Source organism: Phasianus colchicus, chromosome 29, assembly GCF_987193195.1.
Source record: "Phasianus colchicus chromosome 29, bPhaCol1.hap1.1, whole genome shotgun sequence".
Classification (NCBI taxonomy): domain Eukaryota; kingdom Metazoa; phylum Chordata; class Aves; order Galliformes; family Phasianidae; genus Phasianus; species Phasianus colchicus.
This window is the reverse complement of record NC_143464.1, coordinates 389,707-457,391: the sequence shown is the minus strand read 5'-3', so window position 1 is coordinate 457,391 and position 67,685 is coordinate 389,707. Positions and strand designations below refer to the sequence as shown.

The 67,685-nt window shown below is 49.5% G+C and overlaps 5 protein-coding genes and 1 long non-coding RNA gene across 16 annotated transcripts in view; 4 read left to right on the top strand and 2 right to left on the bottom strand.

Annotated features, from left to right (window-relative positions):
- Window positions 1-8: 8 nt before the first annotated feature.
- On the bottom strand, window positions 9-20,016 carry LOC149914418 (annexin A4-like). 6 transcript variants are annotated; one of them, XR_016460356.1, is made up of 6 exons: window positions 18,119-20,016; window positions 17,756-17,869; window positions 16,777-16,833; window positions 16,365-16,461; window positions 13,706-13,853; window positions 9-4,482 (listed from the first exon to the last, which is right to left on the bottom strand). XR_016460356.1 is itself a non-coding variant. In XM_090126547.1 (6 exons), exons 2-6 carry the CDS (start codon window positions 18,170-18,172, stop codon window positions 2,703-2,705), a joined length of 420 nt encoding a protein of 139 aa, XP_089982673.1. In that variant the 5' UTR covers window positions 18,173-18,214; window positions 19,307-20,016; the 3' UTR covers window positions 9-2,702. The 6 variants fall into 6 exon arrangements, 3 of the variants coding, with proteins under 3 accessions (XP_089982673.1, XP_089982675.1, XP_089982674.1); XM_090126547.1 differs by lacking the exon at window positions 16,365-16,461 and having other exon boundaries at window positions 9-2,749; window positions 18,119-18,214; window positions 19,307-20,016; XR_016460355.1 differs by having other exon boundaries at window positions 16,365-17,869; window positions 18,119-18,214; window positions 19,307-20,009.
- Window positions 20,017-31,040: 11,024 nt separating this feature from the next.
- LOC149914417 (uncharacterized) lies at window positions 31,041-34,969 on the top strand. Its single transcript, XM_090126336.1, has 3 exons — window positions 31,041-31,140; window positions 32,037-32,463; window positions 34,497-34,969. The coding sequence occupies exons 1-3, from the start codon at window positions 31,041-31,043 to the stop codon at window positions 34,765-34,767; spliced, it is 798 nt and encodes a 265-aa protein (XP_089982462.1). The 3' UTR covers window positions 34,768-34,969.
- Window positions 34,970-35,289: 320 nt separating this feature from the next.
- On the top strand, window positions 35,290-43,352 carry LOC149914416 (uncharacterized). Its single transcript, XM_090126715.1, has 5 exons — window positions 35,290-35,322; window positions 35,964-36,779; window positions 37,483-37,614; window positions 39,335-39,412; window positions 41,760-43,352. Exons 1-5 carry the CDS (start codon window positions 35,290-35,292, stop codon window positions 41,871-41,873), a joined length of 1,173 nt encoding a protein of 390 aa, XP_089982841.1. The 3' UTR covers window positions 41,874-43,352.
- Window positions 43,353-45,277: 1,925 nt separating this feature from the next.
- Window positions 45,278-51,900, top strand: LOC149914415 (uncharacterized). The gene is made up of 5 exons (XR_016460344.1): window positions 45,278-45,842; window positions 46,145-47,783; window positions 48,076-49,855; window positions 50,158-50,235; window positions 50,699-51,900. It is a non-coding gene; the product is annotated as an uncharacterized LOC149914415 (long non-coding RNA).
- A 4,742-nt stretch (window positions 51,901-56,642) lies between these two features.
- On the bottom strand, window positions 56,643-60,680 carry LOC149914414 (zinc finger CCCH domain-containing protein 11A-like). The gene is made up of 7 exons (XM_090126332.1): window positions 60,476-60,680; window positions 59,711-59,834; window positions 59,171-59,233; window positions 58,833-58,919; window positions 58,205-58,543; window positions 57,822-57,898; window positions 56,643-57,704 (listed from the first exon to the last, which is right to left on the bottom strand). Exons 1-7 carry the CDS (start codon window positions 60,527-60,529, stop codon window positions 57,648-57,650), a joined length of 801 nt encoding a protein of 266 aa, XP_089982458.1. The 5' UTR covers window positions 60,530-60,680; the 3' UTR covers window positions 56,643-57,647.
- Window positions 60,681-65,007: 4,327 nt separating this feature from the next.
- Window positions 65,008-67,685, top strand: part of LOC149914413 (annexin A4-like) — a 19,990-nt gene continuing 17,312 nt past the window's right edge. For 3 of the 6 annotated variants that reach the window (XR_016460352.1, XM_090126546.1, XM_090126544.1), the window contains exons 1-2: window positions 65,010-66,899; window positions 67,149-67,262. Coding sequence is in view for 4 of the 6 variants with exons in the window: in XM_090126546.1 (XP_089982672.1) it covers window positions 66,846-66,899; window positions 67,149-67,262 (168 nt within the window). In the remaining 2 variants the exon portion in view is untranslated. The other 3 variants (XM_090126542.1, XM_090126543.1, XR_016460353.1) reach the window with 3 other exon arrangements.

Sequence of the window (67,685 nt, the reverse complement as noted above, 5' to 3'; positions counted from 1 at the left end):
GATGACATGGGATGGAATAGAAGGATCCAGTCCATAAATGCCTGGCTACAAGACTGATGCTATAGGCAGGGCTTTGAGTTCTTTGATCATGGCTGGTTTTATAAGACACCAGACCTGACAGTAATACATGGAAAAGGTTTATTTCACAGTAGCAAAAGGGTTCTGGAACAGGAATTAGCAGGGCTCATCCAAAGACCTGTAAACTAAGTTTGAAGGGGGATGGGGATGTAGATTGACTTGGACTGGTGGAGAAGTGCTCTAGTATTGATGAAGGCCAGGACATGGGACAGACACCCCTTGAGGGTTGCTGGGCATTGGTTGGTATGGGGTAAGAACTTGCATTGCTGGCAGGCCACAGGTCAGCAGGGAGTTGTATTTATTGCTGTGGATTGGTCAGTAGGTAGAGAGTAATTGCACTGTGGCTGTATAAAGTATGCATTTATATATTTATAGTTGCATTTCTTCCCATTTTCCTCTTCTTTCTTAGTGTATAGTTTTTATCTCAACCTGCAATTCCTGTTGTTTTTTTTTTTTTTTTTCCCAATTCTCTCCCTCATTCCATCTGGGATGGAAAGGGGGAGTCTGGAGAGAGTGAATGGCTGTGTGATGTTTAGCTACGTGACAAGTTAAACCGCAATTCTCAAAAGAACTTATATCCTTCTTTTTCTTCAGATATGGCAGGCCACATAATTTAATTTTGTGAAAATATTCATCATTCCTTTTATGTTGTTCTTTTTTACTTCCTGTCCTATGTCCCCCCACTTTGTGTGAGATAACATGAAAGTAAAATCAAAATGAAGATCAACAATATATTATTATTAGAAACTTGTTGGAAAGGATTGGTAGGGGATTGGGAGAACTGTATTTGCCTCAGCTATAATTTCATCTTCAGAAACTTGCAAAATTGTTGAGATTGGAAGGACTTCTAGAGGTCATCTCGTCCATCCCCCAGCTCAAGCAGAATCAGCTAGAGCAGGTTGCCCATAAGTACATCCAGAGCTTCAAGTATCCAGAGCTTCAAATGTCTTCAAGAGTGGAAATTGTCATTATCTCATTTTAAGAACACAATCAAGTGGCTGTGTGAAAGAAAGATGCTGTTTTTAATGCTAGGGGAATAAGGATCACTCTTAAAAATCTGCAGCAAAAAAAGATTACTGTATGGGAAGCTACAGGCCACATGAGGTTCAGTAACCTTCCTACAAAGAAACAGAGCTTGAAGATAGGCAGGGAGAAGGTCCTGTTTGTTTTTTTTTAAGCTATACTATGAAGCACTGGACCCACTGAAGCTGGTGAAAATTCTCGGAAGGATCAATAACCTTCAGCAAAAAAGCAGTAAAGATCATTTGTAGGAAAATACTGTATTAAGCCATGGCAGTGTGATTTGCTAGAATGTGTTGTCAACTTGCACATCTTTACTGATTTTCAGGCATGCTCCAGGAATGCATTGTCTTCTCATGTATTTAAAACATAGAAGAATACACTGAGTTATTGGGCAGTGCAGCGATTTTTTAAACTTCTTGGTGAATTTGTCATTTGCTGCTTCACTTGAGATATATACTACCTACCTTTCTGGCTTACTTATGTCAGCCAGACTGCAGTGAAATATGACCTCTGATGAGCACAGCTACCCAGGCAAAAGTTTCCAGAAAGCACAGCAGTAAGCTGCAAAACTGTATTTACGTTAACTTTAATTGCCTCCCAGAAAAATTGCAGAATCACAGATGGCCAGGGTTGGAAGGGACCTCAAGGATCATGAATCTCCAACCCCCCTGCCATGTGCACAGCCACCAACCTCCACATTTAATGCTAGACCAGGCTGCCCAGGGCCCCATCCAATCTGGCCTTGAACACCTCCAGGGATGGGGCATCCACAACCTCTCTTGGCAGCTGTTCCAGCACCTCACCACTCTCTCTGTAAAGAACTTCCCCCTGACATCCAACCTAAATCTTCCCTCTCTCAACTTAAACCCATTTTCCCTTGTCCTGCTGTTGTCTACTCTTTCAAAGAAATGACTCCCCTCCAGTTTGTAGGCTCCCTTTAGGTACTGAAAGGCTGCAGTGAGGTCACCCTGCAGCCTTCTTTTCTCCAGACTGAAGAAGCCCAGCTCCCTCAGACTATCTTGGTAGGGAAGGTGCTCCAGTCCCATGATCATCTCTGTGGTCGTCCTCTGGACCCTCTCCATCAGTTCTGTCTTTCTTGTACTGGAGGCTCCAGATCTGGACACAGTACTCCAGATGGGTCCCCACAAGAGCAGAGTGGAGAGGGACAATCACCTCCCTGTCCCTGCTGACCACCCCTTTTCTGATGGAGCCCTGTATACCATTTGCTTTCTGAGCTGCAAGAGCACTGCTGGCTCATGTTAAGTTTATCATCCATCAGGACGCCCAGGTCCTTCTCTGCAGGACTGCTCTCAAGGACTGCTCCTTTTACCTCATCTAGTGAAATGTGTCCCTACCCAGGGTGACACTTAGTAGAATGAAAAGGCTCTCACTGTGAGGGTACTCAAACGTGGAACAGGTGACAGAGATACAGAGGATCTCAATCCTCCCCAGATTAACCAGATATAAGTAAGCTTCACTGAATCTAACCTACAGAACCAACAACCAATGCTTGCAAGTTGTATTCCGTTCAGAGGCTTTCCTCAGAAAACGAGTCAAAGAAGAGAAGCTATGAAGCAGCGGTGAAGGGACAGCTGTCCCACTTACCCCATTAGTCCAGTGGACAGTTCAATGGTACAATTTTCTGCACCTATACAAGGCATAGAAAAAAATATAAGAAGTACCCAAGCAAAAGGGGTGCGTTGAGATCCTCTGGTACCATGGCAACACTGATGTCACCAAAAACAACACAACTAACTCAGTTTTCTTTAGTTCAGTAACAGTCTGTATGATTGTTTGCAATTTAGTCTTCATAGGAAACAGAATCACCGCTTTTCTCTCTACCTGAAGAGAATGTACACAGGGATAAAGTGATGGGGGGACAGACACACTTATACATGCATCACTAAGCAAGAGCATCCGTAAATAAAAGCATGCTACATAAATGCCAGCTGTGGCTAAACAAATAGAATCATAGAATCACTCAGGTTGGAAAAGACATTCAAGATCATTGAGTCCAACGACCTAACCTTACTACCCTAACAAGCCTCTGCTAAATCATCTATCTGAGCAGCACATCCAAATGGTTTTTAAACACATCCAGGGATGCGATCTTTTAGGTAACAAAGAACTTTTTTATAGCTATAGTTTTATAAAGTTATTCTCTCAAGTTGTTCAATATACTTAGAACCAAAAGGGCAACTATGTACCATGAGAAATAAAGAAAACAAGGAGAGAGAAAACGAAGGAAGAAAGGAAGTAAGAACATGTTTATATTGAAAGAATTAAAAATCCACTACTTCAAGTTTCTGAAAAAGAAAAATAGAGATGTTACCATGCAAGGAATTAAGCAATAATTCTTTTTCCAGCAACCAATACAGAAATATGAAGTTCTGTTCGGAAAAATAAATGCTGAAAACAATTAATAATGTAAAAAAAATATTTATTTTCAGAACTTGCTAATTACATACATTCTTCTAAAAGTTTGAGGTTCCTTTATTAAAATAATTTTCTAATCTAGAAGTTATATAAGCACTTATGTGAAAAGGAAAGATTTATAGATTTCTCATGCAAAGGCTGCTCTGAAAGCAATGCCTTCTATTTTATTTTGTTGGCCCATGATATCAGAGGTAGATATCAGTAGTATAACAGTAGAGATTGAACATTCCCACCAGTATCCCACTAGATTTTGTTGCCATGATGGCAGCATAGTGGCAGTCTGTGAAAATTATATCTGACACAGAAGTGCACATGAAACAAAGATATAACTGAATTCCTCCATGTGGAAAAAACAGCATCCATTGACATTCTTCAATACTTGATGAACATTCACAGAGATTTAACGGTCAGTGTTAGCATAGTGTGTTAGGTGGTGTGTTTCAGCAGTGGTGACAGTAATAGTGGATCAAATCTGCTGCTCCAGGCTTTTTTTTTTTTTTTTTTAAACAATACGCGCAGCATACAAGCCCTTCTTCAATCACCACCAAAAATGCATAGCTAGTCATGGTGACTACATTGAAAAATAATCTTCTGTAGCTTAGAACTTATTCTATTTAAATGGAAACTATATTATATAAGATTATGATGATACAATTTGATAAATGGGAAGCATTACTTTCAGAGCAAAGAAAATATTTAAGGGAATGTATTTAAATCTTATTTAATTTATTGTGACGTTCTAAAAGATAAACAAAGTCCAAGTGTCCCATAAAAAAAAAAATTAGTATTTCTAAATCAATTTTTCTGAAGGAGGGCCACAAAGATGATCAGAGGGATGGAACACGTCCCCTGTGAGGACAGGCTGAGGGAGTTGGGCTTGTTCAGCCTGGAGAAAAGAAGGCTGCAGGGTGACTTCTTAGCAGCATTCCGGTACCTAAAGAGAGTCTACAAAGAGGAGGGGAGTCAACTCTTTGAAAGGGTAGATAATGGCAGGACGAGGGGAAATGGTTTGAAGTTGAGGGAGGGAAGATTTAAGTTGGATGTCAGGGGGAAGTTCTTTACAGAGAGAGTGGTGAGGTGTTGGAACAGCTGCCTAGAGGGGTTGTGGATGCCCCATCTCTGAATGTGTTCAAGGCCAGATTTTATGAGGCCCTGGGTAGCCTGGTCTAGCATTAAATGGGGAGGTTGGTGGCCCTGCATGTGCAGGGAGGTTGGCGATCCACAATCCTTGAGGTCCCTTCCAACCCTGGCCATTCAGTGATTCTGTTATAACATCTGTACATTCATTGATTATACAGTATTCCATCAAAAAACCTTAAAAAATCTTTTAAAAATGAACTAGCAATACATACTCTTCTAAAGGAAATGCTGAATGATTTAAAAAAGTGTTCAAGTGTAATTGAAAAATGTTTGAGTATGCAACTGAACATTTTGGTGGGATATGTATGCATGTAAAATAGATCTTTTTAAAATCTGACTTTGATTATGCATCCACTGATGCATAACAAATGTACTTGTATGGGATACACATTGCTGTTGCAGATCACAAACCTGTGGTGCCTGAGAATATCCACCAGTAACTTCACTACAGCTAGACATTTAAAAATAATGGACTGCTCAATTTGCTGTGGTTTCAAGAAGTTGATACAAAAATAAAACATTTTTTGTATCAGACTAAATATATGTTAAAAGAATGAAAAATATATGTTAAATTTTAATATTTCATTTAAAAATTGTACCATTCTTAGGTGCTGAGTTGATGACAGGGCCTGCTGGGCTGCTGTGTGTGTCTGGGGTGCCCTGTGCTGGACAGCCAGAACCAAAATAGACCCATACCTATTACTGTTAACCACTAGAGATAAGAAATTAGCTGAAGTCTGTTCTCACTTACTTTCATACCAGAATAACAAACACTTGCAAAGAAACAATCACAACTATTTCTTCCTGGGGAGTAGGTAAACAACCCACACTTTAAATACTTATTAAAAAAAAAAAAAAAAGTTATTTTTGATCCTAAATCTGCAAAACTCTACTGTTTGAGGAGTACCATGGAGCAAATGAGGAAAATCACCACTTTTTATGATCTTCAAGATAAGAAGTCCCCTCTATGTGAAAACAAATAAGAAAAAAAAAAAAAAACAAAAAAAAAACATGCTAGAGAGTACATTAGAAAAGAATTAAGCTTTCAAACAGAGCATGTTTTCAAAGAGATCTTCAAATGCTTTCACAGTTCATTTCCCTCACTCTCCATTGTTTTAATACAAGTACTGAGACATGCACCTGTAATATCAGAAAAAGTAAATACCAAGCTATGCTTGCAGATGTTGAACTGTGACTATGCTGGCTGAAGATCAATTACATAGAAATTGTAGAAATATCCAGAATAAAAATATCTAAAGAGAAACAGAGAAAAAGAGGGTTGGATGCTTCGGATAACTCTTAAGTGTTCTATTCACTGTCACAAACAAAGCTACTAAGTTTACAGTGACTGCTGATAATTTTCTCACATCTGTGATTCTTTTTTTCTCCAAAATGAAAAACAATTTTAATTACAATGATTTAATACAGTTGCTACAAATATGAGAACATGATTAGACAAAACATATGCTTCAAAATGTTTCTTCCTATCTATCATTTAATATTTTTATGCAGTTCCATCACTTCTATGGTCATAGAAGTCCATCTTTTCATTAAGACAGTTCAGTGAACATTATTATTATGAGTAATAAAATATTATGAGAGGTTGGCAAAGAACCATTTACATGGATTATGAGACCACATAAGTATCTTCACAATTTAGGTGGAAAAAAAAAGTGTAAAAGAATAAATATGTATTCATATGTTTACATACATATGGACATATAGTTCATTCAGCATAGGGAGTTCCAGTGGCCATCAAGACACTTCATCAGTTTTTTGATCGTGAAGGTTTGTTTGTTTGTGAGCATAGGCTGATGAAACAAAATGTCCAGTATATCTATCTAGTGGCACTGGACAAAAGAAAATTGGTTAGGTTCCACACAAGTTAAATAGTGGCTTTCTTATCTACTTTAAATATTCCCTGTGATATTTTGATGTAATATATAGTTTTGGAGAGAATGGAGTTTCTGTGAAGTACATATGGCAACCATAGGAGAGAGTGATGGAGATATGAATAGTTGGTAGCAATAGCATGACAATGGCAAAGGAAATTACAAGTATCACAGAAATTTTTCTAATGATGAATACAGCTGATGAATGTGGAATTAATAGTGAAGAGGAACAATGGTTTCACTTAAAGTCACTACAGGCAAATAGGATTAACTTGTCAAAATCTGTTCAAGCTCTAATTTTTAGCACTTCAATATTTTCAAAACAGTTATTGTAAATATTCCTTTCAAATACTTATGGCTTAAGCCTTAACAGCATCTCCAAGTCTAATTTTTTTTTCTCTTGTAAATATTCACATGACCAAGATTTTGTTCACTGTACTATCTAAGGAGTAAATAATCTCCATAAAAAAATGTTCATTTCTTCATAAAATGATAAGGTCTGACTTGTTTATTTTTCTTCTTTTCTCTCCTTCCTTAAAAAGAAATCAGTCATACATCAGAATACTCTAACAGTAACATTTGACATAACAAGATAGAACTAGTCCATGAGCAAAGGTATCAGTGACTCCATTCCACTCATGCCATAAGATTTCAGCACCCAGAAGTCCTCAGAAGATTATCTTAAAAAGTGCTGTCGAAGACTGTTCAATAGGAATGCTACTGTTTTTTTTGTTGTTGTTTGTTTGTTTGTTTGTTTGTTTGTTTTGTATGCATTAATCTGCTGCAGTATTGTGATTGAAGGAACTATTCGTATGGCAATGATTCTGCAGGAGCTTATTATGAACTTCAAAAATCAGTGATAAAATACAATATATATTGTAGTTGTCATAGGCTCCAGATGCCTTGAATTTGCTGATTGTCTAAAAAATTCATAAATGGGAACATGACGAGAGACATCTATCTATCATGTCTCTTTACTCTCTGTCTCAAAAAGAGCTTGAATATAAATATTCCATCAGCTTTGCATTAATGAATTCAGTGGATACTTTGCCTTCTGTAACATTACTTTCTTTCCTATGACTTGCTTTTTGATAAATTTTTCCTATGGCTTGCTTTCTGATAAATTATGTCACTGCAAATGTAAAGATCCTTTCTCCTCTTTTGAGTGTATTAAATATATTATATGTACCTGAAACTCTACAAAGGGGATGGGGAGCAAAATGCCTCCTATACTGTCAGAAAAGAGCAAGTCTGACACTGCCTTATGACACTAAATATGGACAAGTCTCTGGAGCTGGACAACATGTATCTCAGAGTCCTGAACTAACTGACTGATGTGGTTGCCAAGCTACTCTAAATCATTTCTGAATATTCATGGCTGTCAGGTGAAGGTCCTGGCAAGTGGAAAAAGGAATCATCACTCCCATTTTTAATAAAGGGAGAAAGGAAAATCTGGGAGACTATCGACCAGTGAGCCTTACCTGTGCCAGGGAAGATCACAGAGCAGAACCTCCATGAATCTACTCTAAGGCATGTGCAAGAAAGGGGAGGGGGGTGATTCAAGAATGCCAACACAGCTTCATCAAGGATAGGCTATGCCTGACCATAGAAGTGCTCAGGTTGGAAAAGACCTCAGAGACCATCAAGTCCAACCACAACCTAACCAAACTTACCCTAATTCTAACAACCCTCTGCTAAATAATGTCTCTGAGCACAGTAAACAAATGGTTTTTAAACACATTCAGGAAAGGTGACTCAACCCTGCCTCTGGGGAGCCTATTCCAGTGCTTAACAACCCTTTCTGTAAAGAAGCTTTTCCTGATATCCAGCTTAAACTTACTCTGGCACAACTTGAGATCATTTTCCGTCATCCTGTCACCAGTGAGAAGAAACCAACCCTGCACTTGCTGTAAGCACCTGTCAGGTACTGGAAGAGAGTAATAAGGTCTCTCTTCAGACTCCTTTTCCCCAGACTAAACAGCCCAATTCCTTCAGTCGCTCCTCATACGGCATATTTTCCAAGCCCTTCACAAGCCTTGCAGCCCTTCTTTGGACCTGCTCGCACCCCATGTCCTTTCTGTATTGAGGTGCCCAAAACTGAACACAGTACTCGAGGTGAGGCCTCACCAGTGCTGAGTACAGGGGCCAAATTACTTCCCTAGTCCTGCTCACCACACCATTCCTGATCCAAGCCAGGATGCCACTGGCCTTCTTGGCCACCTGGGCACACTGCTGGCTCGTATTCAGCTGACTGTCCATCAATATACCAGGGTCCCTTTCTGACAGGCAACTTTTCAGCCACTCCTTCCCAAGCCTATAGGGTTGCCTGGGGTTGTTGTGACCAAAATGCAGGACCTGACACTTGACGCTATTGAATCTCACACGGTTCACCTTGGCCCATCAATCCAGTCTATCCAGGACCTTCTGTAGCACCTTTCTCCCCTCTGGCAGATCAACACTCCCTCTCAATTTGGTGTCGACTGCAAACTTACTGAGGGTGCACTCAATCCCCTCATCAAGATTGTTAATAAAGATGTTAAATAGAAGCGGCCCCTGTACTGAACCCTGGGGGACACTGCTCATGACCAGCCGCCAACTACATTCAACTCCATTGATCACAATTCTTTGGGCTTGGCCATCCAGCCAGTGTTTCACCCAGCAGAGCATACATCTATTCAAGCTATGGGCAGCCACCTTCTCCATGAGAATGTTGTGAGGGACAGTGTCAAAGTCTTTACTGAAGTCCGGGTAGATCACATCGACAGCCTTACCTTCATCCACTAAATGGCTCACCTTGTCATAGAATGAAATCAGGTTTGCCAAACATGATCTACCATTTGTAAACCCATACTTACTAGGCCTGATCCCTTGGTTGACTTTTAATTGGTCCATTATGTCTCCTGAGATTATCTGTTCCATAATCTTCCCTGGTACTGAGGCGAGACTGATAGACCTGGAGCTACCAGGATCATCTTTCCGTCCTTTTTGAAGATGGGTGTCACATTTGCCAGTCTCCAGTCCACTGAGACATCCCCGGTTAGCCAGGACTGCTGAAGGATGATGAAGAGTGGCTTGGAAACCACATCCACTAACTCCTTCAGCACTCTAGATGCAATCCATCTGACTCCATGGACTTTTGAGCATTCAGCTTCTGGAGCAAGTCCAAAACCATCTCATCATGGACTATGCAGGGCCTATTCTGTTCCCCATCCCTATCTACCAGTGCAGGAGGCTGTGTTCCCAGGGAGTAACAAGTCTTACTATTAAAGACTGAGGCAAAGAAAGCACTTAATACCTCAGCTTTATCCTGATCCTTGGTCACCATGTTGCCCTTGGTGTCCAACAAGTCATGGAGGTTCTCTCTAGCCCTCCTCTTGCTGTTGATATATTTATAGAAATATTTATTGTTGTCTTTTATCTTAATGACCAAGCTCAATTCTAACTGGGCTTTGGTTTTTCTAATTTTCTCTCTGCACAGCTTCACTACATATCTGTAATCGCCTGGAACAGCTTGAAAAGCGGGCTCATGTAAAATCAAATGAGATTCATCAAACCAAAATGTAAGGTGTTGCCACTTGGGTTGGAGCAATCTCAGATATGTGAACAGACTGGGAGAAGTACTCAATGAGAGCAGCTCTGTCAAGTAGAACTTGGGGGTCCCAGTGGATAAAGAGCTGGATGTGAGCCAGCATTGTGCACTTGCAATTTGGAAGGCCAACAGTATACTGGACTGCCTCAAAAGAAGGGCAGCCAACTGGGTAACAGGAAGAAGTTGTCCCCCTCAGTTCTGTTTTTGTGAAGTCACGCCTGAAATACTGTGCCCAGGTCTTAGGCCCTGAAGACAATAAAGATGTGGAGCTGTTGGAATCAGTCCAGAGGGCAGCCACAAAGATGATCAGAGGGCTGGAGCACCTCTCCCGTGAGGTTCAGGAAGTTGGGCTTGTTTATACTGGAGAGGAGGATTGTTTTTCTGGGGAGACCTCATTGTGACCTTCCAATACTTCAGAGGAGTTTATGAACTGGCAGAAAACCAACTTTTTTCATGGTCTATTAGTGAGAACGGGCAAGAATGGTTTTAAATTAAAAGAAAGGAGATTTAGGTTAGATGATAGGAGGAAATTTTTTATTCACTGTGGTAAAGGACTGGAAAAGGTTGCCCAGAGAAGATGCAGATGCTTTTTCCCTAGAGGCATTCAGTGCCAGTCTGGATCAGGCCCTGGGCAACCTGATCTAGTGGTTGATAACTATGTTCATGTGAGGGCATTGGAACCACATGATATTTAAAATCCCTTCCAACATAAGTCATTCTATGATTTTAAAATGAAAGCTACAACTCCCGTTGACTACAGTATATATTTTTTTAATGTTAAATATTTTGTTTGCTTCTCTTCCCACACAGTTAAAATCTTTTCTAAATTTGACATCAGCACTTATTCACAGAGAGAAATGTAAAGAACATTTTCAATCTTACTGTAGAGGGAGCCTTTAATTTATTTATTTATTTATTTATTTATTTATTTATTTATTTCTTTTTGTGACTTCCAAGAGATCTATTAGAAAGTAACGTCACAGATCTCATCTGCAGTTTCAAACATAGAAAAATCTCAAAGCAAGAAGGCAAGCAAATAATTAAATGAATAAGAGCACCTTGAAAGGAAATATTTTGTAATTTTACAAACTTCTCTAGGGAATAGATGTCATCTCTAATTCTCTTTTAAAGTTGAACCTTTTTTTTAATTCACATTGCTGTGCAAGGAAGAATGTGGTTTCCATTTCTGACACACAAAAAATAATGTGTATTTTATCAGCATACTCAAGAAAAATAAGAACAAATCAATATGGCAATTAATGACCACGTATTTCAATATGTGGTTTAATGAGAGTTCTTAATACTCTGAGACTAATAACCAGATTGCTGTATTGTGCAATGAAATATTTTTTTAGCACTAAGTTTATGACTTTCCAATTAAACCTTTACTATGAGAAAATGTGCAAGTTCTACATCTGAAATATGTTCTCAAATATTCTCTAAATAAAAGACTGCATTCAATATAAACCTACAAACTTGAAGAAAAATATATGATTGTAAGGTATTAAGCAACCTTTTGCTTTAGGTACTGTTTCAAAAAGTTTCACAAATTGGATTAGATGCCCATGTTTTAATCAGGCTTAAAAAATTGCTACTTATCTATACAGTCAGTTTCTTCACTGACAGCAGGATTAATCTGCAAATCTCACTGGTTAATGACAATGCTTCAATATACAATACTAATTATAGGGCTAAAAACTTTGCTCCTGCTGAATTCTGTATCTATGGAACAATGTAACTTTACATAAGTTGCTCCAAATAATGCATCTGAAAACAAGTTTGGAACTCTCAAACATTATTCTGTTTTTCCAAGAAGTCATAAGACAGTGAACTTTTCTTCTCAACTGCGCTGCTGCTGTCTACTGGTTTCAGCATACTGACTCAAGGACAGCCTGATTCCTGCTTCTAAAATCTACACAGTATTTTAGGAGAGGTTTTTTTTGTTTCTTTGTTTTGTTTGTTTGGGAGGAGAAAAAAAAAAAAAGTTCCTATAGACATATAAATGTAAAACATTATTATTAATGTCATTAACAAAATACTGAAATAACTTATAATACTAGCAGTTCAATGCTTCTCTTCGAGGAAAACAAAAGGTTAGGTTTCTTACTTCAGTTGTCTGTGAAGACAAATTTTATCAGTATTTTTTTAGTTGATTCATTATTTCCTTGATAGATGTGTTTTATTTTTCTCCAGAAATATGCAGTCTTTCAAGCAGACAACTTTTCATCCAGTGACAGAAATAATTTTGTTAGCCAACTATGCTTTTCCTCACATTTAGTTTCAGACTCCAAATTCATCTTGTAACGTGCTTACAGTGCATAAGATATCAATTTAATTAAAAAAAAAAAAAAAAAGGAAACAAAACAAAAACCTAAAACCTTTTGCTTGTAAATATTTTTGGCTAAAAAAAAAAAAACAAAAAAACAAACAAAAAAACCTACAACTTAAAAATATTTTCTTTTTTTTGTTGTTGTTTAAAAAAGTGTTGTATTAAAAAAAAAAAAAAAGTTGGTTTCTGTCTCCATATACTTGTATTTGTATAGTAGATATACTTAAATGTAAAAAAATGTAATCATGATGTGAAATCAACCATGTTATAGTGTTGGCTACACTTAAAACAGCATATAAAATATTTTAGTAGAGTGAAAGCACATAGCCAAGTCAAAGCAACAGAAATCACAAGATATTTTTGCTAGTTAATTAACATAATTGCTAGTTACCATGACAAAGTGTTTCAATAGGTCTTAAATCACTTGATGTCAATGGAAGAGTCTTCAAGATAGGTGCTTCTTAACTTGTTCTAACATTTTTTTTTTTTTTTTTAAGATAAATCTCAAGTATTTATTTCCCCTAAAACACCTACAAGAATACTGTACTAAATTTGCATAGAAATAGGACATCAGACATTTACAGTTTGCAGGCATGTGGACTTCACGTAAGCACCCACAGGATCAAATTCAAGGAATGGTATTTAGAAACTACACTTGCTTTTCTTAAAACTTGATCTGTTGTGCTCTTAACCACTTGCACCATTGCTCATCTCGTTTTTTTTTTTTAGAAGAGATTCTAAAGTTATACTCAAATATTAAAGGAAAAATCTCCGAAAAACATGTCATATTTAGACAAGGTGAGCTTCTTCAATTGAATTTTTACTTGTTTTATTTTTATCTTTGTCATCAGGCAATGAATTATGTCTTGTTTCCCTCTCAAGACCCAGCATGAAATGTATCTGAATGCTATCTTTTCCTCAACTGGTCTATTCAAGTCTTCTGCAAAAACAATTTTGAAGATCAAAAGTAGTGATTTCAAAGCACTCTTAGTAATTCTAATGCTGTATTTCCTATAGAAGAGCTAACTAGAAACTCAGAATAAAGGATACAGTAAATATTAAATTAAGCTCCAGTTATTACAATTAGTAATCCTGGAATATCTTCATGCATTTTAGCAAAAAGCACTTGAGATTCAGATTTAATCTGAAATTCAAAGACAGTTTCTATTTAGATTTTTTTTTTTTTTTTTTTTTAAGGAATATAATGGAAAAACTTACAGTAGGAGCAGCCGTAGACCTCAATTCTTAACCCAATTTGGCCTTCTCCATTCCAATCTAAAGGAACTATACGTACATAGCGAGCAATGACTGGGTGTTGCAAATCATGTCGGACCACACTATCAGAGTTTGTGTTTCCAGGAAATGCCTAAGGGAAAGAATAAGAAAATTATTTTATTATTTCTATCTCATACACTGTAAAGATTCTGTTATGAAGGAAAATTTTAGGTAGTGAAGACCTCCGAGTGACTAGTTAGCACTTAAGTTTGGTTAAAATGTTTTCTTTGATACTGAGCAAATGAACAGTGGTTTTAAAAAGTTTTGTAGTGCTCACAACACAAACACTGTAGCACTGGAACCTCGTGCTTTCTCCACAATAGATACAGTAAATTCAGATAAGAGCTGCTGCTAGATAAGAAAGTATTTTGCATCACTGATCCATTGCTCAGTTACTAAAACATTTATAAAGATGTCCAAAAGGGTTGTTCTGTGACAAGATACCCATCCTCTAACAGATTACAAACAGCAGTCACTGTCTTGTAAACAGAAACACTGATATATCCTATTTCCTACAGCAGACCCTCCAATTTCTCAAATTTCCAGGAATACAAAGATCTTTCTTTATTTTTTATGTACTACCTTCTGGAAAATGAGCACACAGTTTCTCTCCTAACCATAGTTACCTCCCACAGCAAAATCAGCTCTTTTTTGACTTTGGAAGTCAAAAAAGTACAAAACACAGTACTCTGTCATGGTTTTATAATTTTGTTATCGGTATTCCACACCAAACATCATGTAAAGCACGGGTAATTAAAGAGTTAATACTCCAGTTCAGTGGACTGACAACTTTCTGGATGCCTGGTTCTCAGAAGAAAGGAAGAACTACACATCCCAGGGGACTTCATGTTCAGAGAGGAAGATAAGCCATGGGAGGGAGTCATGCGATCTTGCTCTCTGGCTCTCTTGCTCACTGCCTAGCAGTGTGTGGGTCTGCTCCCCAACCGTGTGCCTTCAGTTCAAAGTAGGCCTTTTAGTTTCGGACACTCTCTCTCTCTTATTTGATTTATTAGCCTCAATTTCAATTATATTATATTATATTGTGTTATCTTGCATTCCAATATCATGTTTAGTAAAATTAAGTTTTCCTCCTTAGATTGTTGCTGCTGTTCTGGTTTCTGGGCCCAGCTCCCATCTCCCTTCCCTTCCCCCTTTTCCGTCCTGTTTTTGGGCCAGGGGGCCTATGGGCTTGCTGCCCCCTGTCGAGGGCACACGTTGATCTAGATAACTCCGTGACAGACTCTCAAGTAAAATTTAAAAATGAATGAAGTAAATTCAGTGCTTCTTTTGTAATTTTGTACCTCTTGGTAAAAGATTTCATAGTACTCTGCTTAAAAGTAAATGATACCTATCTGTTAACATAACAGATTTTATTGTCTTTTCATCTCATGCACAAACCATTTGTTTTCTAATGGTAAATGTTAAAGATTGCCTTTTAGTTATTTTCAGCATTTTCAGAGAAACATCATAAGTCTTCATGAGTAATTTTCAATAAAACGAGTATCTTGGAGCAGTAAACAAAGAAAGGTGATCTTTGCCACACAAATAAACCCATATAGAATCCTATAATACATTCAAGTACTGGAAATAAAAAGAAATGAAGAAACAACTAGGCTGTAAATATATCTACTGCAAAATATAGTCATCAAAATTTTGTAAAGCCAAAAATTTAGGTTGACACTTTGCATATAGATACAGCACTAGATATTTCAGATGAGTATCCATCTTGTATACTGCACAGTAGATCTAGGTGTAGGTAAAGATTCACAGAACCCTTTCCTTGATGAGCTAAAAAAAAATAATGCATGTAATATTTTTTATAAGGTTGGTTGTTTGTACTGCTGCAATTATTGTGCTAAATAATGATGAAGACACTCGTGGCTTCATAGTAAAACTTGTTAGGTACAAAAATTAATGCCTGTGAAGCACTTCCATATTTGAGTGCTAAGCATTTATGAGAAATACAATAGTTCTGTATTCTGAGCTGAATAGCAGACAGACAACAACAAAAAGCACAGGCCGAACAAGAACTAAACAATCTATTGAATAACTGCCTACCATCTCAGATTTAATGCTGTTATGTCCTTGTTAGCAATGCCTCTGTACCATCAAAAACTATGGCAGAAAGTCACAGAGATTCAAAGGACCGCTTTGCAACAAGCTCCTCGTATACTGCATGAACATTCTTTCATCCCTGCAGCACTCTCAGCTAAATCAGGATCGCCCCACAGAAATAATTCATTTTCACTGCTAACAGTCTTGCGAATTGGCCTACCACAGCTAGTACCATTTTCAAGACCTGCTGCTTTGTGCTGCCAATCAAGTTTCTTAGCTCCTCTCCCCCCTGCCCCAATGGCAGTCACACTTCATGATCTCTGCTTTCCATGCTGGAGCTGCAGTTGGACTTAGGTTTCTCAAGTCCCTTTCAGTCTCAGGAGGGAATAAAACAGCCAGAATGGAATGGATGCAATGCGGCTCTCTCTAGGACACCTGCTGCCTCAGAAGAGTTCACATCTACTGGACAGCTACAGAGCTCCTACAAAAGCATCACACACAAACAAGGAAGGAAAGAAAAACCCAGGACACTGTGCAGGGGTCCTACCTCTCACTAGGTGATGATACCTGTTCCGTGTACAGAGGATGGACATAAACTGCACCTCATCTGTTCCCCACTTCTTCTCCCCCGCTTCGTACAGGCACTTCAAGACATTAGGGGTGACAAAGTAAGGCTCATGGAGAAGACTGGGCGTACAGGAGATCTTAAATCCCTTGCAGCTAGAGCACTGCTGGCGCGTACTTGTCTAGATCACCGATATTTTCCAACAAGCACCTACCAGGCACGGCAACCCACAGCCAAAATCTCATTGCCCCTGCCAAGTAGCCAGCCTGTCGAGAGACCTCTCATTAGAGACTTGCAAACAAGGCTAAAAGCATTATTTCCATTTCACAGGCTGGCTTCTCTTCACCACGCATCACCTGCACAAGAATAGATTGGGAAGCACATTACTACGCACCTGAGCATCTTGCTGAGCATGGGCATCATCCACATACATTCCTTCATCTCTGTTTCCCTGCAAAGACACAAGGATAGAAGACTCAGTTCACCAGAGCATCTACTGGAAGCAACTCCTGAGAATTCCCCGTTCATGAAAAGCTGCTGGGGATGGATAATGGAGTCCTTCAAAGGGAACACTAGCTTACAAATGAAATGCAGCTCAGATGTACTTTGGGCTTCCTTCTGAAACGAGCAGCAACCCACTTTACTGGGACATTTAAAGAAGAGCCCACAGCACTCATGCACACCCAGAGTCAGAGTTCCCTCCCCGGAGAGGCTGGGTTTGAGGAGCAGGTCATGGGACACACAGGGTGAGAAAAAGCCAGCCTGGAGCTCCTCACCACTGAGTGCAGAGCTGTGCCCACAGCTCTGAACATTCACCCCCTTCTCCCCTCAGCTTGGCTCACCGTTGCGAGGGACACGAGGACCCTTCGAAACATGGGAGATGTGTCAGATACGATGCCATCCTCAAGGGAGCAGCCATATTCCAGCAAGAACACACACACAGCACCCGTTAGGAGCAGGGCCACCACCTGGGTGCTGCCCACAACATTTGCCAGCTGTAACCTAGCTAAGTACAGAACTGTGCCCAGGGCTCCCAGCAGCACTGCAGCACTCCAGCCATCATCATTAGTGCTACAGCCTCCAATTAAGAAGCGCAGACAGAAGGAAACTGACAAGAGAGCCTTTCGCACTCCTTACGAAGCTTGTAGTTCTCATTAATGCCACAAATCTCTCCATTGGTGCGAGAAGCCAGAATTTCCATTGGGCAACCTTCATCTGCTCCTGCTCCCTAGGGAATCACCAAGGCAAGACTTAAGATACCAGCACCTGCTTGTGACGTGCAACCAGGTTTCTTTAAGAGAGAGAAGACATGCATAACAAAGCAGTAAGTCCTTGGCCAGAACTTAAGCAATACAAAAGGAAGATTTCCAAACCTTCACAGCCCTCCTTAGTTCGTGCACGTCATACATGGTGGTGGGAGTCATCACCCCAATGATCACCCTCTCAAAATTCCCACTCAGCTCCGACTTCAAGTCATCAATCAAATCCTAGAAGGCAAAGAGGAGAAAGGAGTTGGCAGAAGGGACGGCCTTTGAGGACAGAGGAACTGAGCTGTTCAGCACTCCTCTTCAGGCTCCAACCCTCCTTGCATCAACAACTGCTCTGAACTGAACAAGAACAAAACAACCTTGGTCAGGTGAAGTCTCTGCCGACCTTTCTCTTGTAGAGATTGGGTCGTTTTTCACTTTGCGCCCAAGTGACACAACCACGTTCATGCATCTCTGCAGACCACCCACCCTGCCAGTAGTGCTCTTAGAGGTGATCAGAACCCAGCTGACGCTGGGAAACATTTAGTTTGGTCAAGACGTCAGTGATGGCATCTTCATCCGTGCCTGCAAGAAACAAATGGAAGCTAGTCAGGATGCTTGCACAAGGATCAGAAGTGCCCTCTGGTCTTGTGCCACCTCCAGTCCCTCACACAGCCGGCTCTCAACAGCTCCAGGACTACATCGATGCACACAAAGCTGCCAGGACCCACGCCACCAGAGCAGCTGCATTCTGGGACACGAAGGGCAGTTCTGTTTCCACTTTCCAACAATTTTTAGGGCAGTTGTGCAGCAGAGCAGTGCAAGCAGCTATGCTTCCCTCTATCAAACCACCAGAGCAGCCCTTCGCAGTGCTGGGGAAAAAATAAAAGTTGACCATGGAGGGAGATCAACTTAGCAAAGCCCTTCATGGCCTTCCTGAGAGCCTGCGCTTCTTGCTCAGCGCTGAAACTTGAGACCCCCTCGATTGTTGCCTAAGGCCACAAGAAAAGGATTTAGCAAAGGCAGACCGACGCACGCAGAGTTGAACTGGAAAAAAAAAAGAAGACAAACATAAAAGATGTGAACACAGAGATAGTAAAACTCCACCCACACAACTGATGCTTCTCTCTCACTTCTGTCTCACACGGCAGCCTGTTCTAGTGGGACTTCCCAAGCATATCAGAAAGAAGCCACGGGGGCACAACTGCATGGAGAACATATCTCCATACTGCTGCCCACGGAGTACCGGGTTTCCAGTGAAACAAAAGCTGGACCACCCGGCATCTGTGTTCAGGCCCACCAGGCCTTCTTCCTAGCAGTTCTCCACGTCAATCATAAAGCAATGCACTCCCATCATAGCCCTAGTCCTGACTTTTCTTGTAGCAGGTAAGGACCAGTATTCTGCACCATTCCTTTTGCTCTGCTCGGCACTGGGAAGGCTGCAGCTGGAGAACAGCGTCCAGCTCTGGGCTCCCAGTACAGGAGACAGCTGGACATGCTGGAAAGAGTCCAACGCAGGGCTACCAAGATGGTGAAGGGACTGGAACACCTCTGCCATGACAAGAGGCTGAGAGAGAGGGGGCTGCTCAGCCTGGAGAAGGGGAGCTCAGGGGGATCCCACCCACGGCTGTAGAAGTTCTGCACAGAAGTTTGTCCTGATATCCAACCTAAACTTACCCCATGCCTGTGTGTCCTGCGGAACCCCACAGATGTGACAGTGGGCTGCTTCTCAAAGGAAACCAGTGCTCGGCGTCGGGAGCGGTGGAGGAAGCAGCTGATCCTGCCAATAACGCTGCCATCGCGCGTCCCTCCCCGGGACTCCCACACCTTCCTCTCCCCAGCCCGGCTCGGCTCCTCGCAGGCTGCAGACACTGCTGAGGCACTCGCGCTCCAGGCCGTCATCTTCTTCCCGTGCCGCCGGACCGCTCTCTGCAGGGCTGCGCTGAGCTCCTGCTGCTGCACCAGAACCGCAGCTCCCGTGCTGACGGACGGCGGAGCTTCGTGCCGGCACCCACAGCACGCGGCCCCCGGGCTGCTGGCGGCACGGCAGGATGCTCCCGTCCCCGCCTCCCTCCCACCGCCCCTCGGCTCCGGCATCCTCCCGTTATCCGCCTGAGGAAACGAAGGCCCCGCACAGGGCTCTGGACGGGCTGACCGACGGCTGATGCCAACGGAACGACGTTCAACACCGCCACGCGCCGGTCCCGCACTTCGGTCACGACGACCCGAGGCATCTCTGCAGGCCGGGGGCAGAGCGGCTGGAAGGCCGCGCGGAGGAAAAGGATCCGGGGGCGCGGGCCCCGGGGCCCCGGAAGCGGAGCGGGCGCGCGGAGCGAGGCAGCGCCGCGGGCAGCCGGGCCGGGGCCACGCGGGACGCGCGCGATGATGACGCAATGACGGCGCGACCGCGGGCGCAAACGACCCCGCCGGGAGCGCCCGCCCCGTTCCGCGGGCCGACCAATAGGAGAGCGGGAGAGGCGGGGCCGAGCGCGGGCTCTCCGCCAATGGCGGCCGCGGGATTCCGTGCCGGGAAAGCGGCGCTCCGCCGCCCCGCGTCCCCGCCGCCGCCCGCCCCGCGCCTCGGGGCCCCGTCCGTCCCGCGTCAGAACGGAGCCGTCCTCCGGAGTCGGCGTCGCGGCGGGGCGCCGCCGGCTGAGAACCGGCGGCTGACTGCGAGCGGCGGGACGCCCGGTGTCCGGGAGCGGCTCCTGGCCGAGCCGGGCAGCCCCGAAAGAGAGGGACCGACCCCGCCGATCGAGACGCGTCGGAGCCCGGCAGAGTCGGGCGGCTGCCTTCGGTTCCGGCTCGGCTCGGCTCGAACGGTCAGCAGCGCCGTGCTGAGCCGCTGCCCCGCAGGCGGAGGACTCGACTGCCGTTTTCTGTATTCACGTCTGTCCGAGAAGAAAGCTGGCGGCGCTGGCGCTGACCAGGGAGAGGGAGGCCGGGGGCCGGAAAGCTCTCGGGCTGCGGCTCCAGGGCAGGCAGAGGAAGTCACGGCGCCGGTGACATCAGCCGGGCTGCTGGGACCTGCGTGCTGTCACGCTGCGTTTCCGTGACGACGGCGGGCTCTCCCCGAGGAGCCGAGGGCAGCTTTGCTGCTGAGTTCGTTACCCGACGAAGCCCGACGCGGGGGGGCTGGGCAGACAGTCTTGCCAAAGAGGCCCGTGCTACAGCAAGATTGACAGCACGACGCCTTTTGTTCCCCTTGAGCCCTGGCCAGGCTTCGGGGCGAAAACCAAGAGGAGAAAGAGGGCAGCGGCTGTTCCCTCGGACTGCTCCGTACATTGGTTTACTGTGTGCTAGAAAGGCTGGAGCTGCTTGCAGCGGCTCTGGACGCCTCACTCGTGGGATGGATGCATTGCTGTGCAACTTCCCCATGGCTGGGAGAGGTTCTTCAGATCCTCCCTGCAAACGGGGCTCCCCAGTGACTGCAGATCTGGCTGATGGTAAAGTGCTGGGGCAATTGGTCGTGGATCTTTCTTCACCACTGTGCTCACGTGGCAATGAGTAGGCCCACTGCCTTGCTTATTCCCTTTACTGCTAAGCTTCTCTTTTGGCTATAGACGCTGCCAATATTACTGTTGGTTTTATTTTGTCATAGGCAGTAAAATAAGCCTATCCCAAAGACGTTGGTGTCTTTGTTGCAGCTGTTGAGCCCACCGATTGGCACAACAGCATTAACACATGATGGGCACGTAACTTGGACATCAGGAACGTGACTTCAAAGGCTTCAAAGCATCGGGAATGTCTCCTTTGGAGAGAGACTGAGAGGTTTGGGCTTGTTGAGCCCGGAGAACAGAAGGCTCATGGGAGACCGTGTGGCTGCCTTTCAGTACACGGGGCCTCACAGATCACCCTTGCTGAGGGTGAGCACTATTCCCTCATTGAGGACATTGATGAAGATGTTGAACAAGACCGGACCCAGCACCGACCCCTGAGGAACACCGCTGGTTACAGGTCTCCAACCGGACTCTGCACCGCCAACGACGACCCTCTGCGCTCTGCCAGTCAGCCAGTTCTCAACCCACCTCACTGTCCACTCATCTGTCCACACTTCCTCAGCTTTGTCATAAGGATGTTGTGGGAGACGGTATCAAACGCCTTGCTGAAAGCAAGGTAGACTACATGCACTACATCCACCCAGCCAGTGACAACATCGTAGAAGGCTACCAGGTTGGTCAAGCATGCCCTCCCCCTGGTGAACCCTTGCTGATTACTCCTGATAACCTCCTTTTCTTCCAGTTGTCTGGAGATGGCATCCAGCACAAGCTGTTCCATCACCTTTCCAGGGACAGAGGTGTGCCCAGGTGGCCAAGAGGGCCAACAGCATCTTGCATTAGAAATAGCGTGGCCAGCAGGAGCAGGGAGGGAATCATCCCCCTGTACTCAGCCCTGGTGAGGCCACGCATTGAGCACTGTGTTCAGTTTTGGGCCGCTCACTACAAAAAAAGACATTGAGGCCCTGGAACGTGTCCAGAGAAGGGCAACAAAGCTGGTATGGGGTCCGGAGCACAGGCCTTACGAGGAGCGGCTGAAGGAGTTGGGGTTGTTCAGTCTGGAGAAGAGGAGGCTCAGAGGAGACCTCATTGCAATCTACAACTTCCTGAATGGAGGCTGTGATGAGGAGGGGTTTGGCCTCGTCTCCCAGGCAACAAACAGGACCCGAGGAAATGGCCATAAGTTGTACCAGAGGAGGTTTAGGTTAGACATAAGGAAGAACTTGTTCTCTCAGAGAGCAGCCAGGCACTGGAATGGCTGCCCAGGGAGGTGGTGGAGTCGCCGTCCCTGGCAGTGTTCAAGAGGCATCTGGATTAGGAGTTACAGGATATGGTTTAGTGCTTGTGGTAGCAATGGTGATGGAAGGATGGTTTTTTCTCCTTTCCTTTTTCTTCTTTTCTTCCCTTCCTTTCCTTTTTTTCCTTTTTTCATTTTGTTTTCTGTTTTCCATCTTTTCTTTCCCTCTCCCCTTTTCTTTCCCTCTCCCCTTTTCTTTCCCTCTCCCCTTTTCTTTCCCTCTCCCCTTTTCTTTCCCTCTCCCCTTTTCTTTCCCTCTCCCCTTTTCTTTCCCTCTCCCCTTTTCTTTCCCTCTCCCCTTTTCTTTCCCTCTCCCCTTTTCTTTCCCTCTCCCCTTTTCTTTCCCTCTCCCCTTTTCTTTCCCTCTCCCCTTTTCTTTCCCTCTCCCCTTTTCTTTCCCTCTCCCCTTTTCTTTCCCTCTCCCCTTTTCTTTCCCTCTCCCCTTTTCTTTCCCTCTCCCCTTTTCTTTCCCTCTCCCCTTTTCTTTCCGTCTCTTTTCATCTCTTCCCCTTTCTTTCCTTTTTTCATTTCTTTTGATTCATTTTGTTTAGTACTTTCTTACTTTTCATCTTTTAGATTCCTTTCTAAAAGAAAAGATAGAATGGGAGACAATAATTAAAGAAACAAAACCTGCTTTGAAAGCCATGGGGCCGGATGGATTGAACCTTGGGGTGCTGAGGGGGTTGGCAGACGTGGCTGCCAAGCCGCTCTCCATCATCCTTCAGCAGTCCTGGCTAATTGGGGATGTGTCCTGGCTGTCCCTGAACGTGTTTAAAGAGCTCTGGATGTGGTGCTCAGGGACATGATTGAGTGGTGGGTTGTTAGAGTTAGGGGAATATGGTCAGGTTGCGGTTGGACTCGATGATCTTTCAGGTCTTTTCCAACCTGATCCATTCTATGATTCTATGGATTTAACAGCAGCGTTCTTGTGGGAGCTGCATTGAAACTTGCAGTGTCTCTGGGTCCCCAGAATTACTTTCTCCAAGCTGATTCGTAGGTGCTGGCACTTCTTTAAAGCAAGAGCAGCTGCTGATGGGAGGAAGGTAGTTCAGGCTCATGAGCTCTGCAGCATCTCCCAGGATGGTACCAGAGGAGGCAGGAATGATATTGCAGAAGATGAGAAGCTCCCCAGCAGGAAGCCAGAAACCCTGCGGGAGAGTCGGAGCACGTGTGGATGCCCAGGAGGTAATGCAGCCCCAGTATTTGAGAAGCGTGTGGCCAAGGAGCTGCGGCCCAAGAACAGAGCTATTCCGCCTTTGCAGAATAGCTGGCATCCCAAGAAGGACTCGTCTGTCCTTGTAAAAAGCAGGGGGAGGGCACGTCCAAATGCTTGCTGGTTGCTTGGGAGCTCAAATCCTCCAAGCTGGAGGCAGCCTGGGGGTAACATCTCCTTGGTCCGATTGTGCAGCACCTGAGCAAGAACTGGCTGCATGAGGGTCATCTTAATTTCTCTGTTCTTTTACTTAAATAAACCCGTTGGGAGACCGTGGTGTTGGTTTCCTAAAATTTGGATCTGGGAGGTGAGCACGCCCTTTGCTTATGATGGAAGCACAGAAGTGATGCGGGCACTCGCTGAGGTCACAGTCATCGCCGAGGTGGGAGCGTTTGTGGCACAGCCGGTGAGCAGAGCTGGTGCTCTGGTGAGTGTGCTGCACGCAGAGACTGAGCTGTGAGCTTTCCTTGAGAGATCACCCTGCGAGAGCCCGTCGGAAGCACCGCTGCGGCGTGTGCGTGAGCTGGGCACAGCTCAGGCTGAGCAGGCCGAGCAGGTGAGCTGGGTTTGGTGCTGGGTGGTTGCCGGGAGGTGTCTCAGCAGGAAAGCTGGGCTGGGGTGGGCACGCTGCATCAGCCCTCATCCCGGCTGGCAGTGAGACAGAGGGAGTTTTCTTCAGGACAGCAACACCAGCCATGTGCTTCAAGGCACGTAACTATTGAGGAGATGGAGAACGCTTGCTGTCAGAAATCATGGCAGCTGTACAGGAGCTGGGTGTATTTTGGGGACAGTCCTTGTAACCAGCTGGTTTCGAGACATTGCCCTGCCCGAGAGTCTAAACTGCACAGCAGAAGAATGCTGGGAAAATGCTTCTTCCTCACTGTTTTTCACTTGCAGGTTCTTTCCTTAGGGTTCCTTTTTCCTTTCCAAAAGGAGATTTTGGGGATCAAGGCACTTGAAGAGAGAGTGAAGCCAGCTCTTTCCAACAGTGCGGGCAGTCCCTGTGGAGAGGACCCCGGGAACTTGAGCTTCCCCTGAGACGTTCCCCAGCATGTCTCAGCAGGGAGACGGACGCAGTTGCCATCGCTGCTTTGCGCGTGGAAAGGTATGGCTGGGTTTCTTTCGCTTGGGTTTCTCCTTTCTCTGGTTTTGGAGGGGAAGGGGTGGAGCAGGGGGAGCCCTGCTGGTCCTTTGTTAGCTCAGTAAGCGGCTGGGTTGTGCACTTGCAGCAACAGGACAGCATTGCCAGGCTCCTTAACCTGCTGGGGCAGGGTGGGAGCAGAGAGCGGGCACTGCCCTCCTGCCAGCTGCACCTGGTTATGGTTTGCCAGCTGCCCTGGGTTTCTGCTGAGAAGTTAGTTCTAGCTGCCTGCAGTAGTAAAGGGTGGGGAAGAAATAGTGGTGAAGAGCTAAGGCTGTGTACGGTAATTTTGCATGGGTTGAACTGTGGCACCTGAAGTCACTGTTTCCCTCGGAATAATGCTGGTGTTTGCAGGTGTGTTGGTTTAACCCCCCGAAGTGATGTCTGAGAGCGCCCGTCTTCTCCACCTGAACGATGAGAAAGCTGGATATGCCCAGAAATTGCAGCGCGTGCAGATGTTGTGAATGCGCTCCCAAATGTTTCCGTTAGTGATAACTAACGTCTCAGCACTCTGATACCCACCTCTGGCACCATCTGGAACGCTGCATCTCTTTGCAAACGTTGGGTGGCCGTTTCCATGGCCCTTCCTTTATTTCTCTCCTCAGAAGCAGCGCGGCGCAGTTCCCTGTGCTAGGGAGCAGCACCCAGCAGGCTGCCAGAGATCCAACAGCGCCTTGCAGCGCACAGAGGGACGCGATGGGGACGGACCATCCTTAGCACCACGCAAAAGTGAGTCTCTGCAGTCCTCTGTCATGAAGTATGGAAGAATGCATTTTAAGTATTACTTCTGAGCGGTGCAGCACTGCAGGGATGTCCGGTAACCATGGTGGAAGCATTAGAGAGGCCGACAGCAACAGATGGCAGCAGTGAGACAGAAGTGTGTGTGTAAGTGGTGGTGCTCAGAGCTGAGTGCATTCCCTGTAGGGACAAAAAATCCGTGCCTCGACTTTTGCAGCTGATAGCGTTTTGTGTGCTGACGCAGCTTTGCTCTGCAGCATGCAGAGCTGTCAGGCAGACTGGGGTTCCTCTGCTGCCACCTGAGCGGGAATGAGAGCAGTAGTGCTTTGTGCAAGCGCACTGCAGTTTAAAGATCAGTTTCTGTTCTGGCTGTAGAAGAGTGTCTTTTGGTTTTTGTGGTGGACGTGGGCTAACAGGACAGTGCTGCTCCTGGTGTCTGTGAAATCAACACACAATCTGTTGTTGTAGGGACGGAGCCTGCGCGTCCATGGAATGGTGCTGGGCTTGGGGGGAAACGGAAAGCCTCCCCAGGTAAGAAGCTCTTGTGAGCTGTGGTGTGGGTACCTGCCTCTAAATAGGGCTGCATGAAGGGCTGTGTGGGATGGAGGAGAAAAGAAGGGGCACTGCAGATCTGTGCTGACTGCAGAAATGGCACAGCGTTGTAGCAGCAGAAAGGCCAATTGAAGAAACTACGCTTGAGGAGCAGAAGTTTGTGGTTGGCTGTGCTAAAATGCTCCTCCAAAGAGATGCTCTTCATGTCTTTCTTGTTTCCTTTCTGACAGAAGCTGATGCAAGCAGGCTTGCAGTGAAGCGCAGCCTTGCAGGAAGCCAGGGGAGGAGCATGGAGTGTGGCACAGCCCCCAAGAGAGGTACAGACACACAGCAGCATCTGGGTTTGGTGCACTGTCTTTCTAGTTAGGCTTTCTGTCTGTCCTTTCCTGGGACTGCTGTCATTGCGTGTTGCTTGAGATCTTAATCCCTGGGGATTACAGTTGCCTTTCCTGTCCCAATTGGAAATGGCCCACAGTTCAGCCAAGATCCCAAGGTCCATTGCTGTGAACACTCGAGAGTTCCTAGCATTGTGGCCCATTTTGCAGACCGAAGGCAGTGTGTGACTCTCTTTTAATCTTGCTGCTTCCCCTTGCTTGATTTGAACAGGGAGAGGTGCTGAGCCAAACGGCAAGATGTACGCGAAAGCTCCTCTCCAGGCTCCAGGAGGGCTTCCTGGAACAGCAGGTCCCAGCAGAGGGGAAAGACCTTCCCCTGCAGTTGACAACCACTCCCTCTCCAAGACCATGGCTGCAAGAAAGCGCAAGGGAGTGGAGGAAGAGGAGCAAAAAGCAGAGCTGTGGCCTGCCAAGAAACAAGTGAAGGTGGAGCGCGATGGGGAGAAGGCTCAGAGCCCACATCAGAGCAGAGGCGGTGTGCCAGCTCCAGCAACACACCCTGGGCCTGCCCCAGCGCCGACTGAGCGGTTCCGGACCTCAAAGCGAAGAGGTAGGAAGGTGCTGCAGCTGCCCTGGTGAGGTGCTTCCCTTATCAGGTGCATGGAGTTTGCTTAGGATTTGCTTTGCTTTCTCCTTCTCTCTGCGGAGAGGGGAAAAGAGTAGAAGGCTGCCGAGTCCAATGGCAAGGAAGTGCCAGAAAGTGTAACCCTCTCTTTTCCCATGAAATCCATGACGGCCTTCTGCTTGTCCCACTGGAAATACCCTTCCCTGAGAGGCTTCCTAGCCTGTTTTCATGTACCCATGTTTCCGCGGTTTTGCTGTTGACAAACTGAATTTCTCTCCTCTTTCTCTATAGCAAGACGACAACGACAAAAAGAGAGGAGAGCAGAAATGAAGAAGGCTGCTCTGAGAGCTGCCGCTGCACGTGCAGAGGTGAGTCCTCGGTGAGCACAGACACGGCTCTTGTTGTTCTCTGTCTGTCAGACGTGAAGGGGATTGTAGAATGCTGGGGGAAGCGGTGTCCTACTTTGACGCTCGCTTTCTTTCTTTCCAGTCCTCCACAATGAACAGCCTTGTGGAGATGATGGAGAAGCTGCAGCTGAAGGACTGAGTGGAGGAGCATCAGAAGGCAGCGGCTTCGTGGCAGCAGCCCAACTTGGCACTCTGGTTGCAGTCCATCAATAAACAATTGGAGCTTTGTATTCACAAAGAGCGCACGGCCTGATTTGTCCAGTGGCACTCAGTGAGCTGCTGCACCACCTCCTCGTTATTCCACTCGCGGCGCTGGGTCAGAACTCCCACATCTCCATCAGGGGATGCTGCAGGTTATAGAAGCAATGGATGCACCAGTCCTTGGCCCTGCCCATAAACGCACTGCCTGCAAAGCACGTGCACAGAGCTGCGAGTAGCACGGCCTGAGCACAGGCGCGCTGAGTTAGAGAACAGCTGTCTCGAGCTGTCTGAGTTTCTCGGGGCAGCACTGAGCAGAAGTGAGCGTGTGCCCCTCACCCTGCAGGCGTCTCTGTTGGGGGAAGAGAGGCTCCGCCGGCTGCCTGATCCCGGAAGGCAGAGGTGTTCTCCTGACTTCTCTGCAGTGCTACCTTGCCTCATTGTCCCCCCTCTCTTCAGCCGTTTTGATGCTACTTTTCATCCTTTGGGCAGAGCTTGAGTCACTCTCATCATCGCACAGCTTTGTACTGAGCGGTGTGGAATTTTCTGGCTTTGCTCTTAAAAGCCTAGGCTGAAAACTGCAGCGTGCATGCTTAGTTTACATGGGGACATGGGGGGGGACATCCCCTAACCCCCATTATCGAAAAATAAACCTTAATTGCAAAAGTGAGGGGTGTCAACCGCCGACCAATGGGAACAAAGTGGTCCGTGGGGGTGACACTGTGGGGGTGTCCCCATCTCCAGTACGTGACACCACCAGGGTGCCATGAAGGTGTCCCCAACTTTGGTGGTGTGACAGCACGATGCTGTGTCCCCACTTCTCCAGGAAGTCCTCCAGCTGGTTACAGTGTCCCCAGCTTCGGCTCAACGTCCCCAGGGGGTCCTTTTGTCCCCTCTGCATGACGGTGACACCCGATGCTGGCTGCCGAACGCGACACCCGATGACGATGACACCGCGTCACGGCTGTGCCACGCTGGTGTCACACAGTCCCCTCTGGTGGTGGCACAGAGTTCACCACCGTGCGTGTCCACATCCTCATGTCAGACGATGGTGACAGCGCCAGAGGACTCCAGTGTCACCAGGTCCAGCTCTAGGTGGGCCTGGAGGTGTGACAAAGAACAGTGAGAGGCTCAGTGACAGCATGGTGACAACGCAGAGCTGCCTGTGCCTGGCCCCATGCGGTGGTCAGAGTACAGGGAATGGTGTCACCCGATAGATGGTGGCACACAAGTGATGGTGACACCAGATGACGGTAACAACAGTGACAGCCAGGGATGGGGACACTGCGTCACGGCTGTTCCACATCGAGGTCACCCTGTGTCACGGTGTCACCTGAAGACAGTGACACTCAACGACTCCCAGTGGCATCCAGTGAAGGGAAGAACCAACAATGGTGACACCACCGACCCCATGTCACACCCACAGCAGACCCCACATGTCCCCCGACTGTCCCCAGCTCCCCTCCCTGTACACTCCTCGTCACCTCTTCAATGAGGATGGCACCGCTCTGCAGTTGTGCCAGTCCTCTTCTTGGTTGCAAGTGTCCCATTTGGTTTTGTCATCCAGTATTTTTGGGAGAAAACGTGTGGTAGTTCTAAGAGAAGGGGTATTTCTGGGAGAAAATATCCTCTTTTTGGAAGAGAAGGTGAAATTTACCACTGAAATGTGGTATTTCTGGGAGAAAATGACATACTTGAGGGAGAGAACTCGGAAATGGTGGGAGAGAATGTCTTCTATTCGAGAGCAACTGTGGTATTTTTGGTGTGACGACTGGTCCTTTGGGGAGAAAATACGGTAAATATGGGAGAAAATGTCCTCTTGAGGAGTGTCAAGTAGTACTTTTGAGAGAAAATGTCAGGTATTTCTCAGAAAACTGCTGTTTCTGGGAGATAGTAGCATCCTTGGTTGGAAAATGACAGGTGTTTGTGAGAAAGCTGGTATTTTGGGAAAAAAGGCCGTATTTTTAAGACGAAGCTGGTATTTCTGGGGGAATATGTCCCGTCTTTGGGAGAAAAGTGGTCTATCTTGGAGAAAATGTCATGTATTTGGGAGAAAACTGGTCTATCTGGAAGAAACTGCCATTTTTCTGGGAGTAAGTGTGATCCTGAGGAGCGTCAAGTAGTATTCTTGGGATGAAACGTGAGGTATTTCTAAGCGTAGTGGTATTTCTGGGAGAAAATGTCTTGTTTTGGGGGAAAAGATCACATGTATGTGAGAAAGCTGGTATTTCTGGGAGTAAACGCCATATTTTTAGGAAAAAATGGGTATTTCCCAGATAATCGGTCACATAGTTAGGAGAAAAGTGGTCTATCTGGGAGAAAATGTCCTTGTTTTTTGGTGGAAGAGATCATGTGTAGGGGACTAAAATAGTGTTCCCGGATGAAAATGTCACGTATCTGTGAGAAAAGTGGTATCTGTGGGTCACAGTGCTGTTCCCCAGGGGTCGGTGCTGGGGCCTGTCCTCCTCAAGATCTTTCTTGATGAGCTGAGGGCACTGAGTGCACCCTCGGTAAGTTTGCGGATGACACCAGGCTGGCTGGAAGTGTGGATCTGCCTGGGGGTAGTGAGGCCCCACAGAGGGATCTGGACAGGCTGGAGAGCTGGGCTGAAGCCAATGGGATGAGTTCCAACAAGGCCAAAGGCCAGGTCCACGTTCTGTGGGAACGTTTGTGGAAAAGTGACTTTAGGTAGCTTAAATCTCTGCCTTCTGACACAAGAGCAAAATGGAGCCAGGAATGTATTCTTACTTCCATAACAAGAGTGTCAGAAGGAAACACCCTGAGACTTCTTGTAGGGGTGTCCATTTGCTGTCTCCCAAAAACCAGTCAGGGGAAGGGCACAAGAGGGGTGTGCCCTGCCAGCTCCAGGTCTTAAGACCTTAGAAACCCGGTCTCTTTCAAAAGTTGAGGGAGTTTCCATTCTTAGAGCTCAGCCCTGAAGCCTTGCTGGTTCAATTCCTCTCAATGATGCATCTAAAAGATGCAGTGCAGGTGGGCAAAGGTCCAGGTGGGCCAGCGGGTGAGTTTTACCACAGCCCGACACAGATGGATAAGCTGCTTCATTAACAAGTCCAGCTTTTACTGCGGGGCTGGCAGCATCTGTGCTGTTGTTCCATCTGCAGTCAGGAATGTCACACTGCCTTTTTTTCAACCCACATTTACTCTTTCACAAAAGAGCATCAACTTCTGATACTCGTTCTGCAAACTGGGGAAGAGTAACCCGCAGAATGCTAACTGCTGCAGAGGACAGGTTGGAAGACAGCCGCTCCACGCGCCCACGTGCCACAGCAGCTCCTTGCTGGATGTGCCTGGCATAACTGGTTGGCTCCTGACAGCAATCCCTCACAGTGGGGAGGAAAGCAGCACTTGCACAGCTGGTTTTAAGAGCGCTAACCAAGCTCAGCTAAAATGCTCAAGGGAGACTGTCTTCAAGCACGGTCACAGGATGCGTTTCTTATACTGAGGACTAAAGGAGATCACTTCAGTTTGACATCAGGGAGGAGACGGGGTAAAACTCCCCGCTGGCCCACACTTCAGGATCTGTGGCATGTTTTTCTGCACAGCTGCCGTTTCTAAATTTGGAAAGAGACAGTAAAACATACCTGGAAAGGGTTGAGAAGTCAGGGTCTCCGTAGCTACAGAGAGATGTTGGATGCTTCTTTCTGTGGGAACGTTTGTGGAAAAGTGACTTTAGGTAGCTTAAATCTCTGCCTTCTGACACAAGAGCAAAATGGAGCCAGGAATGTATTCTTACTTCCATAATAAGAGTGTCAGAAGGAAACACCCTGAGACTTCTTGTAGGGGTGTCCATTTGCTGTCTCCCAAAAACCAGTCGGGGGAAAGGCACAAGAGGGGTGTGCCCTGCCAGCTCCAGGTCTTAAGACCTTAGAAACCCGGTCTCTTTCAAAAGTTGAGGGAGTTTCCATTCTTAGAGCTCAGCCCTGAAGCCTTGCTGGTTCAATTCCTCTCAATGATACATCTAAAAGATGCAGTGCAGGTGGGCAAAGGCTCCACAGCTGTACAGCATCTACGGGACAGCTCTTATTGAGCCGGCAGGTGTAACTGCTTCCTGAGGAGCTGTGCAGCCATAAAGGCATTCCAAAGCACCTCTTGCTCTTACATGAACGCATCATTGGCTTCATCTCACTGCCGTGCTTAATTCCCAGTGCTGACAGGTCTGTCCGGCAGCTCTGCCTAGAGAACCAGCATATGTTTCAGGCACGTGTCCTGAACGAGTCACTTCATTTCAGCGAGTTTAGCGTCAGTGAGAGCTCCCTGCCCCAGCAAGTCTACCGAGCACCTGTGTTCTCTTACATCCCCGCACCACGCCGTGCTGCTCAGCGAGTCCAGCGCAGCTCTGCAGGACCCGGGGGACTACAGAACACGTGCCAGCGGTGAGCTGAGCTCGTTCTTCAGGTCCTGCTCCGGCCTGTGCCCTTCTCACATCCCACGCACCGAGCCCGGCCGGGCCACCGCTCGGTTCTTCCTTGGAGGAGAAAGTGGCCAGAGATGCCGCCGCAGGAGCCGTGAGAAAACCGGGCAGAGATGCGCGCTCGGCTTTCAAGAAGCGCCAGCAGCTCGGAATCGGCCTGGAGAAAGCGATTCTGGGGAAGCCGGAGACGCCGCACGTCTCAGCGCGGCTCCCGCAGGAGCGGTACCGTTCGACGGCGTCGCCACGGCGACGGCGCCTCAGCGCCTCAGCGCCGGTCCGTCGCTACGGCGCCGCGCCGTCCCCGCCGAGTGACGTCATCACGCCGCGACCCGAGGAGGCGGCCGTGCGGAAGCGGTGCGGGGCGCCTCGGGGCTCCGGGCGCCGCCTCGGCTCCTACAGGTGGGTGTTCGGGGGGCGCCGGGGCGGGGGCCGGGGTGAAGGCGGCGGGGGGGCCGCGTGCCGCTCTGCCTCGGCCCCGCGGGGTCTCCGTGGTGCTCGGGGCTTCCCTCGGCGGGGGCGGCTGCCCTGCATCTCGCCGCCTCCCCCACCCCGTGTCTTTCGCTGCCCTCCCCCCCTCTCCCCCTGCCGCTGATCGCCCGCACCCCCCAGTCCCTCTGTGTGCCCCCCGGGGTTACACCCTCCCCCCGGTCTCCCTCCCCTCCAGTCCCCCCGTTCTGATCGCCGTAGTCCTCTTCCACCCCTCCCCTCTGTGCCTCCCCCATTCTGATCCCCAGGGTCCCCCCCCGATCCCTCATCCCTCCCCAGTCCCCCGTTCTGATCCCTGGTGTCCCCCCACCCCCCCACCGCTCTCCCCATTCTGTCCCCTAGAGTCCCCCCCTTTCCCAGTCTCCTCTATCTGACCCCCGAACCCCCTCTCCTCCCCCCGAGTGCCCCCACTCCAATTCCCCCATTCTGATCCCCAGAGTCTCCTACCACCCCCCATTCCCCTCTATTTGACCCCCAGGGTCCCGTGTCCTCCCTTCTCCTCCCACCTCCTGGCCCCTTTTTTCTGACCCCTAGAGGTCCCTGTAACCCCCTGTGCGCTCCTCCCTGACCCCTGGAGTCAGTTCCTCATTTTGACCTCCAATTTCCCTCAGCCGGACCCCATAGAAGCCTCGCACAACCCCTGGCTCTTCCCTCCCACCCCTCCCTCCACCCCCAGATGCTCTTCCTGCCTTGTAGAAACTCTGTTCACCCCTTTCCCCCACACAAGCCACTAAGTTTCCCCCCAGACTCTTTTTCCACCCCATAGACATCCCACTCTCCTCTTCTCCCCCCCCAATACTTCCCTAAGGTGTCCCCCAGACTCCCCTTCCACCCCATAGAAGCCCCCCACAACCCTCCAGATTTCCTCTGCCACCCCTTCTCCATTCCTAGACCCCTTTTCCTCCCAGCAGAGACCCAACTCACCCCTTTTTTCCCCCACACAACCCCCCGTCCACTCCCAGACCCCCCTTTCTGCCCTACAGAAGCCCCCTTTCCACCCCTCAAGTTCCCCTCCACAATGTACCCCTCCATCCCCAGGCCCCCTTTTCACTCACAGAAGCCTCGTTCTGCTCTTTTCCCCCTCACAACCCCCTCTCTCCATCCTCAGAGCCCCTTTCCACGCCACAGAAGCCCTCCACAATCCCTCAGTTTCCCCTTCCAACCTTTCTCCACCTCCAGACCCTCTTTCCACCTCACAGAAGCCCCACTCACACCTTTCCGCCCATAGATTCCCCACGAGCCCCCCCCTATATACCCCTGGAGGCATGCAGAAGAATCTGGAGATGTTGTAGAGGGGTTTGGGGCATCCAGTTGGTCCCCAGGTGGATCCAAGGTGTCCTTGGATTCATACAGAAGGATCTGGAGATGTCCCAGAGGGATCCTGGGGTGTCCAGGGGGTCCCAAGAATGGTCCTGGGGGTCCCTGGAAGGATCTGGAAGCTCCCAGGATGGGTCCAGGAGCTCCGAGGAGCCACTGGGATGATTTGGAGATGTCCCAGTAGAGTCTGGTAGGGTCCAGAGAGTTCTCATGTGGGTCTGAGTGGTCCTGGAGTCATCCCGTCATCAGAGACATCTCTGGGGATGTCCCAGAGAGGACTTGGAGGGTGCAGGGGGTTTTCAAATTGATCCAGGGGGTCCTTGGATTCGTCCAGAAGGGTCTGCAGACGTCCCAGAATGATCCTGTGGAATGTGGGGTGGTCCTCAGGTGGCTTCAGAGGGTCCTATTGTCTTCTGGAAGGGTCTGGAGATGTCCCATGGGTGTCTTGGGGTCCCCAGGCGTTCCTGGAGTCCTCCAGAGGTCTCTAATGGGGATTTTGAGAACAACCTCACATAGTGACACATTCTCGCTCTTCTTTGTCCCCGTGGGATCGCCCCCAATAATGTCTGTTTCCATTAAAATCAATACTATGTCACTTTTCTTGTATATTTTTTGCCACTTCCTTTCAGAAATGGATGGTTCCCACCAATCCCTGTGCAAAGCCCCACGGAAACAATCCCCCCAGGGCCACCGGGTGACACCGGACAACCACTTGTCCCCAAAGTTCTCACTGTCACCGTAACCGTGGAACCTGGGGCCGTACCAACGTACCTTGAGAGCCCCATCCGCGTCCTACAGCTCCTGGACGCTGTCACCCTGGCTGTCCATGACTGTCCCATGCTGTCCCCCCTGCCATGGTGGCACAACTTCAGCACGGTGCCATCCTCATTGAAGAGGTGACGAGGAGGGGTACAGGGAGGGGGGCAGGGGACAGTCAGGGGACACGTGGGGTCTGCTGTGGGTCTGACATGGGGTCGGTGGTGTCACCATTGTTGGGTGTCACCTTCACTGGATGCCATTGGGTGTCACTGAATGTCACTGTCTTCAGGTGGCGCCGTGACACAGGGTGACCTCGATGTGGAACAGCCGTGACGCAGCGTCCCCATCCCTGGCTGTCACTGTTGTTACCATCATCTGGTGTCACCATCACTTGTGTGCCACCATCTATCGGGTGACACCATTCCCTGTACTCTGACCATCACATGGGGGCAGGCACAGGCGGCACCACGTTGTCACCATGCTGTCACTGAGCCTCTCACTGTTGTTTGTCACCCCTCCAGACCTGCCTACCGCAGGACCCGGTGACACCGGAAACCTCTGGTGCTGTCACCATCGTCTGTCATGAGGACGGGGACATGCACGGTGGTGAACTCTGTGCCACCACCAGAGGGGACTGTGTGACACCAGCGTGGCACAGCCGTGATGCGGTGTCATCACCGTTGGGCGTCACTCCTGGCAGCTGGCGCCGGGTGTCACCGTCATGCAGAGGGGACAAAAAAAACCCTGGGGACATTGAGCCGAAGCTGGGGACACTGTGACCACCTGGAGGACTTCCCAGGGAAGTGGGAACACCACATGACAATGTCACACCACCAAAATTGGGGACATCCCTGTGTCACACCCCAAAGCTTGGGACACCTTCATGGCACCCTGGTGGTGTCATATCCTAGAGTTGTGAACACCCCCCAGAGTTTGGGACAGCCCTCTGGAGACGCCATCTGTGCCCTCCCCCACAGAAAACATTGTTCCCATGGGGCGGGGTTGACACCCCTCACTTTTCTAATTAAGGTTTATTTTTGATAATGGAGGTTGGGGGATGTCCTCCCCATGTAAGTGATAAAGGGCAGAGGAGCGGCTGTGGGGCTCCATGTGTCACACTGGGGATGAACTCTGGGGACAGAGGTGACTGCAGCATCCTGGCCCCATCGCCCCTATGGCCCTATAACCAGTACAGCTCCATCTCGTAGCCATCCCTCGTCCGTATCCCACAACGTTATCCCATCCCATATCCATCATATCCACCCCACAGCCATCTCAAACCCATCCCATATCCATACCCCCACATCCTATCCCCATCCTTAACCCTATATCCATAGCCATTCCGAATCCTTATCCCCACATGCATCCCATGTCCATTCCATCTACTTATCCCATGCCACTATCATCCCAATCCCATCCCGTGTCCATATTTCATCCCCAATCCATCCCACATTCTTCAGTGTTGGTCCCATGTCCATCCCAAGCCCATCCCATATATATTCCATTTTCCTATCTCCCATTCCATATCCACCCCATATCCATATCCCCACACCCCAACCCTACATTTCACATCCCAATGCACATCCAACATCCCAAGCCCAGTTCCAAACCTCATATCCCAACCCCACATCCAAGCCCCACCTCCCACCTGTCAATCCCATTCCCATCTCGCACCCCCTATAGCAGTAGGGCGCACCCCGAGGCCCCACCCACGGCCCGCCCCCTGCCGCGCTCCTCCCACCAATAGCGCAGCGCAACGCCGCACCGCCCCCGGGCTCTCATTGGGCAGGTGCCGGACCGTCCCAGCCCCGGGCTCTCATTGGTCAGGTGCCGGTCCGTCCCGCCCCCGGGCTCTCGTTGGGCACGTGCCGATCCGTTCCGCCCCCGGGCTCTCGTTGGTCAGCGGCAGCGGCGCCGGCTCCGATTGGCTGAGGCGCGGCGCGCGGGAACGGCCGTTGGCAGCCGGCCTAGAGCTCTTCTCCCCTCAGGCGGCGGCGCTCCCGCAGCCCTGGCCGCCCCGCACCGCCGCTGCGCGCCGGAGCTGTCCGGGCAGCACCGAGACGGAACCGCGGCACGACGGGAGCGGTGCTGAGCACAGCAGAGCCGGAGCCGGGAGGGACGGAGAGCGGCGCCGGGACAGGGGAGGAAGCCTGGTGGGGTGAGGGGCTGGGAAGGCGGGGGGGGGATAGGGAGGCAGGCGGGGCTGCAGCGGCTGTGGTATCGGGGTACATGGGGCGATAGGGGTGGGTACAAAGGGATTTAGGGCAGCAGAGGGCTGTGAGGGGGAAACGGGGGGACACGGTGCTATAGGGAGCATTGGGGGGTGGGAGGGGCTGGGGAGAGCTACGGGGAGGGATATAGGGGGCTGGGGGAGGACCTAAGAAACTGTGGCTCTATGAGTGGCTGTAGGGGGAATGGAGGTGGGATAGAAGGGGATGTGGGGCTACAGGGAGCAGTGGGAGGGCTGTAGGCGTGGTATAGAGAAACAGGCATGACAGGGGTCTGTGGGTGGGATTGGGGGGGAAGTAGAGAGGTGTAAGGTTATAAAAGGCTGCAGAGAGACAATAGGGGGTTTGCGTGGGCACAGGGAAATAGAAGGTAATGTGGGGTGACACCGGGCACAAGACGGGAATGTGAGAGAGAAGACCCAGTTGGAGGCACAGATAGAGGCAAGCTGAGGGGGATAAAGAGGGAGAATCTCAACGGGGCGGGGAAAAAAAAAAAACAAAAGGAAAAATGAGAATGAAAAGTAAGAAAAAAAAAGATGGAAAAAGAAAAAAAAATGGAAGTGCTGAAAACAGAAAAAAAGAGGCACAGAGGATGAAAAAAAGTAAAAAGCAATCCATGTATATCAAGAGAAAGCAAGTAGGAAAGCTAACTGCAGCAGAGCAAAGGAAAGCAACCTTGCAGGAATGGAGGAGTGTGGGAAGAGCTGAGCCCCGGCCTGGCACAGGAGCTGCGTGGCAGGAGAAGAAGCTGAGCCCAAAGGTAAGAGGAGCTCCTTGGGGCATTTTGTGGGCTTGAAGCAAAGCTGAGAAGCCGTGCCCGGGAGGAGGTGTGGGTAGCTCCAGGCCACCTTGCTGTCTCCCCAAGAGAAAGGCAAAGGGCGGAGGAGGTTGAAGGGGAGCTACCGGGCATGGGCTTGCTCAGCAAGGGGAGCAGAAGCCTGAAGGGCACGAGAAGGGAATAGAGAAGGGCATGCAGAAGGGGAGAAGCAGCGAGCAGAGTTAAGAGGCACTTGTCAGAGCAGCAAGCAGAGCAGGCAAGTGTTGAGCTTGGGAGTGAGTAGCAGGAAAAGGCAAGAGCACCAAGAAAAAGGAGGCGAGGGGCAAGCAGCTCAGGTAGGGAAAAGGAAGGGCATGTAGCTCAGCTAGGGAAGGGAGGGGACAGCAGCTCAGGTAGGGAAAAGGAAGGGCATGCAGCTCAGGTAGGGAAGGGAGGGGACAGCACCTAAGCTAGGAAAGTGAGTGGATAGCAGGTGAGGTAGGAAAGTGAGGGGACAACCAGTAAAGAAGCCAAGTGAGCAAACATCTGCTCAAGTACGTAGCGAGGGGCAAGGAGCTCAGCTAGGTAAGTTAGGGGGAAGCAGCTCAGGTAGGGAATGAGAGGGGCCAGCAGCTCAGCTAGGAAAGCGAGGGGCAAGCAGGTCAGGTAGGTAATTTTTGGAACAAGCAGCTCAGGTAGGTAAAGGAAGGGACAGCAGCTCAGGTAAGAAGAGCAGGCAAGGGAATGGTAGGATAGGGCAAGGGGGGAGGTGAGGGTGAAAAGAAAGAATGGGGAGGGTAGGGAGGGCTTAAAGGGGGTTTCAGGAGTACCTATGATTATAAAAAAAAAAAAAAAAAAGAAAAATGAAAAACAAGAAAAAAAGGTGAAAGAAAAAAGAGAAAGGGAAAAAAAAGAGTAATAAAGGAAAAAAATAAAAAAGGAAAAAAAATGGAAAACAAAGAGAGAAAACCAAGATGAAAAAGAAAAAATGAAAGTAGAAAAAAATGAGAAAAGAGAGAGAAAAATGAAATAAAAAAGAAAAGTGCAATGAAAAAATAAGAGGAAAGAATAAAAAAAAAAGAAAAAAAGAGTGAAAATGAAAAAAGAAAACCAAGATGAAAATGAGAAAAAATAGATGAAAACAAAAAAAAAAGGAAAAGAGAAAAAAAAAAGAACAAGTGCAATGAAATGAAAAAAGAAACGAAAGCATAAAAAAAGAAGAAAAAGAAAAAAGCCCAAAAAGGTCAGAAAAAAAAGAAATGAGAAAAGAAGAAAAAAGCCAAGTAAACAGTCAAGAATAACAGCTGAGAAAAGACTGGATGGCCAAAATGTAGAGAAAGCAAGGCAGAGCACAGCAAGGGAAAGCAAGGCGAGAGTAGCAGCAAAAGGCAGGAGAATGAAGAAGGAGGGAGTGAAGAGCAGGAAAGGTGAGTTTGCCATAAGGCAAGGGGGAAGGGGAGGGGAAAGGGAGAAAAGGGGGGGTACAGGAAGGGAGGGGAAGGGAAGGAGGGGGGGAGAGGAGAGAGGGGAGGGGAGGAAGGGAAAAATGGGAGGGAGGGGGGAGGGGAGGGTTGAAGGGAAAATAGAGAAAGAAGAGGCAAAGAAGAGACTCAAAAGTACAAAGCGGTGCACGTAAATGTAGAGGAAGCAAGTAGGGAAGCTAAGGGTAGCAGGGCAAAGGAAAGCAAAGGAAGGCAGTGAATGAGAGAAAGCAATCTTGCAGGAATGGTGGAGTGTGGGAAGAGCTGAGCCCCGGCCTGGCACAGGAGCTGCACGGCAGGAGAAGAAGCTGAGCCCAAAGGTAAGAGGAGCTCCGTGGGGCTTTTTGTGGGCTTGAAGCAAAGCTGAGAAGCCGTGCCCGGGAGGAGGTGTGGGTAGCTCCAGGCCACCTTGCTGTCTCCCCAAGAGATGCGGGCTGTGGGCTAGGCAGCGGGCAGGAGTGCTGGCCAGAAGCAAGCATCTGTGTGGAGAAAGGCAAAGGGCGGAGGAGGTTGAAGGGGAGCTACCGGGCATGGGCTTGCTCAGCAAGGGGAGCAGAAGCCTGAAGGGCACGAGAAGGGAATAGAGAAGGGCATGCAGAAGGAGAGAAGCTGCGAGCAGAGTTAAGAGGCACTTGTCAGAGCAGCAAGCAGAGCAGGCAAGTGTTGAGCTTGGGAGTGAGTAGCAGGAAAAGGCAAGAGCACCAAGAAAAAGGAGGCGAGGGGCATGCAGCTCAGGTAGGGAAAAGGAAGGGCATGCAGCTCAGGTAGGGAAAAGGAAGGGCATGCAGCTCAGGTAGGGAAAAGGAAGGGCATGCAGCTCAGGTAGGGAAAAGGAAGGGCATGCAGCTCAGGTAGGGAAAAGGAAGGGCATGCAGCTCAGGTAGGGAAAAGGAAGGGCATGCAGCTCAGGTAGGGAAAAGGAAGGGCATGCAGCTCAGGTAGGGAAAAGGAAGGGCATGCAGCTCAGGTAGGGAAAAGGAAGGGCATGCAGCTCAGGTAGGGAAAAGGAAGGGCATGCAGCTCAGGTAGGGAAAAGGAAGGGCATGCAGCTCAGGTAGGGAAAAGGAAGGGCATGCAGCTCAGGTAGGGAAAAGGAAGGGCATGCAGCTCAGGTAGGGAAAAGGAAGGGCATGCAGCTCAGGTAGGGAAAAGGAAGGGCATGCAGCTCAGGTAGGGAAAAGGAAGGGCATGCAGCTCAGGTAGGGAAAAGGAAGGGCATGCAGCTCAGGTAGGGAAAAGGAAGGGCATGCAGCTCAGGTAGGGAAAAGGAAGGGCATGCAGCTCAGGTAGGGAAAAGGAAGGGCATGCAGCTCAGGTAGGGAAAAGGAAGGGCATGCAGCTCAGGTAGGGAAAAGGAAGGGCATGCAGCTCAGGTAGGGAAGGGAGGGGACAGCACCTAAGCTAGGAAAGTGAGTGGATAGCAGGTGAGGTAGGTAAGTGAGGGGACAACCAGTAAGGAAGCCAAGTGAGCAAACATCTGCTCAAGTACGTAGCGAGGGGCAAGGAGCTCAGCTCGGTAAGTTAGGGGGAAGCAGCTCAGGTAGGGAATGAGAGGGGCCAGCAGCTCAGCTAGGAAAGCGAGGGGCAAGCAGGTCAGCTAGGTAATTTTTGGAACAAGCAGCTCAGGTAGGTAAAGGAAGGGACAGCATCTCAGGTAAGAAGAGCAGGCAAGGGAATGGTAGGATAGGGCAAGGGGGAGGTGAGGGTGAAAAGAAAGAATGGGGAGGGTAGGGAGGGCTTAAAGGGGGTTTCAGGAGTACCTATGATTATAAAAAAAAAAAAAAAAAAAAAGAAAAATGAAAAACAAGAAAAAAAGGTGAAAGAAAAAAGAGAAAGGGGAAAAAAAAGAGTAATAAAGGAAAAAAATAAAAAAGCAAAGAAGAAAAAATAATGGAAAACAAAAAGAGAAAACCAAGATGAAAAAGAAAAAATGAAAATAGAAAAAAATGAGAAAAGAGAAAAATGAAATAAAAAAGAAAAGTGCAATGAAAAAATAAGAGAAAAGAATAAAAAAAAAAGAAAAAAAGAGTGAAAATGAAAAAAGAAAACCAAGATGAAAATGAGAAAAAATAGATGAAAACAAAAAAAAAAAAAAGGAAAAGAGAAAAAAAAAAAAAAAAGAACAAGTGCAATGAAATGAAAAAAGAAACGAAAGCATAAAAAAAGAAGAAAAAGAAAAAAGCCCAAAAAGGTCAGAAAAAAAAGAAATGAGAAAAGAAGAAAAAAGCCAAGTAAACAGTCAAGAATAACAGCTGAGAAAAGACTGGATGGCCAAAATGTAGAGAAAGCAAGGCAGAGCACAGCAAGGGAAAGCAAGGCGAGAGTAGCAGCAAAAGGCAGGAGAATGAAGAAGGAGGGAGTGAAGAGCAGGAAAGGTGAGTTTGCCATAAGGCAAGGGGGAAGGGGAGGGGAAAGGGAGGAAAGGGGGGGTACAGGAGGGGAGGGGAAGGGAAGGAGGGGGGGAGAGGAGAGAGGGGAGGGGAGGAAGGGAAATATGGGAGGGAGGGTTGAGGGGAGGGTTGAAGGGAAAATAAAGAAGAGGCGAAGAAGAGACTCAAAAGTACAAAGCAGTGCACGTAAATGTAGAGGAAGCAAGTAGGGAAGCTAAGGGTAGCAGGGCAAAGGAAAGCAAAGGAAGGCAGTGAATGAGAGAAAGCAATCTTGCAGGAATGGTGGAGTGTGGGAAGAGCTGAGCCCCGGCCTGGCACAGGAGCTGCGCGGCAGGAGAAGAAGCTGAGCCCAAAGGTAAGAGGAGCTCCTTGGGGCTTTTTGTGGGCTTGAAGCAAAGCTGAGAAGCCGTGCCCGGGAGGAGGTGTGGGTAGCTCCAGGCCACCTTGCTGTCTCCCCAAGAGATGTGGGCTGTGGGCTAGGCAGCGGGCAGGAGTGCTGGCCAGAAGCAAGCATCTGTGTGGAGAAAGGCAAAGGGCGGAGGAGGTTGAAGGGGAGCTACCGGGCATGGGCTTGCTCAGCAAGGGGAGCAGAAGCCTGAAGGGCACGAGAAGGGAATAGAGAAGGGCATGCAGAAGGAGAGAAGCTGCGAGCAGAGTTAAGAGGCACTTGTCAGAGCAGCAAGCAGAGCAGGCAAGTGTTGAGATTGGGAGTGAGTAGCAGGAAAAGGCAAGAGCACCAAGAAAAAGGAGGCGAGGGGCAAGCAGCTCAGGTAGGGAAGGGAGGGGACAGCAGCTCAGGTAGGGAAAAGGAAGGGCATGCAGCTCAGGTACGGGGAAGGGAGGGGACAGCAGCTCAGGTAGGGAAAAGGAAGGGCATGCAGCTCAGGTAGGGAAAAGGAAGGGCATGCAGCTCAGGTAGGGAAAAGGAAGGGCATGCAGCTCAGGTAGGGAAAAGGAAGGGCATGCAGCTCAGGTAGGGAAAAGGAAGGGCATGCAGCTCAGGTAGGGAAAAGGAAGGGCATGCAGCTCAGGTAGGGAAAAGGAAGGGCATGCAGCTCAGGTAGGGAAAAGGAAGGGCATGCAGCTCAGGTAGGGAAAAGGAAGGGCATGCAGCTCAGGTAGGGAAGGGAGGGGACAGCACCTAAGCTAGGAAAGTGAGTGGATAGCAGGTGAGGTAGGTAAGTGAGGGGACAACCAGTAAGGAAGCCAAGTGAGCAAACATCTGCTCAAGTACGTAGCGAGGGGCAAGGAGCTCAGCTCGGTAAGTTAGGGGGAAGCAGCTCAGGTAGGGAATGAGAGGGGCCAGCAGCTCAGCTAGGAAAGCGAGGGGCAAGCAGGTCAGCTAGGTAATTTTTGGAACAAGCAGCTCAGGTAGGTAAAGGAAGGGACAGCATCTCAGGTAAGAAGAGCAGGCAAGGGAATGGTAGGATAGGGCAAGGGGGAGGTGAGGGTGAAAAGAAAGAATGGGGAGGGTAGGGAGGGCTTAAAGGGGGTTTCAGGAGTACCTATGATTATAAAAAAAAAAAAAAGAAAAAAAAAGAAAAATGAAAAACAAGAAAAAAAGGTGAAAGAAAAAAGAGAAAGGGGAAAAAAAAGAGTAATAAAGGAAAAAAATAAAAAAGCAAAGAAGAAAAAATAATGGAAAACAAAAAGAGAAAACCAAGATGAAAAAGAAAAAATGAAAATAGAAAAAAATGAGAAAAGAGAAAAATGAAATAAAAAAGAAAAGTGCAATGAAAAAATAAGAGAAAAGAATAAAAAAAAAAGAAAAAAAGAGTGAAAATGAAAAAAGAAAACCAAGATGAAAATGAGAAAAAATAGATGAAAACAAAAAAAAAAAGGAAAAGAGAAAAAAAAAAAAAAAGAACAAGTGCAATGAAATGAAAAAAGAAACGAAAGCATAAAAAAAGAAGAAAAAGAAAAAAGCCCAAAAAGGTCAGAAAAAAAAGAAATGAGAAAAGAAGAAAAAAGCCAAGTAAACAGTCAAGAATAACAGCTGAGAAAAGACTGGATGGCCAAAATGTAGAGAAAGCAAGGCAGAGCACAGCAAGGGAAAGCAAGGCGAGAGTAGCAGCAAAAGGCAGGAGAATGAAGAAGGAGGGAGTGAAGAGCAGGAAAGGTGAGTTTGCCATAAGGCAAGGGGGAAGGGGAGGGGAAAGGGAGGAAAGGGGGGGTACAGGAGGGGAGGGGAAGGGAAGGAGGGGGGGAGAGGAGAGAGGGGAGGGGAGGAAGGGAAATATGGGAGGGAGGGTTGAGGGGAGGGTTGAAGGGAAAATAAAGAAGAGGCGAAGAAGAGACTCAAAAGTACAAAGCAGTGCACGTAAATGTAGAGGAAGCAAGTAGGGAAGCTAAGGGTAGCAGGGCAAAGGAAAGCAAAGGAAGGCAGTGAATGAGAGAAAGCAATCTTGCAGGAATGGTGGAGTGTGGGAAGAGCTGAGCCCCGGCCTGGCACAGGAGCTGCGCGGCAGGAGAAGAAGCTGAGCCCAAAGGTAAGAGGAGCTCCTTGGGGCTTTTTGTGGGCTTGAAGCAAAGCTGAGAAGCCGTGCCCGGGAGGAGGTGTGGGTAGCTCCAGGCCACCTTGCTGTCTCCCCAAGAGATGTGGGCTGTGGGCTAGGCAGCGGGCAGGAGTGCTGGCCAGAAGCAAGCATCTGTGTGGAGAAAGGCAAAGGGCGGAGGAGGTTGAAGGGGAGCTACCGGGCATGGGCTTGCTCAGCAAGGGGAGCAGAAGCCTGAAGGGCACGAGAAGGGAATAGAGAAGGGCATGCAGAAGGAGAGAAGCTGCGAGCAGAGTTAAGAGGCACTTGTCAGAGCAGCAAGCAGAGCAGGCAAGTGTTGAGATTGGGAGTGAGTAGCAGGAAAAGGCAAGAGCACCAAGAAAAAGGAGGCGAGGGGCAAGCAGCTCAGGTAGGGAAGGGAGGGGACAGCAGCTCAGGTAGGGAAAAGGAAGGGCATGCAGCTCAGGTACGGGGAAGGGAGGGGACAGCAGCTCAGGTAGGGAAAAGGAAGGGCATGCAGCTCAGGTAGGGAAAAGGAAGGGCATGCAGCTCAGGTAGGGAAAAGGAAGGGCATGCAGCTCAGGTAGGGAAAAGGAAGGGCATGCAGCTCAGGTAGGGAAAAGGAAGGGCATGCAGCTCAGGTAGGGAAAAGGAAGGGCATGCAGCTCAGGTAGGGAAAAGGAAGGGCATGCAGCTCAGGTAGGGAAAAGGAAGGGCATGCAGCTCAGGTAGGGAAAAGGAAGGGCATGCAGCTCAGGTAGGGAAAAGGAAGGGCATGCAGCTCAGGTAGGGAAAAGGAAGGGCATGCAGCTCAGGTAGGGAAGGGAGGGGACAGCACCTAAGCTAGGAAAGTGAGTGGATAGCAGGTGAGGTAGGAAAGTGAGGGGACAACCAGTAAAGAAGCCAAGTGAGCAAACATCTGCTCAAGTACGTAGCGAGGGGCAAGGAGCTCAGCTCGGTAAGTTAGGGGGAAGCAGCTCAGGTAGGGAATGAGAGGGGCCAGCAGCTCAGCTAGGAAAGCGAGGGGCAAGCAGGTCAGGTAGGGAATGAGAGGGGCCAGCAGTTTAGCTAGGAAAGCGAGGGGCAAGCAGGTCAGGTAGGTAATTTTTGGAACAAGCAGCTCAGGTAGGTAAAGGAAGGGACAGCAGCTCAGGTAAGAAGAGCAGGCAAGGGAATGGTAGGATAGGGCAAGGGGGGAGGTGAGGGTGAAAAGAAAGAATGGGGAGGGTAGGGAGGGCTTAAAGGGGGTTTCAGGAGTACCTATGATTATAAAAAAAAAAAAAATGAAAAAGAAGAAAAAAAGGTGAAAGAAAAAAGAGAAATGGGAAAAAAAAGAGTAATAAAGGAAAAAAAATAAAAAAGGAAAAAAGAAAAAAAAATGGAAAACAAAGAGAGAAAACCAAGATGAAAAAGAAAAAATGAAAATAAAAAAAAAATGAGAAAAGAGAGAGAAAAATGAAATAAAAAAGAAAAGTGCAATGAAAAAAAAAGAAAAAAGAATAAAAAAAAAAGAAAAAAGGAGTGAAAATGAAAAAAGAAAACCAAGATGGAAATGAGAAAAAATAGATGAAAACAAAAAAAAAAAAAGGAAAAGAGAAAAAAAAAAAAAAGAACAAGTGCAATGAAATGAAAAAAGAAACGAAAGCATAAAAAAAGAAGAAAAAGAAAAAAGCCCAAAAAGGTCAGAAAAAAAAGAAATGAGAAAAGAAGAAAAAAGCCAAGTAAACAGTCAAGAATAACAGCTGAGAAAAGACTGGATGGCCAAAATGTAGAGAAAGCAAAGCAGAGCACAGCAAGGGAAAGCAAGGCGAGAGTAGCAGCAAAAGGCAGGAGAATGAAGAAGGAGGGAGTGAAGAGCAGGAAAGGTGAGTTTGCCATAAGGCAAGGGGGAAGGGGAGGGGAAAGGGAGAAAAGGGGGGGTACGGGAGGGGAGGGGAAGGGAAGGAGGGGGGAGAGGAGAGAGGGGAGGGGAGGAAGGGAAATATGGGAGGGAGGGTTGAGGGGAGGGGGAGGGGAGGGTTGAAGGGAAAATAAAGAAGAGGCAAAGAAGAGACTCAAAAGTACAAAGCGGTGCACGTAAATGTAGAGGAAGCAAGTAGGGAAGCTAAGGGTAGCAGGGCAAAGGAAAGCAAAGGAAGGCAGTGAATGAGAGAAAGCAATCTTGCAGGAATGGTGGAGTGTGGGAAGAGCTGAGCCCCGGCCTGGCACAGGAGCTGCACGGCAGGAGAAGAAGCTGAGCCCAAAGGTAAGAGGAGCTCCTTGGGGCTTTTTGTGGGCTTGAAGCAAAGCTGAGAAGCCGTGCCCGGGAGGAGGTGTGGGTAGCTCCAGGCCACCTTGCTGTCTCCCCAAGAGATGCGGGCTGTGGGCTAGGCAGCGGGCAGGAGTGCTGGCCAGAAGCAAGCATCTGTGTGGAGAAAGGCAAAGGGCGGAGGAGGTTGAAGGGGAGCTACCGGGCATGGGCTTGCTCAGCAAGGGGAGCAGAAGCCTGAAGGGCACGAGAAGGGAATAGAGAAGGGCATGCAGAAGGAGAGAAGCTGCGAGCAGAGTTAAGAGGCACTTGTCAGAGCAGCAAGCAGAGCAGGCAAGTGTTGAGCTTGGGAGTGAGTAGCAGGAAAAGGCAAGAGCACCAAGAAAAAGGAGGCGAGGGGCAAGCAGCTCAGGTAGGGAAGGGAGGGGACAGCAGCTCAGGTAGGGAAAAGGAAGGGCATGCAGCTCAGGTAGGGAAAAGGAAGGGCATGCAGCTCAGGTAGGGAAAAGGAAGGGCATGCAGCTCAGGTAGGGAAGTGAGTGGATAGCAGGTGAGGTAGGTAAGTGAGGGGACAACCAGTAAGGAAGCCAAGTGAGCAAACATCTGCTCAAGTACGTAGCGAGGGGCAAGGAGCTCAGCTCGGTAAGTTAGGGGGAAGCAGCTCAGGTAGGGAATGAGAGGGGCCAGCAGCTCAGCTAGGAAAGCGAGGGGCAAGCAGCTCAGGTAGGGTATGAGAGGGGCCAGCAGTTTAGCTAGGAAAGCGAGGGGCAAGCAGGTCAGCTAGGTAATTTTTGGAACAAGCAGCTCAGGTAGGTAAAGGAAGGGACAGCAGCTCAGGTAAGAAGAGCAGGCAAGGGAATGGTAGGATAGGGCAAGGGGGGAGGTGAGGGTGAAAAGAAAGAATGGGGAGGGTAGGGAGGGCTTAAAGGGGGTTTCAGGAGTACCTATGATTATAAAAAAAAAAGAAAAAAAAAAAGAAAAATGAAAAACAAGAAAAAAAGGTGAAAGAAAAAAGAGAAAGGGAAAAAAAAGAGTAATAAAGGAAAAAAATAAAAAAGGAAAGAAGAAAAAATAATGGAAAACAAAGAGAAAACCAGGATGAAAAAGAAAAAATGAAAATAGAGAAAAATGAGAAAAGAGAGAGAAAAATGAAATAAAAAAGAAAAGTGCAATGAAAAAAAAAGAAAAAAGAATAAAAAAAAAAGAAAAAAAGAGTGAAAATGAAAAAAGAAAGCCAAGATGAAAATGAGAAAAAATAGATGAAAACAAAAAAAAAAAAGGAAAAGAGAAAAAAAAAAAAAAAGAACAAGTGCAATGAAATGAAAAAAGAAACGAAAGCATAAAAAAAGAAGAAAAAGAAAAAAGCCCAAAAAGGTCAGAAAAAAAAGAAATGAGAAAAGAAGAAAAAAGCCAAGTAAACAGTCAAGAATAACAGCTGAGAAAAGACTGGATGGCCAAAATGTAGAGAAAGCAAAGCAGAGCACAGCAAGGGAAAGCAAGGCGAGAGTAGCAGCAAAAGGCAGGAGAATGAAGAAGGAGGGAGTGAAGAGCAGGAAAGGTGAGTTTGCCATAAGGCAAGGGGGAAGGGGAGGGGAAAGGGAGAAAAGGGGGGGTACAGGAGGGGAGGGGAAGGGAAGGAGGGGGGGAGAGGAGAGAGGGGCGGGGAGGAAGGGAAATATGGGAGGGAGGGTTGAGGGGAGGGTTGAAGGGAAAATAAAGAAGAGGCGAAGAAGAGACTCAAAAGTACAAAGCAGTGCACGTAAATGTAGAGGAAGCAAGTAGGGAAGCTAAGGGTAGCAGGGCAAAGGAAAGCAAAGGAAGGCAGTGAATGAGAGAAAGCAATCTTGCAGGAATGGTGGAGTGTGGGAAGAGCTGAGCCCCGGCCTGGCACAGGAGCTGCGCGGCAGGAGAAGAAGCTGAGCCCAAAGGTAAGAGGAGCTCCTTGGGGCTTTTTGTGGGCTTGAAGCAAAGCTGAGAAGCCGTGCCCGGGAGGAGGTGTGGGTAGCTCCAGGCCACCTTGCTGTCTCCCCAAGAGATGCGGGCTGTGGGCTAGGCAGCGGGCAGGAGTGCTGGCCAGAAGCAAGCATCTGTGTGGAGAAAGGCAAAGGGCGGAGGAGGTTGAAGGGGAGCTACCGGGCATGGGCTTGCTCAGCAAGGGGAGCAGAAGCCTGAAGGGCACGAGAAGGGAATAGAGAAGGGCATGCAGAAGGAGAGAAGCTGCGAGCAGAGTTAAGAGGCACTTGTCAGAGCAGCAAGCAGAGCAGGCAAGTGTTGAGATTGGGAGTGAGTAGCAGGAAAAGGCAAGAGCACCAAGAAAAAGGAGGCGAGGGGCAAGCAGCTCAGGTACGGAAGGGAGGGGACAGCAGCTCAGGTAGGGAAAAGGAAGGGCATGCAGCTCAGGTACGGGGAAGGGAGGGGACAGCAGCTCAGGTAGGGAAAAGGAAGGGCATGCAGCTCAGGTAGGGAAAAGGAAGGGCATGCAGCTCAGGTAGGGAAAAGGAAGGGCATGCAGCTCAGGTAGGGAAAAGGAAGGGCATGCAGCTCAGGTAGGGAAAAGGAAGGGCATGCAGCTCAGGTAGGGAAAAGGAAGGGCATGCAGCTCAGGTAGGGAAAAGGAAGGGCATGCAGCTCAGGTAGGGAAAAGGAAGGGCACAGCACCTAAGCTAGGAAAGTGAGTGGATAGCAGGTGAGGTAGGTAAGTGAGGGAACAACCAGTAAGGAAGCCAAGTGAGCAAACATCTGCTCAAGTACGTAGCGAGGGGCAAGGAGCTCAGCTCGGTAAGTTAGGGGGAAGCAGCTCAGGTAGGGAATGAGAGGGGCCAGCAGCTCAGCTAGGAAAGCGAGGGGCAAGCAGGTCAGCTAGGTAATTTTTGGAACAAGCAGCTCAGGTAGGTAAAGGAAGGGACAGCAGCTCAGGTAAGAAGAGCAGGCAAGGGAATGGTAGGATAGGGCAAGGGGGGAGGTGAGGGTGAAAAGAAAGAATGGGGAGGGTAGGGAGGGCTTAAAGGGGGTTTCAGGAGTACCTATGATTATAAAAAAAAAAAAAAATGAAAAACAAGAAAAAAAGGTGAAAGAAAAAAGAGAAATGGGAAAAAAAAGAGTAATAAAGGAAAAAAAATAAAAAAGGAAAAAAGAAAAAAAAATGGAAAACAAAGAGAGAAAACCAAGATGAAAAAGAAAAAATGAAAATAAAAAAAAAATGAGAAAAGAGAGAGAAAAATGAAATAAAAAAGAAAAGTGCAATGAAAAAAAAAGAAAAAAGAATAAAAAAAAAAGAAAAAAAGAGTGAAAATGAAAAAAGAAAACCAAGATGGAAATGAGAAAAAATAGATGAAAACAAAAAAAAAAAAAGGAAAAGAGAAAAAAAAAAAAAAAGAACAAGTGCAATGAAATGAAAAAAGAAACGAAAGCATAAAAAAAGAAGAAAAAGAAAAAAGCCCAAAAAGGTCAGAAAAAAAAGAAATGAGAAAAGAAGAAAAAAGCCAAGTAAACAGTCAAGAATAACAGCTGAGAAAAGACTGGATGGCCAAAATGTAGAGAAAGCAAAGCAGAGCACAGCAAGGGAAAGCAAGGCGAGAGTAGCAGCAAAAGGCAGGAGAATGAAGAAGGAGGGAGTGAAGAGCAGGAAAGGTGAGTTTGCCATAAGGCAAGGGGGAAGGGGAGGGGAAAGGGAGAAAAGGGGGGGTACGGGAGGGGAGGGGAAGGGAAGGAGGGGGGAGAGGAGAGAGGGGAGGGGAGGAAGGGAAATATGGGAGGGAGGGTTGAGGGGAGGGGGAGGGGAGGGTTGAAGGGAAAATAAAGAAGAGGCAAAGAAGAGACTCAAAAGTACAAAGCGGTGCACGTAAATGTAGAGGAAGCAAGTAGGGAAGCTAAGGGTAGCAGGGCAAAGGAAAGCAAAGGAAGGCAGTGAATGAGAGAAAGCAATCTTGCAGGAATGGTGGAGTGTGGGAAGAGCTGAGCCCCGGCCTGGCACAGGAGCTGCACGGCAGGAGAAGAAGCTGAGCCCAAAGGTAAGAGGAGCTCCTTGGGGCTTTTTGTGGGCTTGAAGCAAAGCTGAGAAGCCGTGCCCGGGAGGAGGTGTGGGTAGCTCCAGGCCACCTTGCTGTCTCCCCAAGAGATGCGGGCTGTGGGCTAGGCAGCGGGCAGGAGGGAAAAGGAAGGGCATGCAGCTCAGGTAGGGAAAAGGAAGGGCAAGCAGCTCAGGTAGGGAAAAGGAAGGGCATGCAGCTCAGGTAGGGAAGGGAGGGGACAGCAGCTTAGGTAGGGAAAAGGAAGGGCATGCAGCTCAGCTAGGGAAAAAGGAGGGCACAGCAGCTAAGCTGTGTGTTATGGGAAGTAATGTCAGTGATCTGAATGGCAGTAACCTGCTGTTCTGCATGGGGCTGTTGTGGAAGTTTACTGTTCAGACTTTCTTAGTGAGCTCTCCCTAGATTGTTTCTGTCCTATTTCTACACTTGCTTTGTTTTTTTCCAGTCCTCTCTAATGAACAGCCCTGTGGCAATGATGCGGAATCTGCACCTGAAGGACTGAGAGGAAGAACATCAGAAGGCAGCAGCTGCAGTGTGTGGTGTTACAGGGCAGCGCTGCGTGTGCCGCCCAACTTGGCACTCCATGTCTTATCTGGTTGTACTCAATCAATAAACGATCACAATTACGGACTCAAAAAGAATAAGGCTGTCTTTTTCACCTTAGAGGAAAAAGGGGGCGATGGCAAGGAATGAGAGGCAGGTGAGGTCAGCTGTACAAAATCCCAACACAGATGGATAAGCTGCTTCATTAACAAGTCCAGCTTTTTCTGCGGCGGTGACCAGCATCTGTGCTGTTGTTTATCTGCAGTCAGGAATGTCATATTGCCTCTTTTTTCAACCCCCATTTACTCTTTCACAAAAGAGTATCAACTTTTGATACTGGTTCTGCAAACTGGGGAAGAGTAGCTTACAGAATGCCAACTGCTGCAGTGGACAGGTTGGAAGACAGCTGCTCCACCCGCCCATCTGCCACGGCAGCTCCTTGCTGGATGTGCCTGTGATAACTGCTTAGCTCCTGCCAGCAATCCCCTCACAATGGGGAGGAGAGCAGCACTTGCACAGTTGGTTTTACAAGCACTAAACAAGCACAACTAAAACGCTCAAGGGAGACTGTCTTAAAGCACAGTCACAGAATGTCTGTTATACTGAAGACTAAAGGAGATCACTTCCAATTGGCATCAGGGAGAAGACACAGAATAGGAGAATCACAGAATTGCCGGGGTTGGAAGGGACCTCAAGGATCATGAATCTCCAACCCCCCTGCTACATGCAGGGCCACCAACCTCCACATTTCACACTAGACCAGGCTGCCCAGGTTCCCATCCAATCTGGCCTTGAACACCTCCAGGGATGGATGGGGCATCCACAATCTCTCTGGGCAGCTGTTCCAGCACCTGACCACTCTCTGTAAAGAACTTCCCCCTGACATCCACCCTAAATCTTCCCTCCCTCAACTTCAAACCATTTCCCCTCGTCCTGCAGTTTTCTACCCTTTCCAAGAGTTGACTTCCCTCCTGCTTGTAGGCTCCCTTTAGGTGCTGAAATGCTGCAATGAGGTCACCCTGCAGCCTTCTTTTCTCCAGGCTGAACAAGCCCAGCTCCCTCAGCCTGTCCTCATAAGGGAGGTGCTCCAGTCCCCTGATCATCTTTGTGGCCCTCCTCTGGATCCTCTCCAACAGCTCCCTGTCTTTCTTGTACTGGGGGCTCCAGATGTGGTTGCAGTACTGCAGATGGGGCCTCACAAGAGCGGAGTAGAGGGGGACAATCACCTCCCTGTCCCTGCTGGCCACCCCTCTTCTGATGGAGCCCAGGATTCCATTTGCTTTCCCACCTGCAAGGGCACACTGCTGGCTCATGCTAAGCTTTTCATCTATCAGGACCCCCAGGTCCTTCTCCACGGGGCTGCTCTCAAGGACCGCTCCTTCCAGTCTGTATGGATGCCTGGGATTCCTCCAGCCCAAGTGCAAAACCTTGCACTGTGCTGTGTAGGACCTGATCAGGTTCACCCGGGTCCGCCTTTCCAACCTGTCGAGGTCCCTCCGAATGGCATCCCTTCCTTCAGCCGTGTCAACCGCACCGCTCAGCTTGGTGTTGTCAGCAAACTTGCTGAGGGTGCACTCGATTCCACCATTCATGTCATTGATGAAGGTGCTAAAGAGCATCGGTCCCAAGACAGAGCCCTGTGGGATGCTGCTCGTTACTGGCCTCACCTGGACATAGGGCCATTAATAACCACTCTTTGTCTGAGGCCTTACAACAAATTCCTTATCCATCGAGTGGTCCACCCATCAAATCCACATCCCTCCGGTTTGGAGATAAGGATGTGGTGGGGGACCGTGTCAAAGGCCGTGCTCAAGTCCAGGGAAATGACATCGGTCACCCTCCCCTTGTCCACCGATCCCGTCACTCCATCACAGAAGGCCACCAGATTGGTTAAGCATGACTTCCCCTGCTGAAGCCGTGCTGGCTGTCTCGGATCACACGCTCACTCCTCATGTGATCAAGCATGTCATCCAGGAGGATCTGTCCCATCATCTTCCCAGGCACAGAGGTGAGACTCACCGGCCTGTAGTTCCCGTGTCCTCCTTGCTCCCTTTCTTGCCAACGGCAGTGACGTGACCCTTCCTCCAGGCATCTGGGACCTCACCTGACAGCCACGACTTCTCAAATATGATGGAGAGCGGCTCGGCAGCCAGCTTCTTCAGAGCCCTGAGATGCACGCCATCCTGCCCATAGACTTGTACACGTTCAGTCTCACATCTCACCATCTATCTGCTCCATAGACTTGCACACGTTCAATCTCATCAGGCAGTCTCTCTGCTCTGCCCTCACAGCAGGGGGTATTTACCACCCCGGTCCCCACCTGGAGGTTTATGGATGCAGGGCTCAGGGACGTGACAAACTCTGGAATCCTGGCTGCCAGTGAAGACCGAGGCACAGAACTCATCCTGTACCTCAGACTTCTCTCCATCTGTTGCAGGCAGTTCTCCTTTTACATTTACAAAGGAGGCACACTTGCTTTGACCTGTCTCTTCTGGCCAATGCACGTGTAGAAAGTCTTCCTGTTGTTTTTCACGTCCCTCTCCAAGTTCAGTTCTGCGCCTTGTGTTTCCTGATCCCACGTCTGCAGGTCCAGACATCCCTGTATTCTTCCCAGGTGACACGGCCTGTTAGCCCTGTATTGCTCCAGGTGACACGGCCTGTTTGTTAGCCCTGTATTGCTCCAGGTGACACGGCCTGTTAGCAGAGCTCGCTGCTCCTTGCTTTGCCCCCAGCTGCCCAGCAGGTCTGCGCCGAGCCGATGGGCTTCCTGCGTCCTCTGCTTTCTATTCAGAGGGACGGAGAGCTCTTGTGCTCTCAGAAGGGAAGGCAGCCTTGAAGAGCAGCCAGCTTTGCTCACCATCTTTGTTTTTACAGACAGATCCCCAGAGATCTGGGCCACCAGCCCGTGAAAGCTTAAAGCTCGCCATCCCAAAGCTCAGGTCCTGCCCCACTCCTTGCCATGCCCACATCCCTCGGATCACCAACCCCACAAGCCGTGCTCACTGCAGCCAGGCTGCCCCAACCTGAACGCCTTTCACTCATCATCTCCTCCGCACTGCTGAGCAGCAGATCCAGCCACGCTTCACCTCTGGTCGGTCTGCCCAACGCCCGGAGCACAAAGTGACCATGGCTGCATTCCAGGAGCCTCCTGGAGCTCCTGGAGCTGGCCGTCTGTCCTTCCAGCAGATCTCCGATGGCTGCAGTCCTATTTTTGTAAAGATAACTGGTATTTCTGGGAGGAAATGTCCTATTTTTGGGAGAAAATGTCATACTGAGGACTGTAATGTCATATTGTTTGGAGAAAACATGAGGTATTTCTAAGAAAACTGTGACTCCCTGGAGAAAGTATCACATTATGGGGAAGGGGGGGTATTGTAATGTTGTATTTTTTGGAGGAAACGTGAAGTATTTCTAAGGAAACTGATATTTCTGGGAGGAAATATCATAATTTTGGAAGAAAATTTCATATATCTCTGATAAAGCTGGCATTCTGGGAGAAAATATCATGGATTTTGGAGAATGCTTGTATTTCCGGGAGAAAATATCGCATTTTTGGAACAAATTGTCATATTTAGGATTGAAAAGTGATCTTTCCGGAAGAAAACATCGTGTATTTGGGAGAACACTGATATTTGTGGGTTATAACGTCGTTTTTCGGCACTAGTGACACGAGAGAAGAGGCTGAAGCCCAGCTCTCTACAAGCTCCCTTCAGGTAGTTCTAGAGAGCAGTAAGGTCTTCCTGAGCCTCCTCTTCTCCAACTGAACAACCCCAGCTCCTTCAGCCGCTCCTCATGAGCTCTGTGCTCCAGACCCCTCGCCAGCCTTGGCGCCCTTCTTTGAACCCGCTCCAGGGCCTCGATGTCTTTCTGGCAGTGAGGGGCCCAAAAGTGGACACAGCACTCGAGGTGCGGCCTCACCAGAGCTGAGGACAGGGGGACAATCACTGCCCTGTTCCTGCTGGCCACACCGTTCCCGATGCAGGCCAGGATGCCATTGGCCTTCTTGGCCACCCGGGCACACTGCTGGCTCATTTCAGCCCAGCATCCATCAACACCCCCAGGTCCACTTCCTCTACGCATCTTCCAGCCGCTCCGCCCCCAGCCTGTAGCGTCGCCTGGGGTTGTTGCAGCCAAAGCACAGGACCTGGCCTTTGGCCTTGTTGGAACTCATCCCATTGGCTTCAGCCCAGCTCTCCAGCCTGTCCAGATCCCTCTGTGGGGCCTCGCTACCCCCAGGCAGATCCACACTTCCAGCCAGCCTGGTGTCATCCGCAAACTTCCCGAGGGTGCACTCAGTGCCCTCAGCTCATCAAGAAAGATCTTGAGGAGGACAGGCCCCAGCACCGACCCCTGGGGAACAGCACTGTGACCCACAGATACCACTTTTCTCACAGATACGTGACATTTTCATCCGGGAACACTATTTTAGTCCCCTACACATGATCTCTTCCACCAAAAAACAAGGACATTTTCTCCCAGATAGACCACTTTTCTCCTAACTATGTGACCGATTATCTGGGAAATACCCATTTTTTCCTAAAAATATGGCGTTTACTCCCAGAAATACCAGCTTTCTCACATACATGTGATCTCTTCCCCCCAAAACAAGACATTTTCTCCCAGAAATACCACTACGCTTAGAAATACCTCACGTTTCATCCCAAGAATACTACTTGACGCTCCTCAGGATCACACTTACTCCCAGAAAAATGGCAGTTTCTTCCAGATAGACCAGTTTTCTCCCAAATACATGACATTTTCTCCAAGATAGACCACTTTTCTCCCAAAGACGGGACATATTCCCCCAGAAATACCAGCTTCGTCTTAAAAATACGGCCTTTTTTCCCAAAATACCAGCTTTCTCACAAACACCTGTCATTTTCCAACCAAGGATGCTACTATCTCCCAGAAACAGCAGTTTTCTGAGAAATACCTGACATTTTCTCTCAAAAGTACTACTTGACACTCCTCAAGAGGACATTTTCTCCCATATTTACCGTATTTTCTCCCCAAAGGACCAGTCGTCACACCAAAAATACCACAGTTGCTCTCGAATAGAAGACATTCTCTCCCACCATTTCCGAGTTCTCTCCCTCAAGTATGTCATTTTCTCCCAGAAATACCACATTTCAGTGGTAAATTTCACCTTCTCTTCCAAAAAGAGGATATTTTCTCCCAGAAATACCCCTTCTCTTAGAACTACCACACGTTTTCTCCCAAAAATACTGGATGACAAAACCAAATGGGACACTTGCAACCAAGAAGAGGACTGGCACAACTGCAGAGCGGTGCCATCCTCATTGAAGAGGTGACGAGGAGTGTACAGGGAGGGGAGCTGGGGACAGTCGGGGGACATGTGGGGTCTGCTGTGGGTGTGACATGGGGTCGGTGGTGTCACCATTGTTGGTTCTTCCCTTCACTGGATGCCACTGGGAGTCGTTGAGTGTCACTGTCTTCAGGTGACACCGTGACACAGGGTGACCTCGATGTGGAACAGCCGTGACGCAGTGTCCCCATCCCTGGCTGTCACTGTTGTTACCGTCATCTGGTGTCACCATCACTTGTGTGCCACCATCTATCGGGTGACACCATTCCCTGTACTCTGACCACCGCATGGGGCCAGGCACAGGCAGCTCTGCGTTGTCACCATGCTGTCACTGAGCCTCTCACTGTTCTTTGTCACACCTCCAGGCCCACCTAGAGCTGGACCTGGTGACACTGGAGTCCTCTGGCGCTGTCACCATCGTCTGACATGAGGATGTGGACACGCACGGTGGTGAACTCTGTGCCACCACCAGAGGGGACTGTGTGACACCAGCGTGGCACAGCCGTGACGCGGTGTCATCGTCATCGGGTGTCGCGTTCGGCAGCCAGCATCGGGTGTCACCGTCATGCAGAGGGGACAAAAGGACCCCCTGGGGACGTTGAGCCGAAGCTGGGGACACTGTAACCAGCTGGAGGACTTCCTGGAGAAGTGGGGACACAGCATCGTGCTGTCACACCACCAAAGTTGGGGACACCTTCATGGCACCCTGGTGGTGTCACGTACTGGAGATGGGGACACCCCCACAGTGTCACCCCCACGGACCACTTTGTTCCCATTGGTCGGCGGTTGACACCCCTCACTTTTGCAATTAAGGTTTATTTTTCGATAATGGGGGTTAGGGGATGTCCCCCCCCATGTCCCCATGTAAACTAAGCATGCACGCTGCAGTTTTCAGCCTAGGCTTTTAAGAGCAAAGCCAGAAAATTCCACACCGCTCAGTACAAAGCTGTGCGATGATGAGAGTGACTCAAGCTCTGCCCAAAGGATGAAAAGTAGCATCAAAACGGCTGAAGAGAGGGGGGACAATGAGGCAAGGTAGCACTGCAGAGAAGTCAGGAGAACACCTCTGCCTTCCGGGATCAGGCAGCCGGCGGAGCCTCTCTTCCCCCAACAGAGACGCCTGCAGGGTGAGGGGCACACGCTCACTTCTGCTCAGTGCTGCCCTGAGAAACTCAGACAGCTCGAGACAGCTGTTCTCTAACTCAGCGCGCCTGTGCTCAGGCCGTGCTACTCGCAGCTCTGTGCACGTGCTTTGCAGGCAGTGCGTTTATGGGCAGGGCCAAGGACTGGTGCATCCATTGCTTCTATAACCTGCAGCATCCCCTGATGGAGATGTGGGAGTTCTGACCCAGCGCCGCGAGTGGAATAACGAGGAGGTGGTGCAGCAGCTCACTGAGTGCCACTGGACAAATCAGGCCGTGCGCTCTTTGTGAATACAAAGCTCCAATTGTTTATTGATGGACTGCAACCAGAGTGCCAAGTTGGGCTGCTGCCACGAAGCCGCTGCCTTCTGATGCTCCTCCACTCAGTCCTTCAGCTGCAGCTTCTCCATCATCTCCACAAGGCTGTTCATTGTGGAGGACTGGAAAGAAAGAAAGCGAGCGTCAAAGTAGGACACCGCTTCCCCCAGCATTCTACAATCCCCTTCACGTCTGACAGAGAACAACAAGAGCCGTGTCTGTGCTCACCGAGGACTCACCTCTGCACGTGCAGCGGCAGCTCTCAGAGCAGCCTTCTTCATTTCTGCTCTCCTCTCTTTTTGTCGTTGTCGTCTTGCTATAGAGAAAGAGGAGAGAAATTCAGTTTGTCAACAGCAAAACCGCGGAAACATGGGTACATGAAAACAGGCTAGGAAGCCTCTCAGGGAAGGGTATTTCCAGTGGGACAAGCAGAAGGCAGTCATGGATTTCATGGGAAAAGAGAGGGTTACACTTTCTGGCACTTCCTTGCCATTGGACTCGGCAGCCTTCTACTCTTTTCCCCCCTCCGCAGAGAGAAGGAGAAAGCAAAGCAAATCCTAAGCAAACTCCATGCACCTGATAAGGGAAGCACCTCACCAGGGCAGCTGCAGCACCTTCCTACCTCTTCGCTTTGAGGTCCGGAACCGCTCAGTCGGCGCTGGGGCAGGCCCAGGGTGTGTTGCTGGAGCTGGCACACCGCCTCTGCTCTGATGTGGGCTCTGAGCCTTCTCCCCATCGCGCTCCACCTTCACTTGTTTCTTGGCAGGCCACAGCTCTGCTTTTTGCTCCTCTTCCTCCACTCCCTTGCGCTTTCTTGCAGCCATGGTCTTGGAGAGGGAGTGGTTGTCAACTGCAGGGGAAGGTCTTTCCCCTCTGCTGGGACCTGCTGTTCCAGGAAGCCCTCCTGGAGCCTGGAGAGGAGCTTTCGCGTACATCTTGCCGTTTGGCTCAGCACCTCTCCCTGTTCAAATCAAGCAAGGGGAAGCAGCAAGATTAAAAGAGAGTCACACACTGCCTTCGGTCTGCAAAATGGGCCACAATGCTAGGAACTCTCGAGTGTTCACAGCAATGGACCTTGGGATCTTGGCTGAACTGTGGGCCATTTCCAATTGGGACAGGAAAGGCAACTGTAATCCCCAGGGATTAAGATCTCAAGCAACACGCAATGACAGCAGTCCCAGGAAAGGACAGACAGAAAGCCTAACTAGAAAGACAGTGCACCAAACCCAGATGCTGCTGTGTGTCTGTACCTCTCTTGGGGGCTGTGCCACACTCCATGCTCCTCCCCTGGCTTCCTGCAAGGCTGCGCTTCACTGCAAGCCTGCTTGCATCAGCTTCTGTCAGAAAGGAAACAAGAAAGACATGAAGAGCATCTCTTTGGAGGAGCATTTTAGCACAGCCAACCACAAACTTCTGCTCCTCAAGCGTAGTTTCTTCAATTGGCCTTTCTGCTGCTACAACGCTGTGCCATTTCTGCAGTCAGCACAGATCTGCAGTGCCCCTTCTTTTCTCCTCCATCCCACACAGCCCTTCATGCAGCCCTATTTAGAGGCAGGTACCCACACCACAGCTCACAAGAGCTTCTTACCTGGGGAGGCTTTCCGTTTCCCCCCAAGCCCAGCACCATTCCATGGACGTGCAGGCTCCGTCCCTACAACAACAGATTGTGTGTTGATTTCACAGACACCAGGAGCAGCACTGTCCTGTTAGCCCACGTCCACCACAAAAACCAAAAGACACTCTTCTACAGCCAGAACAGAAACTGATCTTTAAACTGCAGTGCGCTTGCACAAAGCACTACTGCTCTCATTCCCGCTCAGGTGGCAGCAGAGGAACCCCAGTCTGCCTGACAGCTCTGCATGCTGCAGAGCAAAGCTGCGTCAGCACACAAAACGCTATCAGCTGCAAAAGTCGAGGCACGGATTTTTTGTCCCTACAGGGAATGCACTCAGCTCTGAGCACCACCACTTACACACACACTTCTGTCTCACTGCTGCCATCTGTTGCTGTCGGCCTCTCTAATGCTTCCACCATGGTTACCGGACATCCCTGCAGTGCTGCACCGCTCAGAAGTAATACTTAAAATGCATTCTTCCATACTTCATGACAGAGGACTGCAGAGACTCACTTTTGCGTGGTGCTAAGGATGGTCCGTCCCCATCGCGTCCCTCTGTGCGCTGCAAGGCGCTGTTGGATCTCTGGCAGCCTGCTGGGTGCTGCTCCCTAGCACAGGGAACTGCGCCGCGCTGCTTCTGAGGAGAGAAATAAAGGAAGGGCCATGGAAACGGCCACCCAACGTTTGCAAAGAGATGCAGCGTTCCAGATGGTGCCAGAGGTGGGTATCAGAGTGCTGAGACGTTAGTTATCACTAACGGAAACATTTGGGAGCGCATTCACAACATCTGCACGCGCTGCAATTTCTGGGCATATCCAGCTTTCTCATCGTTCAGGTGGAGAAGACGGGCGCTCTCAGACATCACTTTGGGGGGTTAAACCAACACACCTGCAAACACCAGCATTATTCCGAGGGAAACAGTGACTTCAGGTGCCACAGTTCAACCCATGCAAAATTACCGTACACAGCCTTAGCTCTTCACCACTATTTCTTCCCCACCCTTTACTACTGCAGGCAGCTAGAACTAACTTCTCAGCAGAAACCCAGGGCAGCTGGCAAACCATAACCAGGTGCAGCTGGCAGGAGGGCAGTGCCCGCTCTCTGCTCCCACCCTGCCCCAGCAGGTTAAGGAGCCTGGCAATGCTGTCCTGTTGCTGCAAGTGCACAACCCAGCCGCTTACTGAGCTAACAAAGGACCAGCAGGGCTCCCCCTGCTCCACCCCTTCCCCTCCAAAACCAGAGAAAGGAGAAACCCAAGCGAAAGAAACCCAGCCATACCTTTCCACGCGCAAAGCAGCGATGGCAACTGCGTCCGTCTCCCTGCTGAGACATGCTGGGGAACGTCTCAGGGGAAGCTCAAGTTCCCGGGGTCCTCTCCACAGGGACTGCCCGCACTGTTGGAAAGAGCTGGCTTCACTCTCTCTTCAAGTGCCTCGATCCCCAAAATCTCCTTTTGGAAAGGAAAAAGGAACCCTAAGGAAAGAACCTGCAAGTGAAAACAGTGAGGAAGAAGCATTTTCCCAGCATTCTTCTGCTGTGCAGTTTAGACTCTCGGGCAGGGCAATGTCTCGAAACCAGCTGGTTACAAGGACTGTCCCCAAAATACACCCAGCTCCTGTACAGCTGCCATGATTTCTGACAGCAAGCGTTCTCCATCTCCTCAATAGTTACGCGCCTTGAAGCACATGGCTGGTGTTGCTGTCCTGAAGAAAACTCCCTCTGTCTCACTGCCAGCCGGGACGAGGGCTGATGCAGCGTGCCCACCCCAGCCCAGCTTTCCTGCTGAGACACCTCCCGGCAACCACCCAGCACCAAACCCAGCTCACCTGCTCGGCCTGCTCAGCCTGAGCTGTGCCCAGCTCACGCACACGCCGCAGCGGTGCTTCCGACGGGCTCTCGCAGGGTGATCTCTCAAGGAAAGCTCACAGCTCAGTCTCTGCGTGCAGCACACTCACCAGAGCACCAGCTCTGCTCACCGGCTGTGCCACAAATGCTCCCACCTCGGCGATGACTGTGACCTCAGCGAGTGCCCGCATCACTTCTGTGCTTCCATCATAAGCAAAGGGCGTGCTCACCTCCCAGATCCAAATTTTAGGAAACCAACACCACGGTCTCCCAACGGGTTTATTTAAGTAAAAGAACAGAGAAATTAAGATGACCCTCATGCAGCCAGTTCTTGCTCAGGTGCTGCACAATCGGACCAAGGAGATGTTACCCCCAGGCTGCCTCCAGCTTGGAGGATTTGAGCTCCCAAGCAACCAGCAAGCATTTGGACGTGCCCTCCCCCTGCTTTTTACAAGGACAGACGAGTCCTTCTTGGGATGCCAGCTATTCTGCAAAGGCGGAATAGCTCTGTTCTTGGGCCGCAGCTCCTTGGCCACGCGCTTCTCAAATACTGGGGCTGCATTACCTCCTGGGCATCCACACGTGCTCCGACTCTCCCGCAGAGTTTCTGGCTTCCTGCTGGGGAGCTTCTCATCTTCTGCAATATCATTCCTGCCTCCTCTGGTACCATCCTGGGAGATGCTGCAGAGCTCATGAGCCTGAACTACCTTCCTCCCATCAGCAGCTGCTCTTGCTTTAAAGAAGTGCCAGCACCTACAAATCAGCTTGGAGAAAGTAATTCTGGGGACCCAGAGACACTGCAAGTTTCAATGCAGCTCCCACAAGAACGCTGCTGTTAAATCCATAGAATCATAGAATGGATCAGGTTGGAAAAGACCCGAAAGATCATCGAGTCCAACCACAACCTGACCATACTCCCCTAACTCTAACAACCCACCACTCAATCATGTCCCTGAGCACCACATCCAGAGCTCTTTAAACATGTTCAGGGACAGCCAGGACACATCCCCAATTAGCCAGGACTGCTGAAGGATGATGGAGAGCGGCTTGGCAGCCACGTCTGCCAACCCCCTCAGCACCCCAAGGTTCAATCCATCCGGCCCCATGGCTTTCAAAGCAGGTTTTGTTTCTTTAATTATTGTCTCCCATTCTATCTTTTCTTTTAGAAAGGAATCTAAAAGATGAAAAGTAAGAAAGTACTAAACAAAATGAATCAAAAGAAATGAAAAAAGGAAAGAAAGGGGAAGAGATGAAAAGAGACGGAAAGAAAAGGGGAGAGGGAAAGAAAAGGAGAGAGGGAAAGAAAAGGGGAGAGGGAAAGAAAAGGGGAGAGGGAAAGAAAAGGGGAGAGGGAAAGAAAAGGGGAGAGGGAAAGAAAAGGGGAGAGGGAAAGAAAAGATGGAAAACAGAAAACAAAATGAAAAAAGGAAAAAAAGGAAAGGAAGGGAAGAAAAGAAGAAAAAGGAAAGGAGAAAAAACCATCCTTCCATCACCATTGCTACCACAAGCACTAAACCATATCCTGTAACTCCTAATCCAGATGCCTCTTGAACACTGCCAGGGACGGCGACTCCACCACCTCCCTGGGCAGCCATTCCAGTGCCTGGCTGCTCTCTGAGAGAACAAGTTCTTCCTTATGTCTAACCTAAACCTCCTCTGGTACAACTTATGGCCATTTCCTCGGGTCCTGTTTGTTGCCTGGGAGACGAGGCCAAACCCCTCCTCATCACAGCCTCCATTCAGGAAGTTGTAGATTGCAATGAGGTCTCCTCTGAGCCTCCTCTTCTCCAGACTGAACAACCCCAACTCCTTCAGCCGCTCCTCGTAAGGCCTGTGCTCCGGACCCCATACCAGCTTTGTTGCCCTTCTCTGGACACGTTCCAGGGCCTCAATGTCTTTTTTTGTAGTGAGCGGCCCAAAACTGAACACAGTGCTCAATGTGTGGCCTCACCAGGGCTGAGTACAGGGGGATGATTCCCTCCCTGCTCCTGCTGGCCACGCTATTTCTAATGCAAGATGCTGTTGGCCCTCTTGGCCACCTGGGCACACCTCTGTCCCTGGAAAGGTGATGGAACAGCTTGTGCTGGATGCCATCTCCAGACAACTGGAAGAAAAGGAGGTTATCAGGAGTAATCAGCAAGGGTTCACCAGGGGGAGGGCATGCTTGACCAACCTGGTAGCCTTCTACGATGTTGTCACTGGCTGGGTGGATGTAGTGCATGTAGTCTACCTTGCTTTCAGCAAGGCGTTTGATACCGTCTCCCACAACATCCTTATGACAAAGCTGAGGAAGTGTGGACAGATGAGTGGACAGTGAGGTGGGTTGAGAACTGGCTGACTGGCAGAGCGCAGAGGGTCGTCGTTGGCGGTGCAGAGTCCGGTTGGAGACCTGTAACCAGCGGTGTTCCTCAGGGGTCGGTGCTGGGTCCGGTCTTGTTCAACATCTTCATCAATGTCCTCAATGAGGGAATAGTGCTCACCCTCAGCAAGGGTGATCTGTGAGGCCCCGTGTACTGAAAGGCAGCCACACGGTCTCCCATGAGCCTTCTGTTCTCCGGGCTCAACAAGCCCAAACCTCTCAGTCTCTCTCCAAAGGAGACATTCCCGATGCTTTGAAGCCTTTGAAGTCACGTTCCTGATGTCCAAGTTACGTGCCCATCATGTGTTAATGCTGTTGTGCCAATCGGTGGGCTCAACAGCTGCAACAAAGACACCAACGTCTTTGGGATAGGCTTATTTTACTGCCTATGACAAAATAAAACCAACAGTAATATTGGCAGCGTCTATAGCCAAAAGAGAAGCTTAGCAGTAAAGGGAATAAGCAAGGCAGTGGGCCTACTCATTGCCACGTGAGCACAGTGGTGAAGAAAGATCCACGACCAATTGCCCCAGCACTTTACCATCAGCCAGATCTGCAGTCACTGGGGAGCCCCGTTTGCAGGGAGGATCTGAAGAACCTCTCCCAGCCATGGGGAAGTTGCACAGCAATGCATCCATCCCACGAGTGAGGCGTCCAGAGCCGCTGCAAGCAGCTCCAGCCTTTCTAGCACACAGTAAACCAATGTACGGAGCAGTCCGAGGGAACAGCCGCTGCCCTCTTTCTCCTCTTGGTTTTCGCCCCGAAGCCTGGCCAGGGCTCAAGGGGAACAAAAGGCGTCGTGCTGTCAATCTTGCTGTAGCACGGGCCTCTTTGGCAAGACTGTCTGCCCAGCCCCCCCGCGTCGGGCTTCGTCGGGTAACGAACTCAGCAGCAAAGCTGCCCTCGGCTCCTCGGGGAGAGCCCGCCGTCGTCACGGAAACGCAGCGTGACAGCACGCAGGTCCCAGCAGCCCGGCTGATGTCACCGGCGCCGTGACTTCCTCTGCCTGCCCTGGAGCCGCAGCCCGAGAGCTTTCCGGCCCCCGGCCTCCCTCTCCCTGGTCAGCGCCAGCGCCGCCAGCTTTCTTCTCGGACAGACGTGAATACAGAAAACGGCAGTCGAGTCCTCCGCCTGCGGGGCAGCGGCTCAGCACGGCGCTGCTGACCGTTCGAGCCGAGCCGAGCCGGAACCGAAGGCGGCCGCCCGACTCTGCCGGGCTCCGACGCGTCTCGATCGGCGGGGTCGGTCCCTCTCTTTCGGGGCTGCCCGGCTCGGCCAGGAGCCGCTCCCGGACACCGGGCGTCCCGCCGCTCGCAGTCAGCCGCCGGTTCTCAGCCGGCGGCGCCCCGCCGCGACGCCGACTCCGGAGGACGGCTCCGTTCTGACGCGGGACGGACGGGGCCCCGAGGCGCGGGGCGGGCGGCGGCGGGGACGCGGGGCGGCGGAGCGCCGCTTTCCCGGCACGGAATCCCGCGGCCGCCATTGGCGGAGAGCCCGCGCTCGGCCCCGCCTCTTCCGCTCTCCTATTGGTCGGCCCGCGGAACGGGGCGGGCGCTCCCGGCGGGGTCGTTTGCGCCCGCGGTCGCGCCGTCATTGCGTCATCATCGCGCGCGTCCCGCGTGGCCCCGGCCCGGCTGCCCGCGGCGCTGCCTCGCTCCGCGCGCCCGCTCCGCTTCCGGGGCCCCGGGGCCCGCGCCCCCGGATCCTTTTCCTCCGCGCGGCCTTCCAGCCGCTCTGCCCCCGGCCTGCAGAGATGCCTCGGGTCGTCGTGACCGAAGTGCGGGACCGGCGCGTGCCGGTGTTGAACGTCGTTCCGTTGGCATCAGCCGTCGGTCAGCCCGTCCAGAGCCCTGTGCGGGGCCTTCGTTTCCTCAGGCGGATAACGGGAGGATGCCGGAGCCGAGGGGCGGTGGGAGGGAGGCGGGGACGGGAGCATCCTGCCGTGCCGCCAGCAGCCCGGGGGCCGCGTGCTGTGGGTGCCGGCACGAAGCTCCGCCGTCCGTCAGCACGGGAGCTGCGGTTCTGGTGCAGCAGCAGGAGCTCAGCGCAGCCCTGCAGAGAGCGGTCCGGCGGCACGGGAAGAAGATGACGGCCTGGAGCGCGAGTGCCTCAGCAGTGTCTGCAGCCTGCGAGGAGCCGAGCCGGGCTGGGGAGAGGAAGGTGTGGGAGTCCCGGGGAGGGACGCGCGATGGCAGCGTTATTGGCAGGATCAGCTGCTTCCTCCACCGCTCCCGACGCCGAGCACTGGTTTCCTTTGAGAAGCAGCCCACTGTCACATCTGTGGGGTTCCGCAGGACACACAGGCATGGGGTAAGTTTAGGTTGGATATCAGGACAAACTTCTGTGCAGAACTTCTACAGCCGTGGGTGGGATCCCCCTGAGCTCCCCTTCTCCAGGCTGAGCAGCCCCCTCTCTCTCAGCCTCTTGTCATGGCAGAGGTGTTCCAGTCCCTTCACCATCTTGGTAGCCCTGCGTTGGACTCTTTCCAGCATGTCCAGCTGTCTCCTGTACTGGGAGCCCAGAGCTGGACGCTGTTCTCCAGCTGCAGCCTTCCCAGTGCCGAGCAGAGCAAAAGGAATGGTGCAGAATACTGGTCCTTACCTGCTACAAGAGAAGTCAGGACTAGGGCTATGATGGGAGTGCATTGCTTTATGATTGACGTGGAGAACTGCTAGGAAGAAGGCCTGGTGGGCCTGAACACAGATGCCGGGTGGTCCAGCTTTTGTTTCACTGGAAACCCGGTACTCCGTGGGCAGCAGTATGGAGATATGTTCTCCATGCAGTTGTGCCCCCGTGGCTTCTTTCTGATATGCTTGGGAAGTCCCACTAGAACAGGCTGCCGTGTGAGACAGAAGTGAGAGAGAAGCATCAGTTGTGTGGGTGGAGTTTTACTATCTCTGTGTTCACATCTTTTATGTTTGTCTTCTTTTTTTTTTCCAGTTCAACTCTGCGTGCGTCGGTCTGCCTTTGCTAAATCCTTTTCTTGTGGCCTTAGGCAACAATCGAGGGGGTCTCAAGTTTCAGCGCTGAGCAAGAAGCGCAGGCTCTCAGGAAGGCCATGAAGGGCTTTGCTAAGTTGATCTCCCTCCATGGTCAACTTTTATTTTTTCCCCAGCACTGCGAAGGGCTGCTCTGGTGGTTTGATAGAGGGAAGCATAGCTGCTTGCACTGCTCTGCTGCACAACTGCCCTAAAAATTGTTGGAAAGTGGAAACAGAACTGCCCTTCGTGTCCCAGAATGCAGCTGCTCTGGTGGCGTGGGTCCTGGCAGCTTTGTGTGCATCGATGTAGTCCTGGAGCTGTTGAGAGCCGGCTGTGTGAGGGACTGGAGGTGGCACAAGACCAGAGGGCACTTCTGATCCTTGTGCAAGCATCCTGACTAGCTTCCATTTGTTTCTTGCAGGCACGGATGAAGATGCCATCACTGACGTCTTGACCAAACTAAATGTTTCCCAGCGTCAGCTGGGTTCTGATCACCTCTAAGAGCACTACTGGCAGGGTGGGTGGTCTGCAGAGATGCATGAACGTGGTTGTGTCACTTGGGCGCAAAGTGAAAAACGACCCAATCTCTACAAGAGAAAGGTCGGCAGAGACTTCACCTGACCAAGGTTGTTTTGTTCTTGTTCAGTTCAGAGCAGTTGTTGATGCAAGGAGGGTTGGAGCCTGAAGAGGAGTGCTGAACAGCTCAGTTCCTCTGTCCTCAAAGGCCGTCCCTTCTGCCAACTCCTTTCTCCTCTTTGCCTTCTAGGATTTGATTGATGACTTGAAGTCGGAGCTGAGTGGGAATTTTGAGAGGGTGATCATTGGGGTGATGACTCCCACCACCATGTATGACGTGCACGAACTAAGGAGGGCTGTGAAGGTTTGGAAATCTTCCTTTTGTATTGCTTAAGTTCTGGCCAAGGACTTACTGCTTTGTTATGCATGTCTTCTCTCTCTTAAAGAAACCTGGTTGCACGTCACAAGCAGGTGCTGGTATCTTAAGTCTTGCCTTGGTGATTCCCTAGGGAGCAGGAGCAGATGAAGGTTGCCCAATGGAAATTCTGGCTTCTCGCACCAATGGAGAGATTTGTGGCATTAATGAGAACTACAAGCTTCGTAAGGAGTGCGAAAGGCTCTCTTGTCAGTTTCCTTCTGTCTGCGCTTCTTAATTGGAGGCTGTAGCACTAATGATGATGGCTGGAGTGCTGCAGTGCTGCTGGGAGCCCTGGGCACAGTTCTGTACTTAGCTAGGTTACAGCTGGCAAATGTTGTGGGCAGCACCCAGGTGGTGGCCCTGCTCCTA

Coding starts and splice junctions, on each gene's coding strand:
- LOC149914417 (XM_090126336.1), top strand. CDS start 31,041: ATGCTCAAGGGAGACTGTCTTCAAGCACGGTCACAGGATGCGTTTCTT. Junction 31,141..32,036: donor GACATCAGGGAGGAGACGGG/GTAAAACTCCCC, acceptor CGGTGAGCTGAG/CTCGTTCTTCAGGTCCTGCT. Junction 32,464..34,496: donor CGCCGCCTCGGCTCCTACAG/GTGGGTGTTCGG, acceptor ACTTCCTTTCAG/AAATGGATGGTTCCCACCAA.
- LOC149914418 (XM_090126547.1), bottom strand. CDS start 18,172: ATGTTTCCCAGCGTCAGCTGGGTTCTGATCACCTCTAAGAGCACTACT. Junction 13,854..16,776: donor ATGCTCAGCAAGATGCTCAG/GTGCGTAGTAAT, acceptor TCTTTCCCTTAG/GCATTTCCTGGAAACACAAA. Junction 2,750..13,705: donor GGTCTACGGCTGCTCCTACT/GTAAGTTTTTCC, acceptor TGCCTTGTATAG/GTGCAGAAAATTGTACCATT.
- LOC149914416 (XM_090126715.1), top strand. CDS start 35,290: ATGCGGTGTCATCACCGTTGGGCGTCACTCCTG. Junction 35,323..35,963: donor ACCGTTGGGCGTCACTCCTG/GCAGCTGGCGCC, acceptor CTATATCCATAG/CCATTCCGAATCCTTATCCC. Junction 36,780..37,482: donor GGGACAGGGGAGGAAGCCTG/GTGGGGTGAGGG, acceptor ATGTATATCAAG/AGAAAGCAAGTAGGAAAGCT.
- LOC149914414 (XM_090126332.1), bottom strand. CDS start 60,529: ATGTCTCAGCAGGGAGACGGACGCAGTTGCCATCGCTGCTTTGCGCGT. Junction 59,835..60,475: donor GCTGCTTTGCGCGTGGAAAG/GTATGGCTGGGT, acceptor TTCTCTCCTCAG/AAGCAGCGCGGCGCAGTTCC. Junction 58,544..58,832: donor TGGCACAGCCCCCAAGAGAG/GTACAGACACAC, acceptor TGATTTGAACAG/GGAGAGGTGCTGAGCCAAAC.